Raw genomic sequence first — 55,357 nt, 5'->3', positions numbered from 1 at the left:
AGTGCACAAAGAAAGAACAACCCTGTCGTTGAAAGAAATCAAAGACTACACATCCTTTTGCTGATGGATGGGTCTACAAACGGTTAGAGCAGACAGCATTTTCATATAATTTTCAGTCTAAAAAACCCAACAAATTCCCAATATGTTCACAATATTTCATATTTCAGGAACCCTTACCAGTTTCATTTTGCTGCACGAACACTATCTGAACCAAGTCTCATCGTTCTATTTAGGAACGTGTGACAGAAACATGGCAGATCGCTAATTGTAGTTTCTAAGACTCATCATACTGCTACCAACCTGTAGGTCATATAATCACAGTTGACTTCTTTATTGTTGACAATAACAACCTTCGTCAATTATTCACACATGGACCAACATATCGTGATCAGCCTCCTACCAATTGGGACCACAGCTTTAAAACCATTATGATATGGATGCTACCGAAGCATATGCCGAAAAAGGGCCAAAATAGAACAGGAACTTGTTGAATCTCTTTCAGAGTGGGTTTAGGCTTTGCTTGATGTTTTCATAGGTAAAATGCAAAAACTTGAAAAGATTTGAAAAGACCACATGCGTGGTCAAACATGGTATAAAACAGAACATCCCCTCTGTCGCTAGCTTCCAGATAATTAAATAAATAATACACATTTGTCTGGAATGAAGCAATATCGTCTGGGTTGTGACGTGTAGACCAATACATCCACCAGAACGTGTGCATTCATCACAGTATACATTTTATACACGAACACATGTCCACACACATCATGGTGTTTGTTTCACGTCGCGCATGCATAACATCCCTGCAAACTAAATATAGATCTAGCGCGCATAATTCCCGATAAAATTCATTAAAAGAGGATATATGACAGGATAAACTATTTGATCAATAACAGCTATTTAATATAAAGAACATGCCTAGTAAAAAGCAACTGCATTTGGCATGCATAATAAGTTGACTATATTTCCTCAATCCAGCGTGTTGTAAGTGATTCTGTTCAAACGAAATATTATGCTTTAAGTTGTGGTCATGGACGTACTTAAAATAATACCACATTTTGCTGAGCTGCGTCACTTGTTAATTGGTTTTAAACTCAGAAAGCTAACCCAAATTTAAATTTTGGTCAGACAACATCGACCCCTTTAAAGTCATCAAAATGATATCTTTCTCAGGTCCATATAAAGATCACACTCCCTGATATGACTTCATCACTAATCAAAGCGGAATTGATCCAATATTACCCATTGACAAAGATTGATATTTCTTTGCAGGGGAATACTTATTTCAAAAACAGGGACAACTATACCTATGTTCAACACGAACCATATTTAAAACATTCTTCACTAAAATATGTCGAAAAATCTCGTATTTTCGACATATTAAGCGCATAGTAATTACGAACTTAACACGACTATGGTTTCAACTGCTAACCTGCACCAATAACATGTACCAACCAATAGCAACAGAATACTGATATACCTGCGCATGTGAAGGGGGCGTGGCCTCTGTATAGCTTAAATAGGAACCACAACGCCATACTGTATTCAGTGACTGACACACGTCGTGGACATCATCATGGAATTCGGCTACGGAGCTGAGGACGGTAAGGACTTTAATTGTTTTACTTCTAATCATAATTCAACAACACATTTTAATATTTTCAATTGTTTGCTCAAACTATATTCTTTAATTATCACTTATAGCTTGCTTAACTGTATTTGAATACATACGGGAAATGTGAACAGAACATTTCAAAACAATGTAATCATTCGAAATAGTGTGTTTCTTTCAAACCTTAAATTATCACCAGAGTCTGGTTATGGTCACGCTCACACTCATGAGCTACTCTCACGAGTCCTCTCTATTGTTGAAGGACCTACCCACTGGATCCTGACATGCCCCAATGCAGGGGGACACCACCAGTCTCCTATCGACATTGAAACTGAATTGGTTAAATTTGATCACAAACTCCACGAACATCACCTGCACATTGACTTCGAGAAGGAGCATCACCCCGAAGTAAAGAACAATGGACACTCCTTTGAAGTGGAAATAGAGGAACATTCGAGTAAGAGGTTTGTTAATTTTAAAACTGTTTAGGAGCCATGTTAATGTGGATTGAAACCTCGTGTTGTTTCCAAGATCTTGGTATAATAATAGTTTCCGTTGCAGCTGCTTAACGGTTTCAACCGAAACTCTGGTATAGGTATTCAAAAAGTAATCTTTCCACGATAATCTAGAAAGTATCTAAATAATCAATCTATGCTTTTGTTCATGTTACAAATATTACACAATGACTACTTAATGTCTTCCTTTTAAGGCCAGTAAGTATGACCAACATCTGTTTTAGTTTCCTTCCCATACATGTGTATACTTTATACTATTAAAGCTTTGACTGGTGGAATCCTCGAGAAAGAAGAATACCATTTGAAGCAGTTTCACTTCCACTGGGGAGTCACCGACTACACCGGGTCAGAACATACGGTCGATGGGAAACATCATGCCGCAGAGGTGGGTGGTTCAACAAGCAATCTAGGAGGACAAAACCTCATCTGTTTGAACAAACAGAAATGAAATGCATTTGATACTTCGACTTCTACTCTGATAACACATAGAGGACATGTATTATTAATGACTGATAAACTTCAAACTAATGCCGGTGTTTTGTATCTTGACATAACGGTGAGGAACATATTTGCGGCAAGTGTACTTAGTCTATTATTAACATGTTTCGGCAGATAATTCTCTGGCGTTGATTCTGCTCCTTACATATTAAATTGTTCTGATAGCAACTGAATAATGTGAAAGATAATAACGACACTATCAATGATGTTTCAGCTTCATTTCGTGACCTATGACCACAAGAAATACGGAACATTTAAGGAGGCTGTTTCCAAGAAGGATGGCCTGGCGGTGCTTGCAGTTTTCATCGAGGTTGTACACTATTTCATTATTTTGTTTCCTTTGGCGTTGGTTTCACTATTTCACTAAGTTCTGTTACATAAGTAAGTAAGTCCTGAAATAGTGAATAGCTGTTGATAAATGGTCACCTATGAATTTGATACGAATGTCACAATGTTCACTGATCTAAGGCTGCAAATCAATGGTATTCATTATTGTATACCAATTCTTTCTTTGCAAAATGTAAGACCTGTCTGAACTTATCTTCAGCGAAGTTGAAAAGTTGAAAGCCAAATATAACATGTTTCGTGAATGAACACATGAAACTTAAACAAATGCCAATTAAAACCATTCTATTTCTATAAATCCACGTGCTTTCCATCTTAATTTAGGATTTAACATTTCAGGAAGGAAAACACGAACATAAAGAATTCGAAAAACTGTGCGAACTGATGTCGAAAGTCGAGAAAGCGCACACCAGCACTCATATGAAGCATGGTTTTCATCCATCTAAACTGCTGCCATGTAAGTTCTTTCAGAAGAATATGGCATGATGTGAGCCAGTGGGTGAGTGAGTGAGTGCGTGATTGAGTAAGTGAGTGCATCAGATAAACTTGTGGTTGAATGCCATGTACCAGACACATGTCGACTGGGCGAATCTTAAAACTAAGATAATTAACTAGATGCCTATTCCCCCAGGAATACTATGTGTGTCAAGTATCCACGTGTGTGAGTGGCCTTACTGACAATGCTGTCGAAATGTACATTTGATGTCTGTTGTCTTGCAGCTGATACAACAAAGTACTATACCTACCCTGGATCTCTGACCACGCCCCCTTTGTCGGAAAGTGTCACGTGGATAGTAATGGCAGAACCCATTCACGTGTCTGAGCACCAGGTTTGTTCCTTATTTCTACAATTATCAAACAGTTCAGTATTTTCAGTGTCGTATCCGGGAATAAGGTGATGTTGTGTCAGCTTAGTTAAACACGAATTATTTTCTCAATTAGAACTGATCACTTTCACAGCTCCGTATGTACTTGATGTAAACTTCAACAATGCATTGGTTTATTACCAGAGATCCGTAACGTGAAAAGAGTTTTCACTGGCACAGTAATCTTACATATCATTCCTTAACTTACAACGCACCATCGTATTCTATTTTGTCAGTGAAACAAATAGTAAGAGACACCAGAAACTGAAAATATATAAATGGCTTATGTACAAGTATACAGTATACCAACTGTAAACACATCTTAATCAAAAGTGTTGGTTAGTTGGTATCCTTTAATGGGTCACATAGAAAAAGACGTTGACACGTCAAAAACGAACTGGTATATATTCGGTGTTGTTTTGAAACTAACCTCCTTGGTTGCAGCTGAAGAGTCTGAGACATCTGAAAGATGCAGATGGCGGCCACCTTGAAAACAACTTCCGGCCCACCATGCCTCTTGGAGACAGGGTTGTGAAAGCGTCATTCAAATGATGCGGTGAATGGATCGAGATGGACATCGGATCGGACCTGTAGTTTATCTACATGTACACTAGTTTACTCTATTCACTTCAAGTTTTTAATATAATATTGTCAACCCTATACCATAGCTAGAATAAACAGCAGAAACTGCACCAGCACTTGTATCTGTGAGAGTTGAATGTAGGCGTTGCTACTCGGATAAACAACATTCACCCAGATTCCAATACATTTGTTGCTAGCATAGATGAAAGCTGGTCCCATATTTACAGATAAATACAACTTTAGTGTCTACTAAAAGCACACGAGGAAGCTGTTTTGAAATGTTTACTATATTATATGTTTATTAGAATAATGCATTGTGGTGCTGTAAAGCCATACGAATTATGTCCAAAATATTACAAAGAGAAAATGAATACTCTAAATTATCCCAATCTTATCCTTCCATTCAATGACCCCTGACTTGGGTGCTGCTTCAGACGATGTATTGCAACATGCACAATTAGAAAGTTAAATAAAGACGTCTACAAAAAAACCATTGATTTTGTGTTTAACAACGACGTATCTACATTTCTACTGTATATTTTGTATATAGTGTGAAACCAGCGGTTGGGTGAATGCTGTTTCACGCCGCACTATTAATCATCACATGAACCAGTATGCGTCAACACTACCCGGCAGGGTAGAGTGACACACAACCACCCAGGCAACATGTTGTAACAGACATACTCATTTGAATCAAGTCGTTTTTGTTCTGTAACGCCGCAGTTGCCAACATTTCAGCTAAATGATGGTGATCTCTAAATACTCCAGTACAAATCAGACAGTCCAGTGAATGACATCCTCAAGATTCAGCCATGCAATTAGGGTGCGTTGATATGCAATCAGCCAAATCACAGAACCTGATAACCAGATCCATTTTCAAACATCGCTTGGTGGATTCTATACTTACCCCGAATCAAAACTGGGTGGAACGCTATTTCTCGCAGTAAATACTTGAAAGGTGTCAAGTTTATGGACTACTGACCACGATTTGATAACTTTATTCAAATGCTTAATTTGACACGGGTGTATGTAATATATAATTTTGTGATACAAATGTAGAAAGACAACAGAGATATATTGCTAAATATATGTGTACATAAGAGTGACAAAACCTTTTCTATAACCATGAGAAATCTCTGCTAGGTGTCTTACACATATTTATCAAGCTGATTGTCTCTGTTGTCATTCTCCATATAAAGAACAAACATTCTGAGCGTAGCTTTGGTGTAATGCGATGATGCGATGATATTCTCTCACCTTAGCCACAACTCATTTTGATTCAAACGATGACGTCAGAGCAGCCATGGAGAACATTCTGAACAGCCCAGAGAAGGACTTTTCGAAATTGGGATAAAATCCCTCCAACATCGTTGACAAAAGTGTATCAGTGGGGAAATGGATTATGTTGAAACGTAGATTATTCTAATGTCTATAGGTCAAGTCATTTTATGTAAGGTACGGAACTCTTGTACGATAACATTTGTGATACGAGAACTTGCTCAGGAGATTGAGAATGGATCACCACAAAACAACGCAGATATTTATCACTTAAGTGTTGGTCTTGAAAAGATCCGAATTACTAGTAATCAATTCCAAAGATGTCAGGACAATATTGGACAAGCTTAAGGTTGTTTTAAACATATGTTATTGTACGATGACACACAAATCAGACACCAGTTGTGAAACTAACATTGTCTCCTCCAAAGCATTTGCAATAAAACACAGGAAAGGGTAATTTAAAAAGTCCAGAGGATGGAAAACAACTTAAGCACTTCTTACAGAGTGAACCACATTTACACGATGTGGGATCCTCATTCAAGCCCTACATACATCATCACTGACTTGTGATATCTAGCATGGATTATTATAGGTAATAGCCCCGGCTTGTGTCCAATGTCCTAGGACAGTTTAGGCTAGGTAACATTGTCACAAGACAATCCGGCCTAGATATCATTGCCACGAGATACTTCATTCTAGGTGACATTGTCACTGATTCAGTTGGAAGGATTACCTCTTGATGAAGATTTATTCACGACAACAATACTCTTTACTTCAAAAATACACTATTGTATCATAAACTACAAAGACGTTTTATGAAAAAAGTGGATATTGTTAGTCTAGACAGATGTACATATTATTTCATGTTGAATCGCCTGCTGTCTGATCAACTGGAAATATGGACAAACAAAGGGCACCAGTTACGTGAAAATCCTTGTATACAAACTGAATATAGACGGATGCTGCCCTACAGCACTGTTTGTGGGTTTTAGGTAGGAAAGATGTGTGGAGAGTTAGTGAGTGAATTGGGTTTAACGCCGCTTTTAACAGTATTCCAGTTACATCGCGGCGTGTCAGCTTAATGTGGAGGAAAGCCCAAAGTGATGCAGGTCTCAGACGTTTACCACTTCGGTAAAACCCACGAGCAGTGTGTAGAGTTAACAATGAAGGGGTCTCGAATTGCATTGTAAACTGACTTTCGTATCTTTTAGCTTGAACATGCAAGATATTTAAAAACTAACATTAAAGGTGAAGTTAAAAATGTCTATCTCTGTTCAAAATCCAGTCACATTGCTGGGCTGACCTCCCCAAATGAGTACTTTAAAAAGCCCACTTTTATTTGTTTGCTGTACAAATTGTACTGGTGTAATGTTGTCGCTGTCTGATCTATAGACATAAAACTGGTCTTGTGGTAACTTTAGACTAACATCAGTTTTAATCATCCACGACTTCTTGAATCTGTTTGTAATACTAACACGTGTGTACGCGTCTTGTAATGATAATTCAAACTAGCGCTTACTGATCTCCACACTCTGTACAACTCCGCGTTTACATTTGGCATATTATATATGCATACTCACTTGTTATCATTCTCAGACCACACAGATATGGCTGACTGTTGATAATTCATTAAAATCATCGATGGTAATAAAGAGCATTCTAAACTCATTTCACATCAAGTTGTTGTCCATCGTGATTGTACTGCCATTGAATTCCACTATATTGTGTACTCTCATTGTAATTACTTTTTATTGATATAATTACCTAGTTAATTATTGAATACGATTGTAATCTGTATACTAGTATCATTTCTTTGTTGTTTCTTGGTTTCACAATGAATTCTTTTGCGTAACCAGATTTCTGGGTTAACTTACTATTTGAATTTGAAAGTCGAAACGTAACAATGAACATCGTTCAAATGCGTAAGCTGTTTTACAGTTTTAAAAACGGACAACTTATTTGTTGTATTCTCAGGCAAAGACAGATCACATATTCTTTTAGCTTCGTCCGCCTAATCCCTGTCTAGTTGAGCTTGGAGATTAGAAACACACACACCATGGCGAGGTGTTTATGTCTAGAGTATATGATGTGCTGAATGTACAGGTTCTCGATTATGTATTGGTCTGCACGTCCCAGACTCATTTACTAGTTATTTAGTTATCTATATGGTAGCATCGGATGAGGTGGTCTATTTTATACCCTGAAGGACCATGTGTTGGCGCTGAATGTACACGTTCCTGAGGATGCATTGGTCTACACGTCACAACCCGGTTTATATATTGCTTCATCCCAGACAAATTTATTCGCTGTTTCATTATCTGTATGGTCGCGTCAGAGGGGCTGGCCTATTATATACCACGTGTAAGCTCTTTTGAAATTGTGTCACGAGCACCTACCTACTAAACCACAAGTCTCTCAATGGCCTTTTGAACAAAGTTAGCATTTATTCAAGCCTTTGTGTTTTGAGAGAAATTGATTTGACTAACACATTTGGATGGAATAACGTTTGTAACTGAGATTGTTCATTGATGTACCTCAACGAGAGTTTAATAGAATCAGATATTTGCCCCTGACAGGTATTTAAGACCACGTCACTCAAAACAGCTCTTTCTAGGCAATGCGTAAATTCGTGCTTGGTTTTACTCACTGGCTGAAGTGGGAGTGTGTAGTACCAGGTAGCAGAGGTATCGTATGTCAGTATTAGACGGCCTCACTTTGATTGATGAATTATGAAAAAGATAGTAACCTCAATTTTTATCTCATTTCCACACTTAATAGACGCGTATATCAAAATGTGTCTGATCCTACACACCTACAATACAGTGATGCATGGTAATTTGTGTTGGTCACATTGGTCATTTGCTGAAGGGGATAGATTTTTGGTCTGAAAATCCTTAATTTCATTGTCCTTCTACTTCACTCTGTCTCTCTTCTTCTGTCTTTATCTCTCTATTTGTTTTTCTCCAAATCTTTCTTTATAACTCTATCTCATCCAAACCCTTGATTCCATTGTCCTTCTACTTCACTTTGTCTCTCTACTTCTTTCTATGTCTCTCTCGTCCTTCCTTTGCCTCGTTACTCATTTCTTTATCCCACCAGTTCTTTCCTCGTCTCTATGTTTCTTCTATTCTCTTCTTTTTCCTCTCTCTCTCTCTCTCTTCTTCTTTCTTTGTTTTTCGGCTTCTTTTTTGTCCATATTAATTACCCGCTACATCTTTCTTTATGTCTCATATTTTCCATTGACGTTTTACTTCTTTATTGCACCGCTACCCTTTCCTGTGACTCTCTACTTCTTTCTTTGTTTCTGTTTGTCTCAATTTGTTTGTCTTTCTTAGACTCTATTTCTCCCATTGTCCAACTACTTCTAATTTTTGCCTCTCTAGTTCTTCCTTTGTCCCTCTATTTCTTTCTTTGTTTCCCCGCTTCTGGCTGTTGCGAGGACACATTTTGCTGTACGTAGTTGCCGTATTGGTTTAATTCTGAGAAAGCTAACCCAAATTTGAACCTTGATCAGACAACATTGACCCCTTTAAAGTCATCAAAAATGATATCTTTCTCAGGTCCATTTAAAGACCACACTCCCTGAAATGACTTCATCACTAATCAAAGCGGGATTATTACCTATTGACAAAGGCTGATATTTTTTTGCAGGGGAACACTTATTTCATAAACTTGGGCAAATATATTCATGTTCAACACGAACCATATTTAAAACATTCCTCCCTAAAAAATGTCAAAGCATCTCGTATGTTTGACACATTAAGCGCATAGTAATTGCGAACTTAACACGACTATGGTTTCAACTGCTAACCTGCACCAATAACATGTACCAACCAACAGCAACAGAATACTGATATACCTGCGCATGTGAAGGGGGCGGGGCCTCTGTGTAGCTTAAATAGGAGCCACAAACGCCACACTGTATTCAGTGACTAACACACGTCGTGGACATCATCATGGAATTCGGCTACGGAGCTGAGGACGGTAAGGACTTTAATTGTTTTACTCCTAATCATAATTCAACAACACATTTTAATATTTTCAATTGTTTGCTCAAACTATATTCTTTAATTATCACTTATAGCTTGCTTAGCTGTATTTGAATACATACATACATAGATGTGAACAGAACATTTAAAAAAAATGTAATCATTCGAAATAGTGTGTTTCTTTCAAACCTTAAATTATCACCAGAGTCTGGTTATGGTCACGCTCACACTCATGAGCTACTCTCACGAGTCCTCTCTATTGTTGAAGGACCTACCCACTGGATCCTGACATGCCCCAATGCAGGGGGACACCACCAGTCTCCTATCGACATTGAAACTGAATTGGTTAAATTTGATCACAAACTCCACGAACATCACCTGCACATTGACTTCGAGAAGGAGCATCACCCCGAAGTAAAGAACAATGGACACTCCTTTGAAGTGGAAATAGAGGAACATTCGAGTAAGGGTCTTGTTCATTTAAAAACTGTTTAGGAGGCATGTTAATGTGGATTGAAACCTCGTGTTGTTTCCAAGATCTTGGTATAATAATAGTTTCCTTTGCAGCTGCTTAACGGTTTGAACCTAAACTCTGCTATTGGTATTCAAAAAGTAATGTTTCCACGTAAATGTAGAAAGTATCTAAATAATCAATCTATGCTTTTGTTCATGTTACAAATATTACACAATGACTACTTAATGTCTTCCTTTTAAGGCCAGTAAGTATGACCAACATCTGTTTTAGTTTCCTTCCCATACATGTGTACACTTTATACTATTAAAGCTTTGACTGGTGGAATCCTCGAGAAAGAAGAATACCATTTGAAGCAGTTCCACTTCCACTGGGGAGTCACCGACCACACCGGGTCAGAACATACGGTCGATGGGAAACATCATGCCGCAGAGGTGGGTGGTTCAAGCAATCTAGGAGGACAAAACCTCATCTGTTTGAACAAACAGAAATGAAATGCATTTGATACTTCGACTTCTACTCTGATAACACATAGAGGACATGTATTATTAATGACTGATAAACTTCAAACTAATGCCGGTGTTTTGTATCTTGACATAACGGTGAGGAACATATTTGCGGCAAGTGTACTTAGTCTATTATTAACATGGTTCGGCAGATAATTCTCTGGCGTTGATTCTGCTCCTTACATATTAAATTGTTCTGATAGCAACTGAATAATGTGAAAGATAATAACGACACTATCAATGATGTTTCAGCTTCATTTCGTGACCTATGACTCCAAGAAATACGGAACATTTAAGGAGGCTGTTTCCAAGAAGGACGGCCTGGCGGTGCTTGCTGTTTTCATCGAGGTTGAACACTATTTCAGTATTTTGTTTCCTTGGCGTTGGTTTCACTATTTCACTAAGTTCTGTTACATAAGTAAGTAAGTCTTGAAATAGTGAATAGCTGTTGATAAATGGTCACCTATGAATTTGATACGAATGTCACAATGTTCACTGATCTAAGGCTGCAAATCAATGGTATTCATTATTGTATACCAATTCTTTCTTTGCAAAATGTAAGACCTGTCTGAACTTATCTTCAGCGAAGTTGAAAAGTTGAAAGCCAAATATAACATGTTTCGTGAATGAACACATGAAACTTAAACAAATGCCAATTTAACCATTCTATTTCTATAAATCCACGTGCTTTCCATCTTAATTTAGGATTTAACATTTCAGGAAGGAAAACACGAACATAAAGAATTCGAAAAACTGTGCCAACTGATGTCGAAAGTCGAGAAAGCGCACACCAGCACTCATATGAAGCATGGTTTTCATCCATCTAAACTGCTGCCATGTAAGTTCTTTCAGAAGAATTTTGGCATGATGTGAGCCAGTGGGTGAGTGAGTGAGTGCGTGATTGAGTAAGTGAGTGAGTGAGTGAGTGCATCAGATAAACTTGTGGTTGAATGCCATGTACCAGACACATGTCGACTGGGCGAATCTTAAAACTAAGATAATTAACTAGATGCCTATTCCCCCAGGAATACTATGTGTGTCAAGTATCCACGTGTGTGAGTGGCCTTACTGACAATGCTGTCGAAATGTACATTTGATGTCTGTTGTCTTGCAGCTGATACAACAAAGTACTATACCTACCCTGGATCTCTGACCACGCCCCCTTTGTCGGAAAGTGTCACGTGGATAGTAATGGCAGAACCCATTCACGTGTCTGAGCACCAGGTTTGTTCCTTATTTCTACAATTATCAAACAGTTCAGTATTTTCAGTGTCGTATCCGGGAATAAGGTGATGTTGTGTCAGCTTAGTTAAACACGAATTATTTTCTCAATTAGAACTGACCACTTTCACAGCTCCGTATGTACTTGATGTAAACTTCAACAATGCATTGGTTTATTACCAGAGATCCGTAACGTGAAAAGAGTTTTCACTGGCACAGTAATCTTACATATCATTCCTTAACTTACAACGCACCATCGTATTCTATTTTGTCAGTGAAACAAATAGTAAGAGACACCAGAAACTGAAAATAAATAAATGGCTTATGTACAAGTATACAGTATACCAACTGTAAACACATCTTAATCAAAAGTGTTGGTTAGTTGGTATCCTTTAATGGGTCACATAGAAAAAGACGTTGACACGTCAAAAACGAACTGGTATATATTCGGTGTTGTTTTGAAACTAACCTCCTTGGTTGCAGCTGAAGAGTCTGAGACATCTGAAAGATGCAGATGGCGGCCACCTTGAAAACAACTTCCGGCCCACCATGCCTCTTGGAGACAGGGTTGTGAAAGCGTCATTCAAATGATGCGGTGAATGGATCGAGATGGACATCGGATCGGACCTGTAGTTTATCTACATGTACACTAGTTTACTCTATTCACTTCAAGTTTTTAATATAATATTGTCAACCCTATACCATAGCTAGAATAAACAGCAGAAACTGCACCAGCACTTGTATCTGTGAGAGTTGAATGTAGGCGTTGCTACTCGGATAAACAACATTCACCCAGATTCCAATACATTTGTTGCTAGCATAGATGAAAGCTGGTCCCATATTTACAGATAAATACAACTTTAGTGTCTACTAAAAGCACACGAGGAAGCTGTTTTGAAATGTTTACTATATTATATGTTTATTAGAATAATGCATTGTGGTGCTGTAAAGCCATACGAATTATGTCCAAAATATTACAAAGAGAAAATGAATACTCTAAATTATCCCAATCTTATCCTTCCATTCAATGACCCCTGACTTGGGTGCTGCTTCAGACGATGTATTGCAACATGCACAATTAGAAAGTTAAATAAAGACGTCTACAAAAAAACCATTGATTTTGTGTTTAACAACGACGTATCTACATTTCTACTGTATATTTTGTATATAGTGTGAAACCAGCGGTTGGGTGAATGCTGTTTCACGCCGCACTATTAATCATCACATGAACCAGTATGCGTCAACACTACCCGGCAGGGTAGAGTGACACACAACCACCCAGGCAACATGTTGTAACAGACATACTCATTTGAATCAAGTCGTTTTTGTTCTGTAACGCCGCAGTTGCCAACATTTCAGCTAAATGATGGTGATCTCTAAATACTCCAGTACAAATCAGACAGTCCAGTGAATGACATCCTCAAGATTCAGCCATGCAATTAGGGTGCGTTGATATGCAATCAGCCAAATCACAGAACCTGATAACCAGATCCATTTTCAAACATCGCTTGGTGGATTCTATACTTACCCCGAATCAAAACTGGGTGGAACGCTATTTCTCGCAGTAAATACTTGAAAGGTGTCAAGTTTATGGACTACTGACCACGATTTGATAACTTTATTCAAATGCTTAATTTGACACGGGTGTATGTAATATATAATTTTGTGATACAAATGTAGAAAGACAACAGAGATATATTGCTAAATATATGTGTACATAAGAGTGACAAAACCTTTTCTATAACCATGAGAAATCTCTGCTAGGTGTCTTACACATATTTATCAAGCTGATTGTCTCTGTTGTCATTCTCCATATAAAGAAGAAACATTCTGAGCGTAGCTTTGGTGTAATGCGATGATGCGATGATATTCTCTCACCTTAGCCACAACTCATTTTGATTCAAACGATGACGTCAGAGCAGCCATGGAGAACATTCTGAACAGCCCAGTGAAGGACTTTTCGAAATTGGGATAAAATCCCTCCAACATCGTTGACAAAAGTGTATCAGTGGGGAAATGGATTATGTTGAAACGTAGATTATTCTAATGTCTATAGGTCAAGTCATTTTATGTAAGGTACGGAACTCTTGTACGATAACATTTGTGATACGAGAACTTGCTCAGGAGATTGAGAATGGATCACCACAAAACAACGCAGATATTTATCACTTAAGTGTTGGTCTTGAAAAGATCCGAATTACTAGTAATCAATTCCAAAGATGTCAGGACAATATTGGACAAGCTTAAGGTTGTTTTAAACATATGTTATTGTACGATGACACACAAATCAGACACCAGTTGTGAAACTAACATTGTCTCCTCCAAAGCATTTGCAATAAAACACAGGAAAGGGTAATTTAAAAAGTCCAGAGGATGGAAAACAACTTAAGCACTTCTTACAGAGTGAACCACATTTACACGATGTGGGATCCTCATTCAAGCCCTACATACATCATCACTGACTTGTGATATCTAGCATGGATTATTATAGGTAATAGCCCCGGCTTGTGTCCAATGTCCTAGGACAGTTTAGGCTAGGTAACATTGTCACAAGACAATCCGGCCTAAATATCATTGCCACGAGATACTTCATTCTAGGTGACATTGTCACTGATTCAGTTGGAAGGATTACCTCTTGATGAAGATTTATTCACGACATGTTTCGTATCTTTTAGCTTGAACATGCAAGATATTTAAAAACTAACATTAAAGGTGAAGTTAAAAATGTCTATCTCTGTTCAAAATCCAGTCACATTGCTAGGCTGACCTCCCCAAATGAGTACTTTAAAAAGCCCACTTTTATTTGTTTGCTGTACAAATTGTACTGGTGTAATGTTGTCGCTGTCTGATCTATAGACATAAAACTGGTCTTGTGGTAACTTTAGACTAACATCAGTTTTAATCATCCACGACTTCTTGAATCTGTTTGTAATACTAACACGTGTGTACGCGTCTTGTAATGATAATTCAAACTAGCGCTTACTGATCTCCACACTCTGTACAACTCCGCGTTTACATTTGGCATATTATATATTCATACTCACTTGTTATCATTCTCAGACCACACAGATATGGCTGACTGTTGATAATTCATTAAAATCATCGATGGTAATAAAGAGCATTCTAAACTCATTTCACATCAAGTTGTTGTCCATCGTGATTGTACTGCCATTGAATTCCACTATATTGTGTACTCTCATTGTAATTACTTTTTATTGATATAATTACCTAGTTAATTATTGAATACGATTGTAATCTGTATACTAGTATCATTTCTTTGTTGTTTCTTGGTTTCACAATGAATTCTTTTGCGTAACCAGATTTCTGGGTTAACTTACTGTTTGAATTTGAAAGTCGAAACGTAACAATGAACATCGTTCAAATGCGTAAGCTGTTTTACAGTTTTAAAAACGGACAACTTATTTGTTGTATTCTCAGGCAAAGACAGATCACATATTCTTTTAGCTTCGTCCGCCTAATCCCTGTCTAGTTGAGCTTGGAGATTAGAAACACACACACCATGGCGAGGTGTTTATGTCTAGAGTATATGATGTGCTGAATGTACAGGTTCTCGATTATGTATTGGTCTGCACGTCCCAGACTCATTTACTAGTTATTTAGTTATCTATATGGTAGCATCGGATGAGGTGGTCTATTTTATACCCTGAAGGACCATGTGTTGGCGCTGAATGTACACGTTCCTGAGGATGTATTGGTCTACACGTCACAACCCGGAATATATTGCTTCATCCCAGACAAATTTATTCGCTGTTTCATTATCTGTATGGTCGCGTCAGAGGGGCTGGCCTATTATATACCACGTGTAAGCTCTTTTGAAATTGTGTCACGAGCACCTACCTACTAAACCACAAGTCTCTCAATGGCCTTTTGAACAAAGTTAGCATTTATTCAAGCCTTTGTGTTTTGAGAGAAATTGATTTGACTAACACATTTGGATGGAATAACGTTTGTAACTGAGATTGTTCATTGATGTACCTCAACGAGAGTTTAATAGAATCAGATATTTGCCCCTGACAGGTATTTAAGACCACGTCACTCAAAACAGCTCTTTCTAGGCAATGCGTAAATTCGTGCTTGGTTTTACTCACTGGCTGAAGTGGGAGTGTGTAGTACCAGGTAGCAGAGGTATCGTATGTCAGTATTAGACGGCCTCACTTTGATTGATGAATTATGAAAAAGATAGTAACCTCAATTTTTATCTCATTTCCACACTTAATAGACGTGTATATCAAAATGTGTCTGATCCTACACACCTACAATACAGTGATGCATGGTAATTTGTGTTGGCCACATTGGTCATTTGCTGAAGGGGATAGATTTTTGGTCTGAAAATCCTTAATTTCATTGTCCTTCTACTTCACTCTGTCTCTCTACTTCTTTCTATGTCTCTCTCGTCCTTCCTTTGCCTCGTTACTCATTTCTTTATCCCACCAGTTCTTTCCTCGTCTCTATGTTTCTTCTATTCTCTTCTTTTTCCTCTCTCTCTCTCTTCTTCTTTCTTTGTTTTTCGGCTTCTTTTTTGTCCATATTAATTACCCGCTACATCTTTCTTTATGTCTCATATTTTCCATTGACGTTTTACTTCTTTATTGCACCGCTACCCTTTCCTGTGACTCTCTACTTCTTTCTTTGTTTCTGTTTGTCTCAATTTGTTTGTCTTTCTTAGACTCTATTTCTCCCATTGTCCAACTACTTCTAATTTTTGCCTCTCTAGTTCTTCCTTTGTCCCTCTATTTCTTTCTTTGTTTCCCCACTTCTGGCTGTTGCGAGGACACATTTTGCTGTACGTAGTTGCCGTATTGGTTTAATTCTGAGAAAGCTAACCCAAATTTGAACCTTGATCAGACAACATTGACCCCTTTAAAGTCATCAAAAATGATATCTTTCTCAGGTCCATTTAAAGATCACACTCCCTGAAATGACTTCATCACTAATCAAAGCGGGATTATTACCTATTGACAAAGGCTGATATTTTTTTGCAGGGGAACACTTATTTCATAAACTTGGGCAAATATATTCATGTTCAACACGAACCATATTTAAAACATTCCTCCCTAAAAAATGTCAAAGCATCTCGTATGTTTGACACATTAAGCGCATAGTAATTGCGAACTTAACACGACTATGGTTTCAACTGCTAACCTGCACCAATAACATGTACCAACCAACAGCAACAGAATACTGATATACCTGCGCATGTGAAGGGGGCGGGGCCTCTGTGTAGCTTAAATAGGAGCCACAAACGCCACACTGTATTCAGTGACTAACACACGTCGTGGACATCATCATGGAATTCGGCTACGGAGCTGAGGACGGTAAGGACTTTAATTGTTTTACTCCTAATCATAATTCAACAACACATTTTAATATTTTCAATTGTTTGCTCAAACTATATTCTTTAATTATCACTTATAGCTTGCTTAGCTGTATTTGAATACATACATACATAGATGTGAACAGAACATTTTAAAAAAATGTAATCATTCGAAATAGTGTGTTTCTTTCAAACCTTAAATTATCACCAGAGTCTGGTTTTGGTCACGCTCACACTCATGAGCTACTCTCACGAGTCCTCTCTATTGTTGAAGGACCTACCCACTGGATCCTGACATGCCCCAATGCAGGGGGACACCACCAGTCTCCTATCGACATTGAAACTGAATTGGTTAAATTTGATCACAAACTCCACGAACATCACCTGCACATTGACTTCGAGAAGGAGCATCACCCCGAAGTAAAGAACAATGGACACTCCTTTGAAGTGGAGTGAGTGAGTGAGTATGGTTTTACGCCGCTTTTAGCAATATTTCAGCAATATCACGGCGGGGGACACCAGAAATGGGCTTCACACATTGTACCCATGTCGGGATTCGAACCCGGGTCTTCGGCGTGACGAGCGAACGCTTTAACCACTAGGCTACCCGACCGCCCCCTTTGAAGTGGAAATAGAGGAACATTCGAGTAAGGGTCTTGTTTATTTTAAAACTGTTTAGGAGGCATGTTAATGTGGATTGAAACCTCGTGTTGTTTCCAAGATCTTGGTATAATAATAGTTTCCGTTGCAGCTGCTTAACGGTTTGAACCTAAACTCTGCTATTGGTATTCAAAAAGTAATGTTTCCACGTAAATGTAGAAAGTATCTAAATAATCAATCTATGCTTTTGTTAATGTTACAAATATTACACAATGACTACTTAATGTCTTCCTTTTAAGGCCAGTAAGTATGGCCAACATCTGTTTTAGTTTCCTTCCCATACATGTGTATACTTTATACGATTAAAGCTTTGACTGGTGGAATCCTCGAGAAAGAGGAATACCATTTGAAGCAGTTTCACTTCCACTGGGGAGTCACCGACTACACCGGACAGAACATACGGTCGATGGGAAACATCATGCCGCAGAGGTGGGTGGTTCAACAAGCAATCTAGGAGGACAAAAGATCATCTGTTTGAACAAACAGAAATGCATTTGATACTTCGACTTTTAGTCTCATAACACATAGAGGACATGTATTATTAAGGACTGGTAAACTTAACGGTGAAGAACATGTTTGCGGGAAATGTACTAAGTCTATTGTTAACATGACATGAACGTGGAATCTAAAGGACCTTTTGCAAATGTTTTACATTCAGTTTCACGTCTCTTTAATCACCGGCACGGAGTTGTTCAATGAATTTGCGTGAGTGACGGGTGCTACTGGTAGAGCAGGATAATTGCCAACATTATTGTGCCTTTTACGCAAGATCTGTTTCGGCAGATAATTCTGTGGCGTTGATTCTGTTCATTACATATTAAATTGCTCTGATAGCAACTGAATAATGTGAAAGATAATAACGACAGTATCAATGATGTTTCAGCTTCATTTCGTGACCTATGACCACAAGAAATACGGAACATTTAAGGAGGCTGTTTCTAAGAAGGATGGCCTGGCGGTGCTTGCAGTTTTCATCGAGGTTGTACACTATTTCATTATTTTGTTTCCTTGGACGTTCGTTGCACTATTAAGTACTCTTACCCAAGTGAATCACTCTCCTGAAATAGTGAATAGCTGTTGATAAATGGTCACCTATTTGATACGAATGTCACAATGTTCACTGATCTAAGGCTGCAAATCTATGGTATTCATGTTTGTATACCCATTCGTTCTTTGCAAAATGTAAACCTGTCTGAACTTACCTTCAGCAAAGTTGAAAAGATGTAAGCGAAACGTAACATGTTACGTGAATGACCACATCAAACGTAAAAAAATGCCAATTTAACAATTCTATTTCTATAAATCCACGTGCTTTCCATCTTAATTTAGGATTTAACATTTCAGGAAGGTAAACACGAACATAAAGAATTCGAAAAACTGTGCGAACTGATGTCGAAAGTCGAGAAAGCACACACCAGCACTCATATGAAGCATGGTTTGCATCCATCTAAACTGCTGCCATGTAAGTTCTCTCGGAAGAATATGGCATGATGTGAGCCAGTGGGTGAGTGAGTGAGTGCGTGATTGAGTAAGTGAGTGAGTAAGTGAGTGCATCAGATAAACTTGTGGTTGAAAGCCATGGACCAGACACAAGTCGACTAGGCGAATCTTAAAACTAAGATAATTAACTAGATGCCTATTCCCCCAGGAATACTATGTGTGTAAAGTATCCATGTGTGTGAGTGGCCTTACTGACAATGCTGTCGAAATGTACATTTGATGTCTGTTGTCTTGCAGCTGACACAACAAAGTACTATACCTACCCTGGATCTCTGACCACGCCCCCTTTGTCGGAAAGTGTCACGTGGATAGTAATGGCAGAACCCATTCACGTGTCTGAGCACCAGGTTTGTTCCTTATTTCTACAATTATCAAACAGTTCAGTATTTTCAGTGTTATATCCGGGAATAAGGTGATGTTGTGTCAGCTTAGTGAAACACGATTTTGTTTCTCAATTAGAACTGATCACTTTCAGAGCTCCGTATGTACTTGATGTAAACTTCAACAATGCATTGGTTTATTACCAGAGATCCGTAACGTGAAAAGAGTTTTCACTGGCACAGTAATCTTACATATCATTCCTTAACTTACAACGCACCATCGTATTCTATTTTGTCAGTGAAACAAATAGTAAGAGACACCAGAAACTGAAAATAAATAAATGGCTTATGTACAAGTATACAGTGTACCAACTGTAAACACATCTTAATCAAAAGTGTTGGTTAGTTGGTATCCTTTAATGGGTCACATAGAAAAAGACGTTGACACGTCAAAAACTAACTGGTATATATTCGGTGTTGTTTTGAAACTAACCTCCTTGGTTGCAGCTGAAGAGTCTGAGACATCTGAAAGATGCAGATGGCGGCCACCTTGAAAACAACTTCCGGCCCACCATGCCTCTTGGAGACAGGGTGGTGAAAGCGTCCTTCAAATGATGCGGTGAATGGATCGAGATGGACATCGGATCGGACCTGTAGTTTATCTACATGAACACACTTTTACTCTATTCACTTCAAGTTGTTAATATAATATTGTCAACCCTATACCATAGCTAGAATAAACAGCAGAAACTGCACCAGCACTTGTATCTGCGAGAGGTGAATGTAGGCGTTGCTGTTTGTAACACTCGGATAAAAGTCATTCACCCAGATTCCAATACTTTTGTTGCTAACATAGACGAAAGCTGGTCACATATTTACAGATAAATACAACTTTAGCTTCTCATAAGAGCAAACGAAGAAGCTGTTTTGAAATGTTTACTATACTATATGTTTATTAGAATAATACCTTGTAGCCATACCAATAATGTTCAAAATAATAATGATCCATATGTTGTGTTTCTCCTCAAGGAGCACTGAGTAAGCTGCTATATCAGTATTGTCACATGCACAAATAGAAACTTAAGTTAAATAAATGTATCTGCAAAAAACATTGATTTTGTGATTTACTGCGCCGTATCTACATTTGTTCTGTATATATTGTATATAGTGTGAAACCAGCGGGTGAGTGAATGTTGTTTCACACCGCACTATTACCACATAATCGCCATAGAAACCAGCATGCGGCAACAATGACGACGATCCGTCAGGGTAGAGTGACAACCAACCACCCAGGCAACGTATAGTAAGAAACATACTAATTTCAAACAAGTCTTAAGTGGGAGGTACACAAGGAGGTAAACGAGAAGGTTCTGAATCGGAGGCGCGTGGTTTGCTTCAGCTTTGCCATTGAAACCAGGGGCGGTCGGGTAGTCTGGTGGTTAAAGCGTTCGCTCGTCACGCTGAAAACCCGGGTTCGATTCCCGACATGGGTACAATGTGTGAAGCCAATTTATGGTGTCCCCCGCCGTGATATTGCTGGAATATTGCTAAAAGCGGCGTAAAATCAAACTCACTCACTCACCCATTGGAACCAGTTGTTGGTTCTAGTAAAGGGAGATAACAGTGCTTGATTCTTTGGGTTTTCTTTCTTCTGTAGCGCCTCGCTCAGCAACATTTCAGCTAAATGACGGCGATCTCTAAATAATCGATTACAAATCAGACAGTCCGGCGAATGACTTCCTTTTGATTCATCCATGCACTTGGGATACGTTGACAAGCATCAGCCAAGTCACAGAACCTGATAACCCCATCCATTTCGTCGCCTCTTACGGCAAAGATACGTTGCTGGACACTTCTATCCTACCTACCTTCTATCCTAGAGGGGCACGGGTGGCCCAGTCGTCTAAGGCGCCGCGATTCGCTGTGCAGAGTTGCGTTTATGGATACTAAAGAATGAATTTATATCACACATTTGATTTTGTTTTATCATGAAATATTTATCAATATGGCAAATCGGTTTTTAGATATTAATTACTGAATATATTATCAAATGATGTACTTTATCATCTAAAAAAGGGGGCACGGGTGACCCAGTCGTCTAAGGCGCCGCGATTCGCTGAGCAGAGTTGCGTCCCTTGGGCACGCCAAAAACCTATGATTGTGGGTTCGAATCCCGGTTCGCCCTGATTATGTTTCTAGGTTTGTGAGCAACATACCGGTGCTCGTGGGTTTCACCGAAGTGGTAAACGTCTGAGACCTGCATCACTTCGGACTTTCCTCCCACATTTAGCTGACACGCCGTGATATAACTGGAATACTGTTAAAAGCGGCGTTAAACCCAACTCACTCACTCACTCTATCCTAGACCTACATCACTCCGGGTTTATCTCCCACATGAAGCTGCCACACCGTGATATAGCCGGTATACTGTTTAAAGCAGCATTAAACTCACTCACACAGTCACTCACTACAAACGAGCATGTTCTTTCTGTGAAGATTTCGAAGAGCGTCATACGACAATAAGTTTTGTTTCATCAGGGTTAAAACATTCAAGGCATTTGTAAAGTTTTCAAAAGTTTATGGAAGACATGTGGAGGACATTTTCAAATTTGACGCATCAGTGATCAAAATGATGTCCGATGCATTCCCCATTTTGACTTCTACCATATGATCCCGCGTTTGTTCCGGCGAACACTGGACCCTCCTTAGCGTGTGTTTGTGACGTGTGCCACCGGTGGGGCAGGATACGCTCACCTTTTCGCGAACACCTGGTATCATCAATATTAGATGACGATTCATAAACACATTCTAATGACATACATGTAGTCGGAATTGTCAACGGAATCATATGAAGGCGATTTTATATTTCATGTGTTTCATTATTAATAGAAATCTCGGGGGTTGTTCGATAAATATATCTTCAGTTGACTCGACATCGGATTCAAGAGACCCGTAGCGGTACAGTCGGACGTAACTTTACTTGACGTTGCTTTGCTAATCTGCAATGATGTCATATGACGTGTGTGATACCGATGAGGTAAAATATGTGACGTGAGTGATAGCGATGAGGTTAAATATATGACGCTAGTCATACCGATGAGGTAAAATATATGACGTGAGTGAGACCGATAAGGTAAATATACGATATGAGTGATACTAAAACAATGCCCAACTATTCCTATAGATAACGTGCGGATATAAAACAATGCCCAGCTATTCCTACAGATAACCTACGGATCTAAAACAATGCCCAACTATTCTTATAGATAACGTACGGATATACACTACTGCCCAGAAGTTCATTCCCCTTACACGCATGGGCACCGCGTTACGCAACCCGTGTGCACCCCGTTGGTCACTCGTGTGGAACCCGTCCGTCACGCGTGTGATACCCGTGTGCACCCCGTTCGTCACTCGTGTGCAACGCGTGTCACTCTCATTAGAGGGGAAACAAACTTTTGACCAAAGGAGGACCCATGTTTAGCTGAACCTGGAGGTGGTAACAAGGAGATAACCTTTTGATTTCCTGACGAAAAATTTTAATACGCATTTTATTATATGTACTTGCTGATGTTTCATTTTTAGATGTGATTTTGTTGGAAAATATGAGTACTGTTGTGGCTTCTACATGATGTTTTGCGATGGTGTTAAGAGAATACATGGTCCTGTTAAATGTTATTGCTATTCAAATGTTTTTTTTGTGATTTGACATTAAACGTCTGTAGTATGACTTTCAGTTATCATGTTTATGAGGTTTAGTGGAGCATTGTTTTTATTGGACCCTAATTACTTTATGATGGTTGGGTCTCTTTGTCTCAGCTCCATAGCCGTGACGCTGGGAAAGGGCAGCATTTAATTAGTGAGAGTAGGTTATATCATGGCGGATACACTTGAGGGAGAGGGTTCTACTAATTACTTTACCAAAGGAAAAGACCTGTAGACTTGTGCGCGGGGTTGTGTGTAAGATGGCCGTTGCATAATGGCCGCCAGGAGTGGTAGACATTGAGCTAAAACAGTATTGTTTTCACGGGCCTGTTGAATAAATTCCCAGCGCTACTGTCCATATATCTTCTAATTGATCCTAGATACATCATTCTGGCATTTACAATATATTTTTTAACTTAATTAATGGTTTACTAGTCATATCTTTTAGAGTATTTGTCAATTGTGTTGAGCTTACAAGCAATAATTGTAATTTGTGGTTACATATAAATAAGAAACGTCTCATTTAAAACATGAAGTAAGTACGATCGTAAATAATAATATTCAAATCGCATTAAAATACAATGATAACAAGATTCATATGTAACCCTAAAGCCTGTGTTCCACATTCATAGCCAGGAGGAAAGCTGCTGACTAAACAAAAGGAAGAAGCTTGCCCTTACATATGTGTAGAGACATCATCTGAATATGACTATATATGCAAATGTTACGATACTGTACCTATCTTCACGAATAATTAAAAAATGGGCATAAAGTTCACGGAGACGAAGGCTATAGATACAATACTATATTTGATTTTTTAGATGAGTGAGTGAGTTGGGTTTAACGCCGCTTTTAACATTATTCCAGTCATACCGCGGAGTGTCAGCCTAATGTGGGAGGAAAGCCCGAAGTGATGCAGGTCTCAGACGTTTACCACTTCGGTGAAACCAAAAAGCACGGGTATGGTGCTGACAAACCTAGAAACATAATTGGGGCGAACCGGGATTCGAACCCACAATCATAGGTTTCTGGCGTGCCCAAGGGACGCAACTCTGCTCAGCGAATACTTACCCGACCTGCGTTTATTTATCTCTCTGTTACTATTATCGTTAACATGTGTCTAGTTATGTGACAGTTATCACAATCTCACCGGTTATAAAGATTTTATACATGCCGACTGACACTCTTGATGGGTCAGTGATTAAGATAACAGATCAATACACACGCTTCCTATTCAGTATGTACGTATGATTACATGGCCATGTGTATGCATGGTATGTATGGCTGTATGTATGATTAAATGTATGGAAATTATCTATGTATATTTATGTGTGTGCGTGCGTGTGTGTAAATGTATGTAAGCCTAGATTACAAAATAAATGCCTCGGTCGTTTGAAGCCAGAAGGCAGAGGTATTCCCGGGAAAGAAGCCTACTCTCGCAGTTGGTCACTAGAGCTGAAACTACTCGCGGTATTTTTTTTAATAAGGCGAATGGAGCAGAGTAAGCTTAGGGATTATCGGCTGTTGTGTGAAAACAATGCTTCAGAAAGATCGACGTCCTGTCCCTATGAACAAACCTACAGATTACGGATTGAACGTCAAAAGTGTGTGTCAGGTTTCTTAATGCTTAATTACTTTTGCTGGAGAATATGTTTCTTGTACAAGCCCTATAAAACATGTTAACATATAAATATATGAATGTTGAAGCTGGGCTTCACTCCAGTTTTCCTTTATTTAGCAAGTCCCTCATACTAAAAAACAGCCTAACTGTTTATATTACTATATCCTGCTATGCTTTACATCTAACAAAGCTATACATTACTAATATATTAGGGCTTAATTTTATCTATATTTAAAACTTTCTCTCTGTGTGACAAAATCCATTTGTTCTAGTATTATATTTGATATATCCCTATTTACATATATACAACATTTATAATGTATAGTCAACATATATACCTATAAATCTTTACTATATTCAATAATGTAATGTTTTGTTTGTTTGTGGTAAAAGTTAATAAGAGGAGGTTTGGTGAGGGACTAGAGGTATCTTTTCAGAGGGTGTTATTCTTGCATTACCCACTATTTACTTAAGGATATTGGAAATGAATATAGACTGTCATGTTTTCTGACTACAGATAGGATTTGTTATCTTAACAATCACTGGGGGTTTCACATTAGAGGGGATTTTTACAATTGCCCAAATGATCCTGCTGAGTATTGGTGCTTAGTGATGTCAAATGGAACATTTCATTATTAGAGGAAATTGGTAGTGAATACTTAATACCATTTATAGAGGCTATCTTCAGGATTTTTAGCCCTTTCTTTCTCTGTGTTTAATTCCGATGGAAAGAAGTCACTCAACCAGTTCATGCATTCCATGGTAAACAAAGATCAGACTTGGTTAGAATCCGTGTTTATCCGCGACAACCTCCCACTGGTGACATTGTAGTGAACTTGGGAAGTGGTGATGCTTTTTTATATTGTGTGTGTGTGTGTGTGTGTGTGTGTGTGAGTGAGGTGTGTGTGTGTGTGAGTGAGGTGTGTGTGTGTGTGAGTGAGGTGTGTGTGTGTGTGTGTGTGTGTGTGTGTGTGTGTGTGTGTGTGTGTGTGTGTGTGTGTGTGTGTGTGTGTGTGTGTGTGTGTGTGTGTGTGTGTGTGTGTGTGTGAAATCATAAAGTTCAAAGGGACTGTTCCCTACACCCATCAATATCATAATGAATGAACATCAGTTTATTGTATGGATTATATAAAGCTCTCACTTACTATATGTTTTACATGCATGAAAGATGGGACTAAGGGAGAAAGGAAATATTTTCCTGAACGTTTCCAATAACTAGTGGAGGAAATTGGAAATGGCTGAACCTGTAGATAGCGTCATGTTAAAAATGTTAACATTTTTTAACAGTTTAGAAAAAGAGAATATATTTGAAGTGAACTACATTGGAAAATGAGAGAAGAAATGAATAGTCAATGTTTTTATCATAAAAACTCTCTGTTCAGTAAACAACAGTTGTTATTTTAGTACTTTCAAGAGGAATCCCAAACCTTCTCTTACTCTGTTATGATATATAATGTCAAAGTGAAAGCATAAAAACATTATCGTGCAACAAAGCATTTTCCATGGACTTGTTTATTTGCTATTTTGATATACATGTGTTCAGATTGATTGAAAAATATACAATATCAACTATAAATTTCTTCCGTGTGTGAATGCGTGTTATACGTGCATATTGGCTCCCCAGTTCTCATAATGCTTCATATGAAAGCAAAATTGTGTGTTTAATTAACATCATCTCTAATGTCAGTGACTGATTTCAAACCGCGTGTCTTGGTGTTACACAGCCAGTGTCCCAACTCTCGTGTATCTACATTAATGTTTCGCCCTCGCGATCTAACGTTATAGTATTTCATTTCATAGTCATCCTCTTCTACACAGCAGATGCGTTCTGGACATATTACCTTTCGGCTCCATAGTCTGTACTGTCTTAAAATTGACTTTATTTGTCTTCGGATGTTACGTCTAGTACACACAAACAGGACCGTTTAGCCTATATAAGGAATGTAGCAGGCAGTGGATATGCCAGTTGGCTAACTTATTGTTGGTAATATCCTTTTTCTTTTAGCAAATAAGAGGATAGTTAGTAACAAAAATATACGATATACAAGGCATATTTGCACAACTATCACAAAACCTTTCGACACTGACACCGCATCAAACCCCGCGGTAGACTGGACACAGTTATGTGCTCACCGATTAGGTAGCCCCTACCGACAGGGTGGGAATGGTGGTTCAAAGCGAAACAGACAACCCTGTCTGTTGTCACTGAACCATATGTTCAACTTATAATGGACCGATCTTATCGAAGTACACTCGCCAAAATACGTACAGGAACTTTACCTCTTGAAATAGAGACCGGTAGATTTTCACGACCGACTGTCCCCTTAGAAGAAAGGATATGTAAAATGTGTGACTCTAAAGCAATCGAAGATGAAATCCACTTTCTAACTGAATGTAACTTTTATTCTGATCTAAGATATGATTTATGGAATTATATTGCCTCCTTGGAGCCCTCCTTCCCGACCTTTTCTCTACTGCAACAGACCTGCTATCTAATGAATACTACATGTATAAGTAAATCCCTAGCCTCCCTTGTCTACAGAATGTACAGGCGCCGTAAACTTTATAGAAGAAGAAGAAGAAGAAGAATATTTTATTATAGTGTCACCCGCTGTACATATAAAATGACAAGGCAAGATGTAAAACTTCAGCGGCCGGCCAAAATGGCCTACGAGACACTAAAAGACTCATAAAAACATTATTTTATATATGTACACACCACATTTAATAGCAATTATGAAAATAACATTCATAATATTATCCCCCATACAAAAATCCTATATACACACAACCACATCCATTCCCACATCCAGACCTTCACTCACATCAGCTTACGCAAACCACGCAAACACACCCGCACATTCAGACACACCCAAACCCTCATTGACATCACTTCAATCACATCCGAACCCTCACCGTTACAAATCACTCTCACACACACCCTATTTCTTAAACACACCCTCACCTGTATCCGTTCCCGCATCCACACCAACTCCCTCATCCGCACCCATCAACCACGTCCTCACTCGCATCCTCATCCCTCCCCGTCTCCACAAAAAAGAAGCACCAACCACGCACAAAGACACCAACAAAGTAACAATCTACCGCCGCATACACACACTCCCTCCCAACGACCCACCCCCCACCCCCACCCCACACACACACACACATACAACATGAAACAAGCACCCATCACAACCTCTCGGGCCAGCCACCCATCACAACCCCCACACATCAACCCTACAACACAGCAAAACATGATAGATGATAAGAATTATCACACACACACAACTACCCAGTTTATTGTTTTATATATTTTCTTCTCCGATACATTGAGAAGATTAATGCAGCAAGTGGTTTAACCAGTTCGTCGCACTGCATTAAGAATACGGTTTGGTCTGCCGGAGACATCGTAATAAACGAGGGGTTAATAAGGGATACTTTCTGCCAAAGATTAAGTCTTAGCTCTCTATAACAGTCACACGTTACCAAAAAGTGAACTTCATCTTCAACAGTTTGGCCGTTACATAGTTTACAGACGCGTTCAGAAACAGGGGTTTTCGGGCGTGTATAACGACCTCTTTCTAATTCTAAGGGTAAAGTTATATAAACTGTTAGCTTTTATTTTTAATTACTTTTTATCCCATCCATCATGTTATGCATTGTCTTATATATGCACGTAGGTGTGTAGGTGGGTGTGTTTATGTACGTTAGTACACAGTGCCCCTCATTTATATCATCTGTTGTATTTAATGTATGTTCATACTGTATTCAGTACGACACTTGTATGGTTGTATGTGTATATGTATATGTATATATGGACTGAGGTGTGAATGGATGGATATAGGTATGGTTGTATGTGTATATGTATATGTATATATGGACTGAGGTGTGTATGGATGGATATAGGTATGGTTGTATGTGTGTATGTATATATGGATCGATATGTGTATGGATGAATATAGGTATGGATGTATGGTCGTATGTGTGTTAGTATATTTGGATTGAGGTGTGTTTGAATGGATATAGGTATGGATGGACCTGTGTATGTATAATAAGGATTGATTTATGTTTGATGAATATAGGTATGTATATAGGTTGGTATGTTAGTATGTATGCTAGTTATACATGTAGGTTAGTATACACGATTGATGTATAAAGTTGTGTGTATATGGACGCATATGTGTATAAATGTATGACATGTATGAGAATGCCGTGAGTGTTTTGTATGAGATTGCTGCGAGTGTTCTGAATGAGATTGTTGCGAGTGTTCTGTATGAAATTGTTGTGAGTGTTCTGAATGAGATTGCTGTGAGTGTTCTGTATGAAACTGCTGTGAGTGTCCTGTATGAGATTGCTGTGAGCGTCCTGTATGCTTACCTGTTTGTATGCTTACCTGTTTGAATGCTTTGAGCGGGATTTTAATGCGGATGTGTGTGTGGGTGTATCGGTGTGAGTGTGGGTGTAGTAATATACAAAACTAATTTTCCCTTTTTTTTTCTTCTTCTTTTTTTAATTTTTATTTTTTTATTTATTTTTTTTTATATTTTTTTTTTATTTTTTTATTTTTTTTATTTTTATTTTTTTTTTTTTTTTTTTTTTTTTTTATTTTTTATTTTTTAATATTTTAAATGTACCATTATGTAATTAGTGTCTCGTAGGCCAACTGGCCGGGTGCTGTTTTTTAATGAAATGTTTATATGTCCATATATTTAGTACTGCAGCATGTGACACTTTAATAAAACAATTTTCTTCTCTTCTTCTTCTCTTTCTAATAAATGCTGGGCGGCGCCTTTGATCTTGCCTCTAACCATGCATGAAGTAGGAGTAAATGATGATCAGGATGGCCTGGAAATAAACAAGATTCTTTCTTGTTGCATATCAAGGTACCAATTCATCGGTCACGGGATTTTCTTATGTATATGTGCCCAGTGTATCCATAATTAACTAGCTAGAATGTTTCATATCTACAAAAATGTATATGCGTCAGTGTGGTTTATCAACACATGTTTAATACTTATTCACGCTTGGAGTGCCAGACTGAAATTGAACATTATGATAGCGTCAGCAGGGCTAAAAGAGGTCATAAGACGTGGCATATGAAGATCATACATAAAGTTAAAGTTACATAAAGTTGTTTAAGTTACATAGGCAGCAGGCTAGATTATTTACAGCAATACAGTTCAAATATTGTGCTCAATAAAAGAAAACGTTGATTTTTAACACATTTATTTTTGTGCTATTTAACAAACTGTGGACTTCGAAGACATTTTCGCTTATTGTAATAACATCAAGGTAGAAATCATATCTTTCTCTGAAGTCCATGGGCATAGTTGCTGTCAAACATAAGAACGTAATCAGGACGGTCAGCTTTGACTTGTCATGTGCCTTAAAGTGAGTTTAAACATGCCAAAAGCGATTGACCCTACAATATAGGGTCATTTACTCCAACGTTCTAACTGTCAATCGTCTTAACAGGACCATAACGTTTGTTATATATCAACGACCTGTCTCTATGTCTTAAGTTGTTAATCGGTAACTGCGGTCCAAATTTATCAACTTATTCATCTACTTTTGCAAACTTGACTGATTTGTTTACACAATGAAAATTCTAATTGATCATGCACTACCGAGGCAGTCAAGTACCTGTATAAAAAATACAAAAGCAGCCATGTTACATGTAGTCCCAAAAGCTGGCAATTATTTCGCCGCAATATAACTGAACAAATGCTGATGTGACGTGACATATAAACTTACCCACAGACAATACATTTTCCCAGAGAGTGTAGCACAATTTTATCAAAGTTTTATTTACAATTTGAAAAACTATAATAAAATAACTATTAAAATTCATCATCACTTTTCAAGTTTACTAAAATGTCACCAGTTGGAAGATGTCACAGATAAACAAGGATTCTAACTAAGTTTGATCGTCACAGGTTTATCCCAAATTTGCCAGCACAATGCAGAGGATTAACAGTTACTGTGAGTGAGCATGGTTTTACGCCGCTTTTAGCAGTTACTATGTTTATACATGCACAGAAGTCATGCCAAAACGCTCACAGTAGTTAGTGAGTAAACTCAACTGATGATTATACAAGTATCCATCACAACCTTTGAAAGCTAACATGTGAACAAACTCAGTTCACTGAAATTTAAATAATTAAGGCACTTGCAGTGACCAATTAACAAGTAATCAGTGAGATAGTATAAAAATACTGGGAACGCTAAACATCTTCATTGTAAATGGACAAATGCACCTGTGAATGGTCAAGGTTTTAAATACCGAGTGAAACAAAGACGAGGTGCCAGCCTACACTGTATGCTGCATGTCCAGCCTCCATTCGCGATTCCGAGCCTTGTGCATAACCATTGTCATGACCTGGTTGAGTGACTTCCTTCCATCAACGTGAAAGGATTACCCACAGAGAAAGAAAGGATTAAAATCCTAAAGATATCCTATCCAAATGGTATAATTACTCACAACCAATTTCCTCTAATAGTAAACTGTCACCTTTGGTATCCCCAACAATACTCACCATGGTCATTGGGCAAATGTAAAAATCACAAACCCTAACGAGATTTTGTCTACATGGTCACACCCGGTGATTGTGAAGATCTAAAATTATATCAACGGTGAGACAAAATGGCTGTTCATAATCATTTCCAATATCCTCTTAGAATTAGTGATAAATGTTAAGTCCCACACAAAACTTTCTCTTAATAATTCTACAAAATACCAAACAGAAAGTGGGGTGTGGGAAATGGGACATATTCCTACGTGAAATAATAAGACATAAGCAGTGATGACTGTTCTATCATAATTATACTATCTAAAGCATAAATTTGGCGAACGAAAAACGTTACGAGTATTTGCAGTCACCCTGAATGACTCACGTGGGCAAAACTTAAAACGAATATGTTCGCAATCCACAAACAATCACTTCATTAATGGCGATCATTTACCAACCCGCGACAATCGTGTCAACTCGGGGATTCCCCTAGCAATAAACCTCGCTTCTAAACTCACTACTGTTCTACAGTCGGGTAGCCACAATGGCTAGATTGGACCCTCGTGGAAGACGGGCCGACCTTGTGTTCATGGTCTAGTGAACACAGGTCAATGGCCGCTCATTAACTCAAGATTCACATCTCACTGTTTTGATTTATCTCACTATCCATTTGATATATTTTCCAACTTCAACTGAAGCCCGATCCCGTGTTACACGCATGGCACACGTGTGTGTGTAACGAGTGACTTACGCGTGCTCAACGAGTTGCACACGCGGGCTCAACCCGTGTGCAACCCGTTGAGCACCCGTGTCACATGCGTGTCACACGCGTTCTCAACGCGTGTTAGGGGAATGAACTTTTAGGTAGTAGTGTAAAACAATGCGCAACAATTCCCATAGATAACGTACGGATCTAAAACAATGTCCAACTATTCCTACAGATAACGTATGGATCTAACACAATGCCCAACTATTCCAAGTAAGTGTGGTTCGAATCTTAATGTCGATTATAGGGTTCAACAAATGACAACACCACTCTATATACAACCATGTCGTGCATAGTGTTCCATAATTAACAATATTAGTGCATACAATGTTGTTTGTTTGTTGTTTCACGCCGCACTCAGCAATATTCCAGCTATATGACGGCGGTCTATATACAATGTACAACTTTAATATCGACCATTATCATCTACAATTAACCATATTAAAACAAAGACCATATACATCATAATCCAGTCATTGGATTGTAATATTCTGAAATGTAAATTGTATCATTGTATGGTTCATTTAAAGACAGTGATGTTAAGGTGCCACAACGAACGGTTGGGGAGAATACATCATCTAAATCTAACTTGACATTTAAAATACTCGCGATAGAAGCCTCAGTAAGGCAAGACATCAGCGGATAGCACGTCACTATCTGAATCCACCCTCTCCAAATTTAGGATAGTTTTATCTAGTTTTATTGATGACATGCGTATTGATAGTACATAACAGGTGATACTACCCTTACATCAGTCCTCATATCCGTGACATACACCTGTTCGATGTCATTACAGACTTATGCCACAAGTGCATGTATATTAATGACTTGTTACATACCCTGTATAGGAAGACGTACTGTCAAATGCGTACCTAGCTGTCGAGGCTGAATGATTAATTTGCACAAATATATTGACACATTGTCCCATGTTGCTTGTACCTCTCCGGACTAAAGCCGGTTTCATAGTGCTAGCCAATCATGCCCAAGTTTAACATGGAAGCCTCACTCAGATGTCGTATCCTCCGAGCCAACCTGTCCTTGTTTCATCCCATTTGTGAAGATCGCCAGGCAGTGTATACTTCCCATTTTGTTGTGTACTGATAGCATTCGTCTTAAAATACATTCACGTTTTGTTCCCTTTTGAGATAGGTATCGTGATGTCGCAGAGTGGTTGACATCCGTTTACTCGAGTATTTTGTTTATAACATTCACTTACTTCAGGACGTGATGAAGACACCATCTGCTTTACGATAACACTTTGATAAAACACTTTGTGAGTAATTGATACGTCTACAATTTGTTGTAATTCAAACCTCTTTTTGTTGAATTGAATCCTTTACAATTTGCTGTCATTAAATCCTCTACACTTTGCTGTAATGTGAGGCACAGAGACATCGGGAGATGCTGTGTTATATCCTGTTTGCAGGCGAATGGAGCTTGCTTTATGAGTTATGAGAATGACGTTTGAAGGTGTTTTGTGTTACAAGCCTTAAGTGTGTTCATCAAATCACGCTTCTGTTGAAGACCCACTCAGTGGGTTACTGGGGCAAGACGAATGTGAAACTGAAAGTATGCCAACACTGACGTCAAGGATGCGGTGACGCAGGGATTCGAACTGCACTTAAAAGGGACAAAAGATCGAGACTATATTTAGATAGGACTTATATACAATGTCACTCAACCTAACATTTCACAACTATTTAAAGTAAACGGGTACTTAAGTCTGGTATCTGAAACCACAATTTAGACAGAGCAACTGTATATATAAATTAGTGAGTGAGTGAGTTGGGTTTAACGCCGCTTTTAACTGTATTCCACAGAGAGAGATTATATATATATATACAGAGAGGGAAGGATTATATATATTCACTTACTTCATATATATATATATATGTAGAGAGAGAGAGAGAAAAATTTATATATATACAGAGAGATTATATATATATACATAGAGAGAGAGAGTGAGAGATTATATGTGTATATATATAGAGAGAGAGATGAGAGAGAGGGAGATTATATACATATATATATATATACAGAGAGAGAGAGAGAGAGAGAGAGAGAGAGAGAGAGAGAGAGAGAGAGAAATTAAATATATATATACTGGGAGATTATATATATACATAGAGAGAGAGAGATTATATGTGTGTATATATAGAGAGAGATGAGAGAGAGAGGGAGATTATATATATATACAGAGAGAGAGAGAGAGGGAGAGAGAGAGGGAGAGAAAGAGAGATTATATGTGTATATATATATATATAGAGAGAGAGAGAGAGATGAGAGAGAGAGAGAGAGATTATATGTATTTATATAGAGAATGAATCCCTAGGCCGTGGGATACGTGCTTCTCGCGTTTTCGCACACGCCCCAGAAGGCAATGTTCAATTGGGCTCAACATACTGTCCTATTTCTTGTCCCATCAACTTCACCGCGGGGGTTCGCCCATCCTTTTTTGCATCACTCTCGTGACATGATACTCCTGTTGACAAAGTCAGACGTCCCCAAACGCGGACTACGTGAACGTGGGTTGTTTATAATCAACGATGGTACGGTTAAATAGAAGCCGTTAGCGAATTCCCTTTAGTCATCTACTACGCGCGTACTGACAACGTGACCATGAGCTGGGGATACAGTGAAGCCGACGGTGAGCATGTCTCAGTTATTTCACGAAATAATTCGACCGTTGTCACTTATATGAGAGGTTATACTGAGAAAGTGATCCGACATTACCTACGATAAGGAAACAAGTGAGCAATCAGTGGTATTAATTATTGTATCCTTGTTGTATGCAATGGTTATTATATATTTCATACATAAAAATAACTGATATACTTTTTTGAAGTTTAAGCTGTGTGATATTAAAATATATAATATTTTGAGATATGATGTTACAACAAGCAGTTAAAATATACGAGTGGAAGAGTTCCGTTAAAGTTTTATAACAGGTCCCGCGAGGTGAGGTGACCTTAGGTGTAGTTAAATGACGTTTAACGCCGCGTTCAAGATTATTTTCACTTCGGAAAATAAGATGCCAACCTTTTTATACTCTGGGGCCTAGGATTTTGTTTTAGACACAACATATTTTACATTCAGCGTTTCAATACGTTTTGTTCTCTGATAAGAGAAACTAAATAGGTTTCTTGGGACCCGCGACTCATTAGCTCAGGACTTTCAACATGTATAATCGAATGTTTAAAACTATTTTCAAGCCCTTCCGGAATTTTTTTAATTCTGTTCACCTTTCACCCACGTCCGTATCGATATATGTTCTCCATGCGAGGTTTTCAACACTCCCCTCTGCCATTCCCTTTCAGGACCTTTAAACTGGGTCCTGTACTACGAGGCCGCCGCCGGACCACACCAGTCGCCTATTGATATTAAAACTGCAACGACTGAATACGACCCGCAACTCGGCTACCATCCCCTGAGAATTGAGCACACTCGGCAATACGATCTGGAAGTCGAGAACAATGGACGCTCTTTCCAAGCAGATGTGGACGAGTCCTCTAGTAAGTAGTTTTATTCACGACAACAATGTCAAGTCAAATACTTCCTGACAGATTAGACTGGGGTTGCACGACCTTCCTTTCACCATACTATAATAGGATACTGTTGATCCAGACGAAGGCGCCGCAACAGGAGTTACGTTCCTGTGGCTGTGATCGTGAGTTGGACTCCCAGATTCGTCCTGTTGATGGTGCTTGAGTTCTCAGCGCTTTGTCAGTGGTCATGGGTTTTACCATTTATAATTTCACTTTGATTTTTTCTTACACAATAAGCTGACACGCCATTATATATGTGTAGTATACAAGCAGTATTGCTGTCTTCTGTGGCACCCACGGGCGGTCGGGTAGCCTAGTGGTTAAAGCGTTCGCTCGTCACGCCGAAGACCCGGGTTTGATTCCCGACATGGATACAATGAGTGAAGTCCATTTCTGGTGTCCCCTGCCGTAATATTGCTGGAATATTGCTAGGAAAGCGGCGTAAAACCATACTCACTCAGTCCGTGGCATCCAAATCAGCATTACAACACAACAACCACGTCAAGGCTATCGACAGAAGAGAGAGAGAAAGGGTAAGATTCACATGGGAGCTACACACAACCACGTGTCACGATTTGTCACAACAATCACCAGAATGATGACCCGTTACACACTGGCCATACCGCGAACAGGCCCAGGAGAGGTAGACCATCCGTCACGACTTCCAACGAAGACGGCACGTCATACACTTGAGGAACAGATTCGTACAGTGACGAAATCGCCAGCAACTGCCATTCGATGTGCTGTCAGTTGAAGAACTGTATCCCCGAGACTACGGCAACATGGTATTCGTGCCTCCAGAGCGTACCGCGGAACAGCCTTGAAGCCTCAACGTCGACCTCTAAGATAAGATGGCCAGGGACAGTCAGCCCTTTGGCAGAACAGACACTGAGAACGGGTACTCGATTCCAACTCTTCAGTCAGCAGAATTCGTATTCACCGTCGGCGTTGTTGCATGCAGGAGGTCGTGGCATTCGGCTGTGGTAGCGTCATGGTTTGGGTGGCATCTGTTGACAAAAGAAGGCGGATCTCGTGGTCAACGCCATTTTCAGCGCATCGCTACATGGATGAGATATTTCCCCCAGTTCTTCTCCCGTACCTGCTCAAGACAACTGGGACCACATTCCAGCAAGACAACTCCCGACCACACAGCGCGAAGAACCATGAACGTTCTCAATGCCAACAATGCGAACGTTTCGTCATGGCCAGCCCATCCCCTGACATGTCTCCACTTGAGCATGTTTGGGATCAATTGGTAAAAGAGTAAAATAAAGGAGAAGGTTTATTGCAAGCACGAGGTTAGGAATGGCGGCACATTCCACCCCAAGTCATTTGAGGCCTGACGTACTCCGATCGCCGTCCAATGATAGCTTGTTTTGATGAACGTGGTGGGCACACACGAATGATTGAATACCCCCCCCCCCCCCCCCCCCCCCCCAACGATCATCCTCCTATACCCTTTATTTTATCAACTTACCATTGTATAATTTCTCCTGCAATGCAAAATGTATTTGGGCAATTACACCTATCTTTTCTCAACTGTTACATTTCTTATTTTGATAATCGTAATAACCTGCTTCGTATAGTTTCTTTTGCCTGTCAGCGTATAGGAAAATTGGTTTGGTTTTGGCTCTGTTAATTTTTGTTCGTTTCTTCAGTTTCTTGCATATTTGTTCATTTGTTCTAATGCACATATTTTTTTAAAACAGCTATAAGTGGTGGCCCGCTTGGTGACGCGAAATATCATCTGAAACAGTTCCATTTCCACTGGGGAAGCAGCGACCTGAAGGGCTCGGAGCATAAAGTGGACGGCAAACAATATTCTGCAGAGGTACGTACGTAGTTCAGCCAGCAGCTTACTAACACTAGAAACGAGTTTCTATAGCGTTTACCCTGCGACTGATTATATGAGACCAATTACAGTGAATGTTCTCATGATTCGTAAGTCCATTCGAGTGTTTAAGGAAACACGTCAAGATCCGGGTTTGATCTACGGCAACCTACGCTTGTCGTAAGATGCGACTAGCGGGATCGAGTGGTCAGACTCGCTGACTTGGTTGATGAACGTCATCGTTTCCCAATGGCGATGATCGATGCTCATGATGTCAATCACTTGATTGTCTGATCGCAACCCGATTATTTACAGAACACTGTCATAAAGCTGGAATGATATTGCATGCGGCGTTAAACAACAACAAAAAACAGACACAAATCGCGGGCGTAAGGATTTGTACCTGTATGGTCTTCACCTCGTAGTATTACATAACACAGACATTTGTACATATTTAATTTAGCATTCCATTTGCGTCACGTCAATAGGTGGAGATAATTATATGGCAATACATGATGTTTCAGCTACATTTTGTTCACTGGAATGCTACAAAATACTCCACCTTTGACGATGCCGCAGACAAAGAGGACGGTCTAGCTGTGCTTGGAGTTTTCATAAAGGTTTGTGTTATATTATCTCTCAGAACCGCCTTCATGGTTCGCCTCCTCAGACCGGAGAGCGGAAGGTCGGTTGTTCGATCCCCTAGCCGCGTCATACGTCGAAAGATGATACTTGTTTTTCGGCCTTCAGGGGATAAAAAAAGGACTGGCCGGCCGGAGTCAGTATAATGTGTCCGCACGTCTCTACGTCGCAATATGGGTGATATATTGAACATGACGTTCACCACATTTCACCCTACTCTACCTATATACCTTTCATTTGTTAAAATATACCACAGTTTCAGTTTACGGTAAGCGCCTAGCGTGTGTTTTGTTGAAGACTGAGCGGTGATTCGCGATGACTTGGTGGATTACGACTGGTGCAGGTTGCCTTGGATCTGCTTGTATTCACGTGCTACCAACGGGGCAAGTAATATGTGAGCAGTCATACATCTATAGACCAGGATATCCGAGTTTAGAAAAAGGAGAATTTTATGTTCTTTTTCGTAAGAGAGCAAACCTTTGTGCATGTGCATCAGGTGTGCAACTGCAGATCCTGGTTTACATTGTACAGTGTAAACCATGAATAATTTATTGTATGAACATAAAGCTTTCAAGCTACACATGCCGTGTTGAGTAAATTGCATTTCAAATAAAACTAAGTGAAATACTATACACATGTAGAGACAGATCCGGTATTTTGAAAAAGGTTTGCACATCATACGTACGTCACGAGGGCGCAGTTAACATGTAAGGTATCCGTGCACATGTTAGAGATACATCTACTTCGTCACAACAACTCGAAAGTTTCAGTCAGAGGGTAACAATGCTCGGTAACACTGTTCAAGCAAGTTCACACATTAAAATCCGACTTTGTATTTGCTGAATATGAATAAATGTCCATTTACAGGATAATGAATTACAGTAAACTACGGTTATAACGAACTCAAAGGGACTACTAATTTTAGTTCGTTATAACCGTAGTTCGTTATAAGCATATATGCAGCATATATACAACAAATGGCCGGGACTAAAAAATAAGTTCGTTATATCGGTCAGTTCGTTATAAGCGTGTTCGTTATAACCGTAGTTTACAGTACCTGCGTTTCTCTCAGTTTACCACATAGCCTTTTTAAGAACACCTGGTGTCATCGCAGATTTTCGGGGATCTAGTCCTATATACGTTTCACCTATTTTGCCTTTTGCGCCCAATGGAATCTGTTTTGTCGGATAATAGAGACTGGTTATTCTCTGGCGTTGACGTTCTATATTTACAATGTATAGACATATATTATAATGGGTGTAAGATCGTGGAGCTTTGCCCTTCCAGATCCGAATTAACATTTGAAAAGGGATACTGATACCCACGCCATTACTATTCATATGTACATTTTAGTCAAAGACAGTAAGCAAAGATTATCTGTAAATAATCACTTGGCGTCCATAATGTAACGGAAACAAGGACGAAAGAGCAAATGTTTAGCTTCTGGAACCTTCGGATGTCTTTCCATGCTTGTGGAAGAATATAAACTGACGTCCAAAAGAAACTTTACCAACTGAAAATATAAATTTCAGACAAAGTATACATTTTCTTTCGATGAAGTCTATCTAAAACACATAACCTAAATACAACAATAGCGTATGCAGAAAATGTTAATCGTCTGTTACATGTTTGCGAGAAAGTGAAAAACACGTGCACCACGGACAACTGCAAATGCACGTGCGGGTAAGGGTATAAAACGATTGCAACGACAAGTCAGACATCCACAGTGATAAAAAAAACACACAAAAGAAATGCCACGACTCACAGTCGAACAACGTGAACGAGCCTTGGGTATGGTACAGATGGGAGCCACCCACGCCCATATTGCACGAACCTTCGTTTGCTCCCGTGTTGCCGTTACCAACTTGATGCAACGTTACAGACAGACAGGGCGGACCGCTGACAGGCCAAGAACAGGCAGACCCGGGTTGACCACGCCCCATGATGACCGATACTTGCGTACCTTGCACCTCCGAAATCGCTTCCTGACAGTGACGTCATCGGCGACAAATGCATTAGGTCACAGGGTTAGTCGACAGACAGTGGCCAGGAGACTCAGGGCTCATGGAATCAGGGCTTTTAGACCATACAGAGGACAGCTTTTGACAGCGCAACATCGTCGTCTGCGATTAAGATGGGCCAAGACTGTACGACGTTGGCAGCGACGTGACTGGCAGAGGGGTGTCTTCACTGACGATAGTCGATTCTGTATAATTAGGGCTGATAGAAGACAACGTGTTTACGGCCGAAGGGGTGAACGAACGGCGGCGTGTTGCGTGCAGGAGGTCGTACAATATGGTGGAGGGAGTGTCCTGGTGTGGGGAGGGATCTGTGGACAGGAGAGGACACCGCTGGTCATCGTTGACGGAAACTTGACAGCTCAGCGTTACATGGATAACATGCTTCGTCCAGTTGTCCTACCATTTCTCCAACAGCAGCCACGTGGTGTCATTTATCAGCATGACAACGCTAGAGCCCATACCGCCAGAATTGTCACTAACTTCCACTCAGCCAACAACGTCAACGTCCTGCCGTGGCCTGCACGTTCACCCGACATGGTCCCCATAGAACACCTCTGGGACTTGATGGATTGTCGTGTTCGACGTGCCAGCCAACCGGCAAGAACTGATCTTGGCCCTCCAAGAAGAATGGCGTCAAATCCCACGTGACCTCATCAGACGACTGACTTTTTCTGTGCGTCGAATAGTTTTTGCGTGTATTGAGGAATTTGGTGGTCACACATGCTACTAATGACTTGTTATTGAACGTGAGCGATTGTTTATGTACTCTGCCTATTGTCCATGATTCTGAAAGCTCGATTTTTGTACCACACCCAACTTTGGGGGGCTCTGACGTCATTCTCGGTCGCGGTATGATTGTCATTTTCAGTGTTGATTATGTTGATATATTGATCATCTCAATACACTTTACTTCATGCATGTATGTTTTGTTGTTTTTGAGCAAGAGTGATTTCAAACTCTGGTAAAGTTTCTTTTGGACGTCAGTTTATTATTTTTTATACCTAGGATATGACACAAAGGTTTAAATAATTACTTTGTAGAATGCCCGGATATGTAATAGAGATCTGCTACATTCAGTCACCGTCACTATCGTTACGATAAATTGTTTGATAGGCATAACTTAGAATCTGTTGTCTACCTTGACTATGGTTACGGTTATGAACACACAATGCCATTTATAAAGTGGTCAAATGTATCACATGTTATATTTAATAATACGTTCTTAGTAAAGTACGAGATATTTTCCAAATATAACATTTGTCACATGGTTAGGTTAGGTTAGTTCAGACTGCCTAATCTGCTGTCGTGGGTTGGTGCAGCACTCTCAATTTTATAGATACAATCGGGGGTATTTTCCAAGATGGTTAAAATCAAGTCGGGGACATGGGTGGCCCAGTCGTCTAAAACGCTGTAATTTGCTATGTAGAGTTGCGTCCCTTTGGCACGCCAGACACTTATGCTCGTGGGTTAGAATCCCGGTTCGCCCCGATTATGTTTCTAGGTTTGTCAGCACCATGCCCGTGCTCGTGGGTTTCACCAAAGTGGTAAACGTCTGAGACCTGCATAACTTTGTGCCTTCCTCCCACATGAACTAGAATACTGTTCAAAGCGGCCTCTCGTTAAATCCAAGACACTCACACATTGATAAAATCTCATCTCAGGTTGGCCAAGAAAATGAAGAATTTAAGAAACTGACGGATGTGATGCATGAGGTCCACAACCCGCACACGACGACCCACGTCAAGACCATGTTCGACTCCCGCTATTTGCTCCCACGTAAGAACAGTTGACGCACATGCTTTCGTGAAACATGGATGTGAAAATAGCATTGCCTTATTTCAGTTACCTTTTTGTTCATCTTGATTTACAGGAGGGGTCATTTATTAATGTCACAACTGAAGTACATATTTAAATATATACAATGGCAAGACATTTGAAAACAAATTCCCCTTGCGCTTTACTACTTATAAACATTGGACAACGTTTCCCAAACTTGCATCTGGCATAAGACGTACCACCTCCCCTAGCAGAAATTATTAGTGCTTAAAGTGTTTGCGAACACCTGGCGCCAGCATTGGTTTTTATTTAATTTTCATCACAACTTTCACTTTTGAACCCAATGATATCTGTTTGCTAGACATTGGAGATTGATTATCTCTGACCTTGACCTTTTGCATTTACCCATTGTATAATGATAAAATAATATAAATATATTATAACAATCCCGTAACTGTAACAACCAAAACAAGACACGTGACTATATAATGTTGCGGGGAAGGTAGTTCTCAATGTCTGCTTTGTTATAGGTAATGTTGACAAGTACTGGACATACCCTGGGTCCCTGACCACGCCCCCCTGCTATGAAAGTGTCACGTGGATCCTCCTGGAGGAGGCTATCTGCTTATCCCATACCCAGGTGTGTTTATGATCATGATCTGTTGAGATGTAAGTGCTCCTGTGAACAAATATGGCGGCAGGTCATGTATGTATGTATTTGCTACACCTCACATCAAACTATCACAAGAGTCATCCGAAGATGACATATCCCCCCGACGTGGCATGTCGGTAAACTGTGTGTACCTTCAAATAAAAGAACTACACTACTAGTGAACATGATTGATATGTGCATAAAGTTTGGTGAATCTCTGTCGCATGGTTTAGAAGATATGCTCCAGACGAGGATACTACCCAGGTTCATCAATTTTCAATTTAAATTGAAAAGAAAAAAAAAGAAAAAATCGGTTAATAGCAAAGGCACCACTACATAACCTGCTTGATAGGTGTAAAAACTTTTGAGAAGCTAAGTTGTATGGTTCGGGAGATATGCTCTGGACAAGAGCACTACCCTCAAATTTCCTAAGTTCATCATATTTCCACGGAAACGACAAAAATATAAAATTCTAAAAATGTCTTAATAGCAAAAGGCACTACTACTGAGCCTGATTGATAAGTGTATCAAGTTTTGGGAAGCTAGGTTGAACGGTTTAGGAAATATGCTCCGGACAAGAGCACTACCCTCAAATTTCCTAAGCTCATCATATTTCCATGGAAACGACAATTTTTTTTTTTTAAATAACTCTAAATAGCATAAGGCACTACTACTGAGCCTGATTGGTAAGTGTATCAAGTTTTGTGAAGCTAGTTTGTACGGTTTAGGAAATATGCTCCGGACAAACAATGATTACAGACGGACGGACGGACGGACGGACGGACATGATGGCTATATCCCCCCGTCATTATATGTCGGGGGGATAATAGTATACTACGGCCTCTGTCATAACGTTTTCTGTGCTTCAATTTTCCGAACATGTATTAAGAATATCTCAAATTGGTGGGTGTTTCAATCAGAAAGGAAACATGTGAAAACATCCCCCAATCACAGAATCCTCCCAGAAACCATATTTGGCTTCCAATCTAGATCTATGCATAATAATTCCAAATGATGGCTATCTCTTTATCAAGGTGTCTGACAAACGTGAGGCGTCAAACTAAACACCCACTCACTCATTACTAGATGCTCAACACCTAGTGTCATGTTACTTCTGTGATAGTTAGGTGCCAGCAACCTTTATAAACACAAAGCAATCACTAACTGACAATAACAATAATACTTGCTCGTTTCAGTTGATGCATCTCAGACACCTCATTGGTGGATACCATGGTGACAGCCATGGCGGTTACCACGAAGATAATCTTGTAAACAATGTCCGGACCATTAACCCTTTAGGAGACAGGGTTGTCAAGGCGTCATTCCCGACCAAGACGTGAATGTGAAAGGCATCGAAAAGTTATATGCATTATATATGGAGATGCGTGTACATTCTTCTTCACTCAAAATTCAGGGATATGTTGTATAGTCTTTATTTTATCTGTTTATGGCCTTTGCAATCTCATTAAAATTAGATCATAGTTCTAGCTACGCTAAACTAAGATCTGAAGACATCCAATTACAGATCCGTCAGAACGACCTTTCATCCGACCAATCAGAGTGTTGCTTACCAGATGAGGAAATGTGTTTTCTAATCATACAACATCTAAACATGTAACAGGTGATATTCCGAACGACAGTTCAGGCTTTACGACTGAATCCATACAATCTAGGCCATCTATAGCCATTCCAGAATGTTTGTGTGTTCATGTTTCAAATTTTTAATCGCGAATTTGTCAAAATATGTTTCAAAGCGTCGTCGCCAGTTTGAAACGTGTGCCGTAAAGCACGAGAAAGCTACATTCTGATTGGCTAATGTCGATTTTTTTTGTCAGTCATTCCATTGGTCGGTCAAAGTTCAGGAAAGGTCGTTCTGATGTGATCCGTAAAGGGATGTCCACTGATCTTTGTGTAGCGGTAGATCTTATTTTAATTATATTGGGTCATTTGCTAAACTGCACTATAGCTTGTGCAAAACAAATCTACCCTTTTCTTATAAATACTATAGCCACGTTCATGCGTGGTTTGGAGACGTGAACAGAGAGGGTGGACATTACGAACAATACTCAAGCATCAATTGACAACTGATATACTATTGTATACTACTCAAAAGAAGTTAGAGAACACCATTTTTTCAATTGAATGTAGCTCATCAGTAATGGCACTAAATATAGTGAAAAATATATGAAAAACATGCGTTCTTTTATGGGATGCCCTCTGAGTTGTTTTGTGTCTGAATTTTATAATCAGACACTTTCCCCCACAATGGAATAAATTCATAAAATATGTAGACATGATCAATATCATGAAGTGTTAGCTATCTATTATATATTGATACCCAAAAGCATGTTATGACATGTTGAAATGACAGGATGAAAACGGAGCCACAACTGGGTAACGCCTGTTCGTTTGATGCTATTAGAAACCGGATTTACGTATGTTTGGATCGCACAGGAGTGTGGCAGCATATCAAATTTTATACAATGTTTTAACTTTTATGCAAAGATGTAAAGACTTAGAGTTTCAGAATTGGCATGCTAATATTATTTCTTCATCATTTCTAAACAATTATTCCACATATGTCTGTACTCGAACGAGATAAATATATTATGGAGTAATGTCCAAACAAATATCTTATCCGCATATTATTTAAATTCTGATGTTTATGCCATAAGTTGGGTATTCAACACTTTCGTTACAAAGACAAAGTCAATACTGATTTACTTTAGTGCAAGAAATGTAATCATAATGTTATTGAAGACGAATACCATTTCCTTTCAGTTTGTCCATTTTATATGGAAAACAGGAAGCTCTACATCCCAAGCTAGTATTACAAGTATCCATCACGAGCAAAATTAGCAAACTAGCAGCAAGAATCTGACTGTACAATGTATAATACATATTGTATTGAAATAGTAAAAAACAAATCTGATTTTATGACCGCTTCACTGCGCACTTATACACCCGACAACACTGTTGCACTACTTCCGTTAGACCACCAAAATGGCTGATATCAACACAACAGACATGATGGATTTCGGAATTTTTTAAATCGGATTTTTTTTCCAAAATATTTGGTCCCCGCAAAACTGTCACTGCTAGTTATCCATGCTGGTACACGTTAAATCCGCTTGGCATGAATCCTCTGTCCCAAATGATGAAAACTATTTCCAAAGAATCCCTGCGTTAGGGCCACCACTGTCACTCTTTTGTCGCATGCTGGTGTAGAGGCACGTGGAATCATAACTGACTCATCACACTGACTTGTCCGCCGATCAGAAAAAGTGCTATTCTTCGATTCAACAGGTTTCAGATTCGACAGTCAGCCTAGTATCCACCACTGTCACTTCAAATTTCAATCTTGCACAAAATGTAAAAGCTGGCACGTCTACCTCTTTCCAAATTTCAAACTGTTGCGTAAATATCGGCAACTACTTCTCAGATTATAAGTAGCTTGTTTCTGTCGTATTTGGAGGGTTTATATAAATATTAAATTGTTGCATTGTTCAAATAGGTTTTTGTTTTCTTTTGACGAATAGTTGTTACTTTACAATGCATATCAAACAGTTCTAATGATACCTGCCACCCTTTTCACAGGCAAGGTCTGATCGCCTCTCGTGCCTTGCCGAATTACCAGTCCGAAGCGGAACGAATGGAGATAACCGTATCTAAATTAATGAAAGACCGAATTGATCGTCTCCAAAATAATCATTTAAAACCGTGCGCTACGCTACCATTCGGGTCATGTAAATATACCTAAAAGATGGTACTTGTTGTTACCCTGCCTGGTGCTCGGCATTAGTGGAAAAAAACAAGGATTGGTGGTATACTGTTTCTGAGTGTGTTATACATGTAAAACTGCAGAATAGTATCAAACTAGACTAGGGCTATAAAACCCTTAAAAGTTCGGACTAGCACAGTCAGCCACACACCCACACGTGCATTAATAAGTGAAATAATCGTCAAGGCGACGTTAAGCCACTTTCTACCTCACCTGAATAATTTTTTGAGTGTGTGAGTGAGTTGAGTTTAACACCGCTTTGAACAATATTCCTGTAATAGCACGGTGTGTCAGCTTGATGTGGGAGATATGTGATACAGGTCTTAAGCGTTTACAACTTTAGTGAAAGCCACGAGCACGGATATAGTGCTGACAAACCTAACAACATAATCGGAGCAAATCGGGAGTCGAACCCACAATCATAGGGTTTCTGGCGTGCCTAAGGAACGCAACTTACAGCCAATTGTATATACGCCAGTCAAAGTGAAAAGAAGTTTATTATACAAAAGGCCTCCGGCCCATATACAAGAAACAGTTACGCATGTAAATACAATCATAAATGTTGCACATTGGGATATACACGTCGTCCATTTCTTTTGGTTGATGCATGTTAAATATACAGAGAAAGATTTAATATATTAGACTCGTTCTTTGTCGTCAAATATCTACAAAAAAACGTTTATCGGGGGGATTGTTATTAAATAATCTTGTATATATCTATTTGTATGATTATTGTAAAATAGACAGACAAACACAAAATTATACAAACAACTAACTATATGTAAAAGACATTTAGAAGATTTGAGTAATGAGTGGGAGAGCGGTCCTAAGAGGTTTCCTTGCATACCTAGAATAAATGTATGCTTTGCTAAGCTACACAAAGTATAATGACACATCTTGAAAAGACATGTTCCATGTTTTGTAATATTTGGCAAAATGGTCACAGAAATCAATTAAAGTTGTTCTGGGTATTTAGGCATGAGATAATCAAACACATCAATGTCGTTCTTAGGGATTGAATCTATTTCGATGTGTTTCGAGGACTTGAACACAAAACACATTATTTTAAACCTTTTTTACTCAATTCAGTACATGATGTTACATATTTTCCTATAAAGTAACAAGCCACGTAAAATTATACTTATCAGGTGTAGGTTACAAACCTATCCATCAGATAGCAATTATAGTTGACTAGTCAGGATACAGGTGTACAATAGCATGTCAACAGGTGATGAAACCAGCAGGGTACGTTTGCCATGCTTAACTGGATTCGATTTATTGATGTAACATTATTTCGAATTAATATCTTGAATTTTCTCGGATCCATTCATCGTCTTATGGTTGAAACAGGCAGAAATCATAACATACCAAGACATAAACGTTTCTGTCCCCTCTGTGTTGTAAGTGCTATCGAAGATGAGTTCCACTTTTGTATGGTGTGTCCGTTCTATCTTGATCTGCGGTCTAATCTCATACCCAATTATTATCACATGTTTCCAAGTCGTGAGAAAATGTTCATATTATTCAGCTCGACTAATCAAAGTATTTGCAACAATTTAGCAAAATATGTATTTCTTGCTGGTAAGAAACGTAATTCCATTTTCAAGGGAATACCTGTGTCATATAATAAACTCCAATATTAACAGTTTGAATACTGCATTGTAAATCTTATAATTCAGCGCTCTGTCATATTTGTATGCCATCATACTCTGCACGTGTATAATGGGCCGGTGGCCTCATTACCTGAATAAAAGCATCATCATTGGGCCATCATTAACTAAGTGTGAAGCTAAATTCTTACATCACATTAGTAGGAATTGTTCATACTCAACATAGAGACATATTAACCAGAAAGTTCATTTGCCATTTTTTCATTTTCTGTCAAACTGTCCTCATGTATTGTTCTTGTGTACAATGGATTTCTCTGTCTGTAATATATCTATTTAAGTCTTCATAAAGTTTTCAAGTGACAATTTGTTCTTCTTAATACTTCATTCATGTATATATATTTCTGGATACCAGTATGATATGATTTGAAAGCATGTGAGAGTTGTACCCATGTAAAACGGATTGTTTTGTAAATTTTGCATTTAGGGAACATTCTAGTTTGATCCAAAACTCTTTAACATGTTTGCAGTCCAAATATACTGGAAGTAAGGATTCAGTTTAGTTTCACGAAATGAGCATAGATCATTATCAAGAATTTGCATTCTTAACTTTCTTTCTTTATATAGATGATGCAATAAATACATTAATGTGGAAAATTAAGTAATTTTACATCTTTTGTAAATTTTCTGTATCTGATAAACACATCTTTCCATTTTATATCAAAGTCAAGAGTGGTATCCCATTTTATATCATAAAATATATCTACAGTATATCATCTTCATTACAAAAATATTCAATAGTGTATATTCCCTTTAATTTCTTATAATCAAATTTGCTTTATTAAAACTGATGGTTACACCAAAGAGGTTCCATTAGTCTTCTATAAAATGTTACCCAAGCAGCCAATACATCTCTCCAGTAAGGGTTAGTTAAGTCCAAACAGTTGTCAGTATTGGTGCCATGGGAAGATGTTTTTAGTGCAAAGATGTTTGAGTTATTACAGTTATAGCTCTGAAGATGTTTATTTAGAATAGCCAGTTTTAGAAAAAAAATCATAAAAGACATTATTTCTATCAATCTCAGTCCGCCTTCATCATATTTTTCTAATTAATGTTGTTCGTTTTATTTTATCCATTCTATCATTCTAGATACATCAGTAAAATATTTTGTTTCTTTCATCAATAAATTTAATTGGACGGTTTGGAAGAGAAGAAAATATATGTACTGAAGTTGACAGGGCCAAGATTTTGACAACAGTAATTTTACCTATCAATGTTAAAATTCTTTTCCTCAAATCCCCAAAATGTTACTATTATTTTTAAATATCTTTTTTTTGCATTGATTACCCAAATATACTTTAAGTTAGAAGTAAGGTTTATTCCAATATTTCACAGTCCCCACTGTGCAACTCTAGTTTCTCATCCTGACATAATTTGATGTTACAGCCTGTCATTGAGCCTATCCGTATTGCTTTTGTTTTATCGATATTAATTTTTAATCAAGACATTTTAAAATAATCATTGAGAGTGTCAATAGCTCTACTTACACTATCATTAGTCCCATCTAGAAATATTTCTGTATCATCAGCACACTGTGCAAGTTTATGTTCCATATTATATTTGATATTTTATTGCATTATTATCACGAAACATTATTCCCAAAATTTCCGCAACTAGGATGAATAGATAGGGAGACATTGGGTCTCCTTGTCTACATCCCCCTTCGTCATAGAAGAATGAAGATATGTGTCCATTTTGTATGATGCATGGAGAAGCATTATTTATGAGTATATATATATATATATATGTGTGTGTGTGTGTGTGTGTGTGTGTGTGTGTGTGTGTGTGTGTGTGTGTGTGTAATTGTTTTGAAATAGTATCAAAAGCTTTATCAAAATCTATAAGTAATAGTAAACCAGGCTTTATTATGCAACTTGATTTCAAACAGGATGTCATATACATGGTCACACCCGGTGATTGTGAAGATCTCAAATTCTATCAACAGTGAGACACCATGTTCATATTCATTTCCAATATCCTCTTAGAGTAAGTGATAAATGTTAAGAGTTCCACACACAACTTTCTCTTATAATTCTTACGAAATACCAGACAGAAAGTGGGTTGTGGGAAAATGGGACATATTCCTACGTGACAAAATAAAACATAAGTAGTGGTGACTGTTCTTTCATAATTGTACTGTCTAAAGCATTAATTTGGCGAACGAAAAACGTTATATTTGCAGTCACCTGGAATGACTCAGGTGGGCAAAACTTAAAACGAATATGTCCGCAATCCACAAACAATCACTTCAATAATGCCGATATTTAGCAACTCGCGACAATCGTGTCAACTCGAGGTTCCCCTAGCAATAAACTCGCTTCTAAATTCACTACTGTTCTACTGTCGCGTAGCCACAATGGCTAGACTGGACCCTCGTGGAATGGTTCATGCCATAAAAGTCCAGCAACCTAACACTAATTAAGACGGGCCGACCTTGCGTTTATGGTCTGGTGAACACAGGTCAATGTCCGCTCATTAACTCAAGATTCACATCTCACTGTTTTGATTTATCTCACTATTCATTTGATATATTTTCTAACTTCAACTGAAACCCGGTCCCGTGTTACACGCATGGCACACGCGTGTGCAACGAGTGACCAACGCGTGCTCAACGGGTTGCACACGCGTGTTCAACGGACGCACAACCCGTGTGGAACCCGTTGAGCCCCCGTGTCACATGCGTGTTACACGCGTTCTCAAGGCGTGTTAGGGGAATGAACTTTTAGGCAGTAGTGTAGTTGCATTTTGTTCGCTAATACATCGTCCAGGGATAATGCACGTTTGGTTGTCATGAAAAGAATATCAAGTGTCCTTTTAATTCTGTTTGCTATACAAGTACTTAGAATTTTATACAATGAACTTTAGAAAGAAATTGGTCGCCAGGTTTTTAGTAGTTGTTTATCTTTAGTGCGTTTGGGCATAAGGCATGACACCTCTGTTGAATGTCAAAATTTGAAGTGTTATTTCTGAATGTAATATATCTGTATACTAATATTCCAAGATCCTTCCAGAAACATTTGAAACACTAGCTACTATAAATCCATCAATACCAGGGCTTTTATTATTTGTCATAGATTTTACAGCTTTTGTTATTTCATCCATGTTAATCATGTTTTCTAAATAATCAAACTGTGATTTACGTTTTGGTATATTGAGTTTGTGTAATAAATTTTGGTTCACTTGTTATTCCTCCAGGTGAAGAGTATAGTTTCTTATACAAGTTTTTTGTTCAGTTAGAATTGTTTGTTCATCGGTTATTATCTCTTAGTTTACTCGTATAGTTCCTGTTTTCTAGATGTTCAGATGGTTTCCCTCCTTTTTGTTTCTTATTTGTATTCCCCTTGATTCTTCTTCTTCCAGTATTTTATATTTAGATATGTCTGACAGCTTTGATTCCCTCATATTCTGAATGTTTCCCTAATTTCCCCTTCTCTTTGTTTTATCTTTTCCGCTAAGATTTTGCTTTCTTCATTTTTGTGGAAAAAAATATTGATTTGCCTCTCACTTTTATGAAAAATGTTTATAAAAAGAGAGTATCACGGATTTTTAATTCTAAGTTCAGGTCTTCAATTGTTTTCACTTCATCTTTAGTATATTTACGGTTAGAATAATCTAGCTTTGTTTCTTCAAGGGTATCTTTCACTATTTGGATATATACATTGTTAAACAGTAAAGATGTATTCAACTTCCAGTAGTCACTACCTCTTTCATGGCTTAAGAGCGCTTGAAAAAGTCATAGTTATTGCAGAGTGATTAGATTTGTATCCCGGTATAATTGTAGAATCAGTAGCTGTATTTGCTATGCCTTGTGAGACCAAGAAGAAATCTAGTCTAGTCTGTTGTAAACAACCTAAAGTTGCATTTCTCAGCATCTTGACTTTTTTCTCTCCAAATATCAATTAGATGAAAGAGTTCTGTTTTGTTTTCAAGTACTAACCTTCTTGCTTTGAGATTGTTGATATGCTTATAATTTTCCAAATCGACAGCTGGATTGAGTACCAAGTTCAAATCGCTGCATATAACCAGTGATTCGTATTTCAAATTCGTCAATATTATTGAACTAAAAATTGCAGAAAGTAGGTTCATCTTGATTTGGCCCCTAAATATTAGTCAGAGTTAACCTTATGCCCTCTATTGTGATATCTGCTATTATATAGTTTCCATTAATATCTTGTTTGATTCTATTAATTTTTATTTCTTAATTATTACTAAACAAAATAGCAACTCCTCTTGCATTTGACTTGTAAGACATCATTTATTTCTCATTATAGATACATCTTCTTTAGAAATATGAATGTCTTGTAGACATATTAAAGGAACATTTTTTTCTTTCGCCATAGGTTTATTACTTCTTTAAGGTTTTTTATCTGCTAGTCCCCTGCAATTTGCTTATACTATTTTGATTTTGTCACCCATATTCAGTGCTTTCCAAGGTTGTTATTTATATCAAACATTGGTACAAAACCTACTGAAATGCATGTATCACACTTAGTGGTGGTTGATCTAAGTGATGACTTCGGCATGAACAACACAAGTCCGTCTGAGGGTCCACAACTGTTTATTTAGACGATGACTCTAGTGCTCTCCCTCTCAGACCTCTTGTCTGGTCACTTATATACCCAGGGTCGTCAGCTAAATCCTTTGTTTCCAGTGGTCAGTGCTTTGTCATTAATGTCATAATTAATCGCCTGTTGATATCCCTCCGACCCATGACCACCGGTCACCCTCATCATAATGGGGTCAGTCCCTGGTCAACCCTCATCATGATGGGTTGCGACTGTCCGCCAAGCGACACGCTGTCGGCCCATCTATCTCTGTGACTAGGGGACAAAGGTGACCATGGTTCTCCACTGACCCGTGCATTAGTAGGGGCAGCAATTCAGATAGATGCATCTCTTTACCCTTGATACATGTTTTAATGTTTGTGAGAAAAATACATTGTATGAAAACATACAATAATAATATAAACAAAGTATATAGATAGGGTAGCGTTTCCACAAGCAACATGTATGTCCACTATGGGTATTACAAATAAAACAATATTACCATGGCGAGAACTGGGTGTGTCAATGGAGCCATCAACTGACCTGTCCTCAAACTAGGCCAAGGAAGGGGGGTAACTCACGTGAGAACATGGTAAAGCGAAAGAATAACACCTCAACATAAGACAATGTTCATTATAGCATCTTAAATCATACCTAATTCTAAAATATTATCTTTTGTCGAACAACATCGATACAGGTTGTCCGATACCCGTACCCACCTATCGGCATTGTGGCTCGCAGTTCCAGGGGGAGTGTACAAATCACGTGATCTGTAGTACCGGTACAGGTCATAGATAATTATAGCGATGCACGTCAAAATTCAAAAACGCTGTTTCTATCTGACAAAGACACATCTGTATGATGCTTGAAAACATTACACTGCTTGCGTGTTGTTCTGCATGTGCATTCCAGAGAACCAAGTTTCATTCTGTCGAAATTCTTATGAAGGATATAAATAGGAAACAGATGAGGCGATTTAACTGGTTTGGGAGGGTGGACTCAAATGAGCAGCATGACCTGGGTGGTTGTGTGTCACCCTACCCTGGCGAACCGTTGTCGGTGTTTCCACAATCTGGGCTGTCTGATTTGTACTCGTTTGTCTGTCTGTTTGTTTGTTTGTTTGTTGTTTAACGCCGCACTCAGCAATATTCCAGCTATATGACGGCGGTCTGTAAAATAATCGAATCTGGACCAGACAATCCAGTGATTGACATCATGAGCATCGATCCACGCAATTGGGATCGATGACATGTATCAACCAAGTCAGCGAGCCTGACCACCCGATCCCGTTAGTCGCCTTTTACGACAAGCATAGTCGCCTTTTACGGCAAGTATGGGTTGCTGAAGACCTATTCTACCCCGGAATCTTCACGGGTCTTGTACTCGATCATATAGAGATCGCCGTCATTTAGCTGAAATGTTGCTGAGCGAGGCGTTACAGACAAAAAAACCCAAAGAATCAAGCACTGTTATCTCCCATCACTAGAACCAACAACTGGTTTCAATGGCAAAGCTAAAGCAAACCACGCGCCTCCGATTCAGAACATTCTCGTTTACCTCCTTGTGTTTACTTGAGACTTGATTGAAATGAGTATGTCTGTTACAACATGTTGCCTGGCTGGTTGTGTGTACCTCTACCCTGACGGATCGTTGTCGGTCTTGCCACAATCTGGTTTGGGTGGCGATTATGTTGCAATAATTCACAGCATTCACTCATCCGCTGTTTCAAAAAAATTCAATAATACAGTACAAACGTAGATACGATGGAGTAAAACACAAAGCGAATACTGTAAGGATTTATTTCACTTTCTAATTGTACATGTGCACGTGGCAACATATCTTCTGAAAAAGCACCATAGTCATAGGTCATTGAAAGGAAGAATAAGATGTAAACAAACTATTGTTGTCATTCTTTTAAAATAATTTGTGACATAATTCTATGGCTGCACATCTACAAACAACCGTAGTCTCATAACCATATGATATGGTGAACACTTCATTATGTGATCACTGCAGATCGCAAAAGTTGTATTTGTCTGAAAATATGTGACCAGCATTTATCTTTAGTCCGAGTGAGACAAACAGCAGCACCTACATTCTTTTACGTCTTACAGATAGATACAAGTGCTCGTGCAGTTTCTGCGGTTTGTTCTAGATGTGGTATAGAGTTGTAGTGATTAGTGCACATGTAGATAAATTTTATATTATCAGTGCAAGAGAATAACCGAAACAGATTCTATTTGGCGTAAACAACAGATGCGATCCAATGTCCATCTCGCTCCATTCACCGCATCATTTGAAGGACGCTTTCACCACCCTGTCTCCAAGAGGCATGGTGGGCCGGAAGTTGTTTTCAAGGTGTCCACCGTGTGGATCTTTCAGGTACCTCAGACTCTTCAGCTGCAACCAAGGAGGTTAGTTTCAAAACAACACTGAATATATACCAGTTTGATTGTGACGTGTCAAAGTCATGTTCTATGTGACCCATTAAAGGTTACCAACTAACCAACACTTTTGTGAGCTGTGAAAGTGATCAGTTCTAATTGAGAAACTAGTTCGTGTGTCACTTAGCTGACACAGCATCACCTTATTCCC

General features: G+C 38.8%; 5 protein-coding genes across 5 annotated transcripts in view; 4 read left to right on the top strand and 1 right to left on the bottom strand.

The window, feature by feature from the left end:
• Positions 1-1,554: 1,554 nt before the first annotated feature.
• On the top strand, positions 1,555-4,909 carry LOC124147239 (carbonic anhydrase 7-like). The gene is made up of 7 exons (XM_046517892.2): positions 1,555-1,604; positions 1,875-2,069; positions 2,391-2,512; positions 2,840-2,935; positions 3,310-3,427; positions 3,691-3,800; positions 4,281-4,909. Exons 1-7 carry the CDS (start codon positions 1,577-1,579, stop codon positions 4,386-4,388), a joined length of 777 nt encoding a protein of 258 aa, XP_046373848.2. The 5' UTR covers positions 1,555-1,576; the 3' UTR covers positions 4,389-4,909.
• A 4,706-nt stretch (positions 4,910-9,615) lies between these two features.
• Positions 9,616-12,996, top strand: LOC124147240 (carbonic anhydrase 7-like). Its single transcript, XM_046517893.2, has 7 exons — positions 9,616-9,680; positions 9,954-10,148; positions 10,470-10,591; positions 10,916-11,011; positions 11,384-11,501; positions 11,778-11,887; positions 12,368-12,996. The coding sequence occupies exons 1-7, from the start codon at positions 9,653-9,655 to the stop codon at positions 12,473-12,475; spliced, it is 777 nt and encodes a 258-aa protein (XP_046373849.2). The 5' UTR covers positions 9,616-9,652; the 3' UTR covers positions 12,476-12,996.
• A 4,159-nt stretch (positions 12,997-17,155) lies between these two features.
• Positions 17,156-20,810, top strand: LOC124147296 (carbonic anhydrase 7-like). Its single transcript, XM_048403997.1, has 8 exons — positions 17,156-17,220; positions 17,494-17,666; positions 17,845-17,866; positions 18,188-18,315; positions 18,763-18,858; positions 19,224-19,341; positions 19,617-19,726; positions 20,207-20,810. Exons 1-8 carry the CDS (start codon positions 17,193-17,195, stop codon positions 20,312-20,314), a joined length of 783 nt encoding a protein of 260 aa, XP_048259954.1. The 5' UTR covers positions 17,156-17,192; the 3' UTR covers positions 20,315-20,810.
• Positions 20,811-34,782: 13,972 nt separating this feature from the next.
• LOC124147273 (carbonic anhydrase 2-like) lies at positions 34,783-44,494 on the top strand. The gene is made up of 7 exons (XM_048380466.1): positions 34,783-34,950; positions 35,621-35,815; positions 37,558-37,679; positions 38,204-38,299; positions 42,004-42,118; positions 42,649-42,758; positions 43,967-44,494. The coding sequence occupies exons 1-7, from the start codon at positions 34,923-34,925 to the stop codon at positions 44,108-44,110; spliced, it is 810 nt and encodes a 269-aa protein (XP_048236423.1). The 5' UTR covers positions 34,783-34,922; the 3' UTR covers positions 44,111-44,494.
• Positions 44,495-54,545: 10,051 nt separating this feature from the next.
• LOC124147297 (carbonic anhydrase-like) overlaps positions 54,546-55,357 on the bottom strand; it is a 23,383-nt gene continuing 22,571 nt past the window's right edge. The window contains exon 13 of the mRNA XM_046517977.2: positions 54,546-55,162. Within this exon, the coding sequence (XP_046373933.2) occupies positions 55,055-55,162 (108 nt within the window). The 3' untranslated portion in view covers positions 54,546-55,054. The remainder of the gene's footprint in view (positions 55,163-55,357) is intronic.

This window comes from Haliotis rufescens, unplaced genomic scaffold, assembly GCF_023055435.1.
Source record: "Haliotis rufescens isolate VD_foot unplaced genomic scaffold, xgHalRufe1.0.p SCAF_30, whole genome shotgun sequence".
NCBI classification, from domain to species: Eukaryota; Metazoa; Mollusca; class Gastropoda; order Lepetellida; family Haliotidae; genus Haliotis; species Haliotis rufescens.
The sequence above is the reverse complement of the archived record's forward strand: the minus strand, read 5'-3'. Positions and strand labels throughout refer to the sequence as shown.

Excerpts from the sequence above, each read along its gene's own strand:
- LOC124147239 (XM_046517892.2), top strand. The coding sequence starts at position 1,577 with ATGGAATTCGGCTACGGAGCTGAGGACG. Across the intron at positions 1,605-1,874 it reads CGGCTACGGAGCTGAGGACG|GACCTACCCACTGGATCCTG; the intron begins GTAAGGACTTTA and ends CTATTGTTGAAG. Across the intron at positions 2,513-2,839 it reads GGAAACATCATGCCGCAGAG|CTTCATTTCGTGACCTATGA; the intron begins GTGGGTGGTTCA and ends ATGATGTTTCAG.
- LOC124147296 (XM_048403997.1), top strand. The coding sequence starts at position 17,193 with ATGGAATTCGGCTACGGAGCTGAGGACG. Across the intron at positions 17,221-17,493 it reads CGGCTACGGAGCTGAGGACG|GACCTACCCACTGGATCCTG; the intron begins GTAAGGACTTTA and ends CTATTGTTGAAG. Across the intron at positions 17,667-17,844 it reads ACAATGGACACTCCTTTGAA|GTGGAAATAGAGGAACATTC; the intron begins GTGGAGTGAGTG and ends GCCCCCTTTGAA.
- LOC124147273 (XM_048380466.1), top strand. The coding sequence starts at position 34,923 with ATGAGCTGGGGATACAGTGAAGCCGACG. Across the intron at positions 38,300-42,003 it reads TGCTTGGAGTTTTCATAAAG|GTTGGCCAAGAAAATGAAGA; the intron begins GTTTGTGTTATA and ends ATCTCATCTCAG. Across the intron at positions 42,759-43,966 it reads TCTGCTTATCCCATACCCAG|TTGATGCATCTCAGACACCT; the intron begins GTGTGTTTATGA and ends TGCTCGTTTCAG.
- LOC124147240 (XM_046517893.2), top strand. The coding sequence starts at position 9,653 with ATGGAATTCGGCTACGGAGCTGAGGACG. Across the intron at positions 9,681-9,953 it reads CGGCTACGGAGCTGAGGACG|GACCTACCCACTGGATCCTG; the intron begins GTAAGGACTTTA and ends CTATTGTTGAAG. Across the intron at positions 10,149-10,469 it reads GGAAATAGAGGAACATTCGA|CTTTGACTGGTGGAATCCTC; the intron begins GTAAGGGTCTTG and ends ATACTATTAAAG.